The sequence below is a fragment of the Arachis ipaensis genome, chromosome B9 (assembly GCF_059453495.1).
Source record: "Arachis ipaensis isolate K30076 ecotype BB chromosome B9, ASM5945349v1, whole genome shotgun sequence".
Lineage (NCBI taxonomy): Eukaryota > Viridiplantae > Streptophyta > Magnoliopsida > Fabales > Fabaceae > Arachis > Arachis ipaensis.
In genome coordinates, this window is record NC_142444.1 from 137,977,240 (window position 1) to 138,049,328 (window position 72,089).

Below are 72,089 nucleotides of genomic sequence, written 5' to 3' on the forward strand. Positions count from 1 at the left end.
AGTAATATAAAAATTTTACTCCTATAATTAATTACATTAACAATTTGTTCTTGACGTTTAAATATTCAAATGATCATATTTTGTATCTATTATTTACTTTTTAAATTTCAAATTTTAGGGTCTCTACTTCAACATATATAGATTCTTTTTTATTCTTCTTTTATTTTTTATAATTTTTATGCACATACCATTTTAAATATTAATTAATAACATCACTTTCAGCAAACATTATAGTGGGGGAAATATTTAGTACACTGTCATATGCATGCATGTGAATATGTGATGAAATTTGTAAGGACTGGAGTTTTAGTGATGAATTTGGTGTCTAAATTTTGATATCTAATTTATTAAAAATAGTTAAAAGTTATTATATAATTTTAATAATATAAAAAGAAATAATTTTAAAATATTGAAAACTTATCTAAAAAAAAATTAGGCAAGTTCGACACCAAAATCAGCACCAAAAAATTGGCCCTGGAGTTTTATTAGAATTTTAATTTGTTTTCAATAACACAATGCAATCTTTTGTCGTATAATAAAATTCATATCAAAATAAAGGACATGAATGATAGACTGATGGTATAGAGAAGTGCCACATCTATCAATTTCTTCTGCTTTTGTTTTCTCCCTTTAATATTTAATGTTCTTTACTATATATTGCATAATATATACACTTCTCAATAATAATGAATGGATCATCATATGATAAAAAAAGATGAAGAAACTTGCTTAGTCTAAAGTAGGTAATAATAATAATTAATTAACTAATCATCATACTCAGGAGCATACTAATTAAATTAAATTAAAGTTTGCATTAATTCAAAAAGATTGAAGTACATCAACATATACACATACATACACAGAGAGACTCATTGCTAAATATACCATTTCCCCATAACAAAGCTTGAAATACTACATAAGTTGTATCTATCTCTAACTAAACAAGCTAAGTGCAAATCACCTTTTCTTTTTTTTTTTTTTTTGCCCCACAAAATCTGTGTAACTGAAAAACATAATAAAACAAGAAAAAAAAAGGTAACACCCAAATTTGTCATAGGATGATAATAATGTTTAATTATTATTTTCATGCATTATTATTATCCTATGATATCATGATAATTCTTGTGCACTAAAATTAATTTGCTTATCAACTAACTCTAAGATACCAATAATGTCTCCACCTCTAGAAGCATCATCTTCAATGGCTATATTCAGATCCAAACAAAGGCTCATGGAACTTTTCTCCTCCATCTTGTTATCATCATCATCACCATTCTCTTTCCCTTTGCCTTTGCATTCATCAGAAGAAGGTTTTGATGATGAAGAAGAACTGAAGAAACTTTCACAGCTGAAAATGACAATGGCATCCTTGAGAGGAACAGATTCACAACCAGGAAGCATCAAACTACCACTCTCAATGGCTTTCTTGATACCCTTTTGGGAAAAGTTATCAACTTGATCCAAATCTTCCATGAAGAACACTCTATGAGGATTCTCATTAACTGCCTCACCAAACCTCTGAAGATAACTGCTTCCAAACTCATTCCTTGGCCTCTTCTTCTTATTGCAGTGTTTGGATTCATCAGTAACATCAGTAAGGAAATTGCTCATGGAAATTGTTACAAAGTTAGCATAAGATCCAAACACAGCCTTAGCTATCTCCTTTGAGACACTCTCCTTGGCTTGATTTGAAGAATGATCCAAACCCAAGAACACCATCCAAGTCTCTTGCTTCTCTTCTTCTCTCTTCACCAATCTGTTTTTGTTGCTCATCATTCCTGATCTGCATTGAAGGATGGTGCTTGCAATCTCATGAACAATCTTGCCTTTGTTGTGTTGTGGAAGTTGAAGATGAAGAACTTTTCTGTCCAATGCATCAGAGAGAATCTTGAGATTCTCAGCATTGAGTTCTTTGAACATCTGAGTGCTGTCTAAGCCTTCAACTGCTTCACTTGAAGAAGCTGAGTTTGGACTTGAGTTTGGATTTGACAAGAGATCTGGTTTAGGGTGGAGGGCATTATTGTCATTGTCATTGTTATTGTCTTCTCTATGATCTGGCATGAACATTATGAGGTTGTTGCCATCATAGCAACAATTTTCATCACTGCCATTTTCAGTGTATAGTAACTCACATTCTCTGATTGGTTCTACTTTTTCCTCAGTGGAAATGCTTATGATTGGCCAGTTTATTAGGTGCTGGCTTTGGTGATGATGAATGTTGTTAGATTTTGCTAATAATTCATGTGATGATGAAACAGAAGTTGGAGATGATGGAGTTGATGAACCAAACAAAACTGGTTTTTCATGAATTGATGATGAAATCTGTCTGTTGTTGTTGTTGTGAACTGAATTGCAAAATGAGTTCCATTTCTTGCACACTTCCTTAAGTCTTATTGTATTTTCCTGCTGCATAAATAATGAATATAACAAAAGAGAATCAAAAATTGTTTTTTCATAAATATAAAAAAAATTTAATTTTAATATATTAAAAATATAAAATATATTTTACATAGTAAATCAATAATATTAGTTTTTTTAGATACATATATAAAATTACTTTTTATTTATACTTAAAATATATTAAAATCAAATTCATATAAAAAAAAATAAAATATTTTATATTATTCTTTTTATATATAATAATATTTGTTCACTTTTTGAATCTAAAAATCAAGTAGCAAAAGGTATATACAAACCTCATCTTCTATTATGAGAATTTTGTCTTCTTTTTTGCAATTTTGGAGCCATGTTGGCAAGGTGGTAGTAGTAGTAGTAACACTGCTAACTTTTCTGCTCACATTATTGGTTATGCTCTGAGCTTCTTTTTCAAAATTTAGTGAACAATCTCTACAGCAAGTTAGGTTCTTGAATAATGCATTGTTTCTCTCTTGACCTTGAAAATCACTGTAATAATTAAAACAACAACCATGCATTAATTACAACAAACAAAATAAAAATAATAATAAGAAAATATAAAGAATATAATTTACCTGTCAAAGTTTAAAGTTAGGCTAAGGCTTCCAACAGGAATAGTGAAAGGATGAAGCTCCCAAATAGATTCCAAAGAAGGATGAGAAATCTTACACTTCATGTAAGTCTTAAAGCTTGAAATCCCCAAAAGGCAAACCCTACTAGGAGTACTAGCATTATTATTCTCACACACCAATTTCTTCATCTCCATAACCATATGCTCCAAAGAACAATACAAGTTCTTTGAAGATTCATCAGAACAAAAGGTTGACCAAAAGTCAAACAACCATTTGAGGTCACCCAAGTAAAGAATAAGCCCTCTCCCAACATAGCTCCTCACAAGGCTCCTAATCTCCATCATCTTGTTTTCAACCTCTTCTTTGGAAATGTTCCTGAAAAACATCAAAGGAAGGCTCACAAATTGAACATACCTTAACTCCATTGGAACATTCCCAACCTCAAATTTCTCCATCACTCCCTTGGCCACTCCTTCAACATTGCTTAAACTCTCTCCCACTATCACTGTGTTCCTTCTTCTCTTCACCAACTCATTCAACACACTAACCACCTCATCATCATCATTTTTCATGAATAATTGACCAAAAGGTCTAGAAGATGGTGACACATTGTTGTTATTGCTTCCATTACCAAGAACAACTTGTTGTTGCTGATGAGGCCTTATGCTGGTTTCCTTGGACTCTTTCTGTGAAGAAACTTCCATTGAAAGAGCTTGTTCAACCCTAGCTTTGATAACTGTGCTTGAGAAACCAGCTTCTCTCATGACCCTACTAACGCTAGGGTCATCAAGGATTGAGATTATGAGTTGCTCCACCTCAATCTTCAAAGCCAAGATGTGTTGTTGTTGCTGCTGTTGGTTCTCAATGGATCCGCGGCGCTGGTGAGCCTGCGCGCGCTTGAACGCCGCCACCAGCGCGTTGGACAGCGACGGCGTCGAAGAGTACTGGTGATGAGGTGCCAATAGTGGGCTTTGAGTGGACGCCGGCAATCGGTTCAGTGCAACGTTGAAGCAGAGCTCCAACGCCTTGCACTGAAGCGGGTGCGAGTGGCACTGAAGGCAAGCCTTCCTTAGAAGGCCTGCAGATGCAGCCAGCATGGCGCTCGCAACGTGAAGAGGAGTCACTTGTGCGTGGCCCCTCCTCGTCGCGAGACTAACCGCCTGCTTGACAACAGTTGCAGCTTCAGGCGTGAGAGCCTGAAGCTGAATACTGCATATTCCTCCTCTCATATCTCTTTGCTGGCAAGAAGTGATAGTAAATAAAAAAGTTTAGAAGAATTTTGAACTATCTTAGAGAAGAAGTGTTAATGGGGTTTTTTCATTTGTATTATTATGAAGAGAGGGTGCAAGATGGATAGATATATATTGTGAGGGTTTTGTGCCTTTCTTGTTAGTGAGGGGAAGTTTTGGCTTTTTGTATGAAAGTGGGATTTGATTGCTTTATCTTTCTCTATTGATTGTTAGATGTAAAGGAATGTGGATTATCAAAAGCTTATGGTCAGTGTTATTTGTGGGAACTATATAAAAGAATTTGAATAATAATAAATAATAATGGAATAAACCACTTTTGTTAAGAATAAGCTCCTTAAAAACCTTGATGATGGGAAAAAGAGAGAGAGAGAGAAAAAGAGAAAGTGGATAAAAGGGAAAAGGGAGGGAAAGAAGGGAAGAGAAAAAAGAGAGAAAGAGAGAGAGAGAGGACTGTCTGTCTGTTTGAATGGACAGGAAACTATGGATACTGTGTTTGTGTTTGTGTTTGTTGAGTGAAGTGAATGACTGTGGTTTGGTTTTTGTAAGTTTTAAGACTTTTCCTTTTAACTCTTCTCGAGGGAGTGAATGAGGGTCCCAATAGGGAATAATTCCTTGAATGATTGATGGAATAATGAATCACACAATTCTCACTCAAAATTAGTAACTTCTTCAATGTTTTTCTAGTGTATATATTTTTTTTCTTCTTTTCTATTCATATTAATCATAAAAATATATAGTAGAAAATACAATAACAATAGTTTTGTGGTTAAAAATAAATATAATGTATACATTATAAAACTTTTGGTAGATACATCATTGTATGAAGAGATAAATATAATATGTTTATTTGTAAGAAAGATATTAATTTTTGTGTTTGCATTCATTGTGAACTCTATAGTTTCTCTTTACAACATTATTTTCTTGATTTTTTTTCAAGTTTTCCTTATTTTCCTCATTTTTCATCTAGTGTTCATCAACATTAAAAGTGAATTTATATAATAAATAAATTATTATACATATTAAATAAGGAAGTGTCAATTCAAAGTTTCAAACTTTATTTATCATTAAGTGAGTAATTAGATGAGTAATAAATCCATTGAAAAAGAATTTATTTACTTTAATTAGTGATACTAAATAAAGAAAGATAAATTAATAAAAAAAGTGTCAGTTGCTAAAAATAACATAACTAAACATTAACGGTCTATCTCTCAAAATGTGTCAAATTGTTTCATTATTAACAATACTATTCGAATAACTAAGTTGGATTAATCTAGTAATCACTCCATTAATCTGTTTAAGCAAATGTAGAAGTTTACTTATTCATGCCCCCAAAAAAGTTGTCTTTCTTTCAACATTTTAATGATCAGAGTCTAAATCATGATTTTCTGTTGCCTGATAAATTTTGAGGGTAACATAACATGAATTGATCATTGAATTGTTGGTTTTTTTTTTATTTTACGGAAAAATAAAATTTGTTGGGAGTTTAGTAATGCTGTGACTTGATGATAATAGAAAATGTGCCTTTTATTGGCATTCTCCGATTTTATTTTTGATAAAAAAAAATTTAAAATTTTCGGAATATATTTTTAACTAGGTAGCAAACATAAATAATCGAATTTGAACCTTTTACGCTTTTAATAAAGCACTTCTATTTTTGTAACTGAACCATTTTTCTTTAAGGAAAAAAAAAAAAAAGAATAACAATGGCATCCTCCCTCGATCTTTATACAAAAATTTCTCTTTAAGTAAGGTAGAAGGCAACTATATCTAAGAAAAAAAAAAGAAAAAAAAAAGGGAAAAAGTGAGGTAGAAGAGTTTAGGGTATAGAAGGGTATACGAGGTGAAAAAATATTACGTATAACTCTTCTTTTTTTTCTGAACCAAAAATAAAAAGATAGATCCTAGTTTAAATTTATGATCTCCTTAAAATTTCTTTTACTTGGATTATTGAATTATATGTCCGCAAAATTAATCCTGCGATCTAACAAACTAGAAGGCACCTTGTATCTGTTACTTTCTGTCTTTCTCTATAAAATTTAATATTTTTAAATAAGGACATAATTTTTTAGTTGAAAATATAATATAAACGAGCATTATAAAGAAAATAGTGTTTCTGTTTTTTTTTTTGGGTCACATTTATACTGTTTGGTCGAACCTTTTCATTGGTGGAAGCTCTGCAATCTGAATGTCACTATGACAGTGGCTGTATAAATTGGATTGGCTTTGAGGCCCACATTTCTAACAGCCCAATTATGCTTCAATTAAATACTCCTTCCATTTTCATACCAAAAAAGAAAAAAGAAAATCTCGTTTTACATTTTGTTTTTAGTTTTCACGGTATCGTTCAGCCCAACAGACCAAGATAATTCGCCGTGAATTTGAGTTCTATTTAAGGATTTACTGTTAATCAACAGGTTGCTACATATATAAAGTAAGATTTGAACTCTCAATCCTTGTTTAAGCGGACTAGTGAGCTAACTATTAGACCAATCCAAGTTAGTTAATTGTGTTTTACATTGTGAGAGTCATTTTGACCCTTTTGTTACAGTTAAAACTTAATAAATTTGCAGCAGAAACTTGACATAGATGGAGGATTTGTAAGTCTTTCATTAAGTCGAATTCGAGTTCAAACTCAGGAATGGTCATGAGAATTAAGAGAGTAGCATCTAGTTTGAAGGTTTTGTCTCAATGATAGTTGATTTACATAGCAGAGAACAAGTGGCTAGAAATTTGAAAGAGAACAGTAAATTTTGGACATTCCAAAATAGAGCATAGCTAGCAGCATCTTTATCCTGAATTCCTGCAGAACTCACTTTGCATGATGCATACAATATAGCATGTGTGTGACATATCACTGATAGAGGAACACATTTCCAGTTGGATGGTAAAATATTTTGTGTACTTGTACGATCTTGGACATCCAGTTAACACACTTTTTTATGTCTATATCATTTCCAATAGTCCAGTGGAAAAGTATTTCATCTAATTGATAACAAGTTAAAAACATAAATGCATCAAGTATCAATTATGTATTGTTCACACCTGAGATTATGTGAGACTAGTTTTACTGAAGCTACATATATCTTTTCATGGTAGATAAGTATTTAGTATTCTCATAAATCACAAAAATGGAAAAAGGTGAATACATGAAGAAAGTATGGCTGAAGAGAACCATTCTAGTGAATATAGCACCTTGCAGGGTGTTCATTTATTTTCTGGTATGCTTCAACTTTTCTGCCACAGAACCAAAATTTGCGGCATCATTTTCTTCTCAAAGAGACATGGCATTAACACATGACATTTGGATATTTGGACATTTGGTATCTCTCTAATTAGAAATTCTCTCTCTAATTTCATTCAAAAAGGCTTTTTTGCTACTTTAATTAACCTCTTGGCAGGCTAACACTTTGGTATCTCCAATCATAAAATTCCAATGATTGATTCATATCAGATATACATTTGTCCCTAATGTGTTCAGTTAAACTATTCAATATAAATGGAATATTTTCAGCTCTAGACTTTGAGGGATCGTCGGAGATGAAAGATTGTATTTGATTTTGTATTTCAATCCAGCTGCATCCGGGAAGTTTCGTAGCTTGTTTCTCCCTCATGAGCACCCTTAGCCTCTCAACCTCTTTCCATCTTCCTGCCTCTGCAAGCATGTTTGACAAAGTAACATAGTTGGAGGCATTAGCAGGTTCGAGTTCCAAAAGCATCTTGGCTGCTACTCTACCGAGTTCAAGGTTTTTATGTACTCGAGAAGCCGCAAGCAGCGAACCCCATAGTCCAGCATTTGCTTTCACCTTCATACCCCTCACTACATTGAAGGCTTCCTCAAACCTACCAACACGGCCAAGCAAATCAACTAGGCAGCTGTAATGTTCAGCCAAGGGTTCAATGCTAAATTCTTCAACCATGCATTTAAACAAAGCCAAACCCTTCAGAGCTAAACCAGCATGACTGCATGTTGATAACATACCCATGAAGGTAAACTCATCTGGAGCAATCCCCTCTGATAACATCTGCTCGAAGGCCTTAAACGCCTCATTTGCTAATCCATTCAAAGCATAACCCGAAATGAGGGAATTCCAAGAGATAAGGTCTGCGCGCCAGATATCTCTGAACACCTGTTCTGCCTTCTGTACCCTTCCACATTTTGCATACATGGCAATCAAGGCATTACTAACAAAGATATCATTTACATAACCACTCTTCAGAATGTATTCATGGAGCTGCTTGCCTAATTGCAATGCTGCAAGATTCGCACACGCGCTTAAGGCACATGCAAAAGTTGATTGATCTGGTTTCTTTTCTTCCTGTCCCATGATAACAAAACTCTTAAGAGCGTCCAAGTATAAGCTATTTTGTAGAAAACCTGCAATAAGAGAATTCCAAGAAATTATATTCCTTCCTTCCATGGAATGAAAGATCTCCGCTGCTCGATCCATCTTCCCTGCCTGAGCATACCCGGAAATCATGGTATTCCACGAAACCGCATTCTTGATGGGCATTTGTCTAAATAGGTTATAAGCTTCTTCCATTCTTCCACTCTGTGAATAGCCTGAAATCATGCTGTTCCAACAAACAGCATCGCGAACATGAATTCGACTGAACATTTGACCAGCCTCATCTATTCTTCCATTCTGTATTAATCCGGACAACAAAGCAGTTTGTGCTGCCATGTCCTTGCAAGGCATCTGATTATAAATTTTCCTTGCCTCATTAAGCTTACCAACTCTAATGTACCCATTAATTATTGTAGTCCATGACACAGAATCTTTATCTGGCATTTCCTTGAACAGCTTTACAGCTTCACCAATTTGCAAGTCTTGGACATAGGCTGCAATCATTGCATTCCACGAGACCATGTTTTTATCAGGCATACTATCAAAAAGCTTCCTAGCCTCCATAAGCTTACCGTGTCTTGCAAATCCACACAACATCGTAACCCAAGAAACAGCACTAGGATTTGGAATCTTTTCAAACAACTGCCAAGCAGAACTAGGATCACCACAGTTAACAAACCCAGCAATCATCAAGTTCCATGAAACTGCGTTCTTGTTGGTCATCCTCTCAAAAAACTGCAATGCTTGATGCATTTTACCATTCTGGGTATACCCCGCTAACATCGAGTTGTAAGAAACCAAATCCTTTACCGGTGTCCGCTCAAACACTTCCTCGGCCTCGCGGAAGTGACCCTTCTTCGCATAACCTGCAATCATGGCATTCCAACACGCAGTGTCCAACTTATCAGGAACCAAATCAAAGAGCTCCCTAGCCTTATGGAGCATCCCCTTACGCGAATAGCAAGTTATCATCAAAGCCCATGAGAAGTTATCTCTGCCAGGCATTGTGTCAAACAAGTGAGCGGCTTCTTCAACCATGTTGTTGTGAACATACCCAGCAATCATGGTGTTCCAAGAAACCAGGTTTCTGTGTGGCATTTTATCGAACAGTTTGCGGGCATCACTAATCCTACCGTTTTTAGCAAAGACCGAAACCATGGAATTGTAAGTTACAAGGTTCTTGTGGGGCATGGTTTCGAAGACAGTGACAGCGTCTTCAACTTGGCCAAGTTTGCCAAGATGAATGATTCTCTGGTTCTGGTTGAAGACACGTTTTCCATGTTCAGCTATTGATTTGAGATTGTGTTTCATGGTCCATGAAGGAGATAGTAGGGGCCTTGTGTTTTGCGAAAGAAGCTACGTAACTAACTACCTACTATGATTGTTATGTTTGGTAACCATGTTTGCGTACAAGATATTCCAGAATCAGCATGTAACTTGGCCCATCTTCATGTTTTGGCTTTACCTAATTAATGGAAACTCTATCCCTTTTTCAACAATGATATATATACGAGATATGATTTTCTTTTTCTTTCAACTAGAGTGTGACCTCTCGGAGAGGTAAATTAATTACGGTTAGTATTAAGTGCCGGCAATTTTGTGATTTATAATAGTTAATTAGTTTTTATTAGTATTTTTAATAATATGAGATTATATTTAATAATATAAAATTATATACTCTTTTTTTATAATTAGATTTTATTAAAAGTGTTGGTCTTTTAAATTTTTTTAATTAATTATATTATATAGTGTATTTTTATAAGTATTATATTATTTAGATATTGATTAGATAATATATAAATTAATATTAAATTTAAATGGTTTTATATTTAAAATATTTTACAAAATATTTATTTAATTATTAATATATAATTTCATATAATTATTTAATTAAAATGTAATATAAATTAAAATATAATTTATTATTTAAAAATTTGAATTCATTTATTTTAAAAAAAGTGTAAATTTTTTATATTAGAATTGTATAAAATTATATTTTTATGTTGCTTTTATTTTTATATTTGTTTTAATTGTCATATTTTATTTTTTTATATGGTGTTTTTTGGATTACAAATAATTAAAGAAAAATTTTAAAAAAACGAATAAGAATGAAAAATAAATATAAATTAATTTTATAATCATGATATATTTGAATATATATAATAAGGAGATGTGCCAAATTTAAACTTACTTGGATTTAGAAAAATAAATGAGAATAAAAAAATTACTAAAAAGATAAATATAAAATTATGAATTAGTTTTATAATCATGATATATTTGAATGTATCAATTCATTCTTGATAGAATATCGAAACGTCTTGACTCTTGAAAAGTTCGTAATGTTTCTTTGGTAGGTAGAGTGAGTCTTACTTAATCGATTCTATCAACTATCATATCTTATATAATGCAAACTATGAAGCTGCCTTTGAGTATTTGTAATCAAATTGATAGCATATGTCGCAATTTTGTTTGGAGTAGTTGATTTGGTTAGAAAGCCTCATCTTTTTAAGTGGAAAATTCTTTGTTCACCTAAGACGCAAGGAGATTTTGGCTTTAGACTTGTGTGAACTCTTAATAATACAAATTTGATGAATTAGATCGGAAACTTGTCTATAATAGAGAAGATCTTTGAGTTAAAGTTCTTTGAAATCAATATGGACGCCGTGAGGCTACTTTTCGTGTTGTTAAAGCAAGGCATCCAAAGAATTTAGAAGGATTTTTAGAATAATCTCATATGGAGGGTCGAATCCAATATTGAGATTAATTTCTGGACCGACCAATAAATTCTAGGTATTCATAAACTTGTGGACTGAGAGAATTTGCGAGTTTGTTATTAATAGTCACTGGGACTATGACCGGATTGGTACTATGCTGAGAGAGGATTGATATTATATTTTTGTTTCTATTAAATCGTTTTAGGGCATCGATAGTTTGGATTGGCTTATGGTATTGAGTGGTGTCTTCTCGATCAAATTGGCTTGTGTTATCTTTTTGGGACATGCGGATGACTCAAATGCTTTCTTATTCTAAAAAATATGGAAGCTGGAGGCTCAACGACTGCGGTCTTTTTGCTGGCTTGTAGCGCACCAGACCCTTTTGACCAATACTGTTGAGTTAAGAAATTAACTAATTTAATTAATGATGACAAACATTATTTTTGGGCAAAATAAATAATTAGTGTTGATTAATTATATTTGCATATTACTAATTATTTATTGTTGCAGGCAAAAAATCCAATTCCATAGCCCAAATGGAATGAAAAGCAAATAGAAAAGAATGGTGGGCTGAAAGCAAAAATAGAAGCCCAAGGAAAAGAAAAGAAAGAAGTCAGATGGGCCAAAAAGGGTTGCTCAAATGAATACCCGAACCAAACCTAGCTTAATTTCAATTCCCTCCATCTTGCTCTAACCAAAGCAACGTTCCCCTTTCTTTTGTCTTAGTCAAATCAGAGCTTCAGAAAAGTAAGAAAGAGAAAGAGAGAGAGCTTCTTCCCTAAGCAAATCACCAAAGAAGCAAGAAAGAGAAATTAAGCTTGAAAGGCAGATGTCATCTCAACAAGTTCAAACCAAATCTAGCTTAAGAAAAGATTAAAAGTAACTCATTTCCTCTTGCATGCATCAAAGCTTATTTTCTTCTTTCCAACTCTCTGCTCGGTCCGAAATGGGATACAAAGGAAAGTTGATCTATGTTCTTAACTGCTACAAATCCACGGTCACAAGAGATTCTTGGGGACCAAGTTGCATCTCTATGGTTCAGATTTGGTTGACCATAAGAAGACAATTTTGGTTACTCCTTCATGGCTTTCGGTCAAGTTGGAGAAGTCAGAAGCAAAGGTCCTACTCTGATGTTTAAGGAAAAAAAGTGAGCTTGTGGGTTGGTGAAGTACAGTGCTCAAGGAGTTGACCTAGGAAGATGAACCCATCAACATGCAAGGAGATAAAAGAAGATTTTCTGCTCATTCAGAACTAAGGAGAGAAAATCAGAGTTTGATGAGTTGTATTCTGTGAAGAGTTCCCTGAGAAGTTCCTCTACTTGGACAATGTTCTCTTTCAAAGAAGCATTCTGCCAAGATTGAAGAACTGAAACAGAGGCTTGCGAAGCTGGTTTTTCACATAGCAAAGAGGTTGTTGATAAAGTCAATCTCCTTCATGTTTTACAGATTGTGATGTATTATTCTATGTTTATCTTTCTGTAATTTCTTGTGAGAAAAGGTATTGTGAGAAAGCTCAAGTAAAAGCCATGAGTGGAAAAAGGCTGAGTGATACACTTGAGAGAAAAGCCTAGAGTTATTTTCTGATTTCTTTAGGTTGGTTAAGTGTCTTGTATCTTGTACCTATAAGGTATTCCTTTCTTAGTTGGGTTAGCCCTAAGAGTGAATAGTTAGGTATTAGTATAACCAATGTCAAGTTAGGTTAGAACTTGAGTATGAAATTGGTGTATGTAATACTTTTAACTATAGTGAAAAATTTCTCTATTGTTGTGGAGGAGACTGGACGTAGGTTGCATAGCACAAGGCAACCGAACCAGGATATATGCTGGTGTTAGCTTTTCTTCTCTCTGCTGTGTTCTGTTTTCTGATATTCATGAGACAAAAATAAATTGTCTCGTAAATTTCCGCTGCTGAGTACAAATAGAATTAGAATTGAAAGTTTGTTTTAAAAGGTCATAACAGCAACTTAAAAAGGAAGGCATAGATTCAACCCCCCTTCTCTAAGCCTACCACAACCTTCAATTGGTATCAGAGCTAAGGTCTCAAGAATCAAGCCTAACAGCTTGGAGCAAAGATCCAATGGAGAACAACTTGGGCACAACCACAGTTGCCTACACCCTCACTAAAGGCCAATCCAACAACCGGCTCCCTTTCTTCAATGGGAAGAACTATGCCTACTGGAAAGAAAGGATAAGGATCTTCATCCATTCCATTGACTACAACAAATGGAAGATCGTTGTGAACGGTCCAAAGATCCCAACAAATTCCAAAGATCCCAACAAAAATAAGTGCTTATGGAGTGGTGACTCCAAAAGAAGAAGCTGAATGGAATGAAGATGATAAGAAGAAGATGGAGCTGAATGCAAAAGAAATCAACCTTCTTCACTGTGTTATCTGCTTTGAAGAGTACCGAAAGGTGTCTAGATGCAAGACAGCCAAAGAAATCTGGGAAAAACTCCAGGTTACACACGAAGGCACTAAACAAGTCAAAGAAACGAGGATTGATATGCTGCGAAAAGAGTACGATATGTTCAACATGAAGGATGGAGAAAGCATTGATGAAGCGTTTGAGAGATTCTCAATCATAATCAATAACCTTTATGCTATGGGTACAAACTATGCAGAACAAACATTGGTGAGAAAACTCCTTAGAAGCCTCACAAAAGAATGGGAAATCACTGCCACTGTCCTAACCGAGAGCAACAACCTAAGCCCCATAACCTATGATGAGCTGAGAGGAAAACTCCTTGCCTATGAAACCACATACACAAACACCGACTCAAAGAAAAAGGTAATAGCCCTTAAGTCAAAAGTAGAACCAAAAAAGAGTGAGTCTAGTGATGGTATTTCAGATGATGAATTCTTATTTTTTGCTAGGAGATTTAGAAGGATGATGAAGAACAAGGGCAAGTATAAGGGTTCAAGCTCAAAGGAACACAAGATGGACTTAAGCAAGGTGACTTGTCATCATTGCAAGGAGGCTGGACACTTCAAACTAAACTGTCCAAAGCTCAAGAAGGAGGACAAAGGCAAGAAAGAAAGGAAAAGAGTGTTCGTGGCAGCTTGGGAGGATCTTGAGAACGACTCAAATGAGGAAGAAGATTCTGAAGGTGAAGACAAAGAATGTCTCATGGCTGGAAACAATAACTTTGATGAGGTAAATTACTTTGACTTGTCTATGGATGATTTACATGCTATTATTGATGATCTCACTTCAAACACCTCAAAACTGCTTGACAAGTACAATGAGTGCAGATCTGAAAGAGATGTGTTAAGAGCTGAAAATGATTTTTTAAAAGAAAAAGTGAAGGAAACTGAATGTGCTTTGGACATTATTGAAGAACACAGATTTCTAAAATCTGAACTTGAAAAACTAAAAGGAAAGCACATTGTGGATCCTTCTCATGAGTTAATTGCTGAAAAAGAAAGATTAAATGATATGATTAAAAGGCTAAATGGTGACTTAGCAAAATTTGCTCAAAGTTCTAGTAACTTGGACAAATTACTTGCAAGCCAAAGACCATTATTTGAAAAATCTGGTTTAGGTTATATAGCCAAGGAAGATGCATTTTTTAATGATTCCTCTATAAAATTTGTGGCTTCTTCATCAAATATTAAATTCACACCAATCAAATCTGGTCTTGGACATGTTCCAATATTTGAAGAAAAATTTAATGAAGTATACACAAGTGAAACTGAACCTTCACCAAGAGCCGAACCTAGTTCAAATAAACCAGGTTTGGGGTACATTTCGAAAAATGAGGTTGCTTTCAAGAAACCACCTTTTTACAACAAAACCTCATATTCGAAAAGTCCAAAAGTTCAAAAAAATTCTGGTGAAAATGTTTTTGTAAAGAGGAATGATTTTAATAAAAATCAATTTGTCAAAAGAAATGCACCTCCAAAAACCAGAAAATTTCAACCTTTCTATCATTTCCAACAAAGCAACTCACCTCAATTTCAGCGATACACATCAGAAAATCATTGTGTAAATTGTAAGAAATTTGGTCACTCATATGCACAATGTTTCATTGAAAAGAGAGTTGTAGGAAATAAAATTTACAATGTTGTTTGTGATTTCAATGCACTTGGGCAACCAAGATGGATTAACTTCAAAGGATCCAAATTAATTTGGATACCTAAGGCTGCTTGAAACTCTTCATGCAGATTTGCCTAGCATCCAAAACAAAAAGGACATGTGGTACATGGATAGTGGATGCTCAAGGCACATGACTGGAAGGTCAACTTATTTTATCAAACTAAACAAATATGATGGAGGTTTTGTGACCTTTGGAGATGATGGTAAAGGTAAAATTATTGATGTTGGAAAAGTAGGTAATGAACAATCTACTTTCATTGATGATGTGTTTTTGGTATGTGGCTTGAAACACAATCTTTTGAGCATAAGTCAGCTGTGTGATTTAGGATATTTAGTGATTTTCAAAAGGCTAGAATGCTGTGTTGTTGATGAGAAAACAAATGAAGTGCTTTTTGTTGCCAAGCATTTTAATAATGTGTATGGACTTACTCTTGATGAGCTAAAGGATCAAAATGTAGCTTGTTTTCACTCTAAAGAATCTGAAAAGTGGTTATGGCACAAGAGATTGGGTCATGCAAGTATGTTTCAAATAAACAAACTTGTAAAGAAAGAATTAGTAAGAGGTCTTCCTTTGATAAAATTTGACAAAGACATCACATCTGATGCTTGCCAAATGGGAAAGCAAACAAAAAGTTCTTTTAAACATAAGGAAGACATCTCTACTAAAAGACCACTTGAGTTGCTACACATTGATTTATTTGGTCCAACAAGAACTCAAAGCCTAGGTGGTAAACATTATGGTTTAGTGATTGTGGATGACTATACTAGGTTTAGTTGGGTTTTATTTCTTGCACACAAAAATGAAGCCTTTTCGGCCTTTGAACCTTTTTGCAAGAATATTCAAAATGAAAAGGATTTAAAAGTCTCTTCTATAAAAAGTGATCATGGAACTGAATTTGAAAACAATTTATTTGAATCCTTTTGTGAGGAATTTGGAATATCTCACAACTTCTCTTGTCCAAGGACACCACAACAAAATGGTGTTGTGGAAAGAAGAAATAGAAGCATACAAGAAATGACAAGAGCTATGCTTTGTGAGAGTAATGTTCCAAAATTCCTTTGGGCTGAAGCGGTTAACACAGCTTGCCACATTTTGAATAGAACAATCATAAGGAAATTTTTGAAGAAATCTCCTTATGAACTTTGGAAAGGTTACCCACCAAACTTAGATTACTTGCACATCTTTTGATACAAATGTTTTGTTTTAAATAACAAGGATAATTTGGAAAAATTTGATCCAAAGGTGTATGAGTGCTTGTTTGTAGGATATTCCACAACAAGCAAAGCATATAGGGTTTATCATCAAGATGCTAGGATTATTGAAGAGTCCATACATGTTACATTTTGTGATACTAACTTGGTGCAAAGTATTTTAGAAGAATGTGATGCAGGAAATCAGGCTCAAAAGGAAGTTGAAACTGTGCAAAATCGAGAAAATGAAATTCCTGTTCAAACTGAATCAGAAACTACAATTGATAAAAATTCAAGAGACAATTCTATTTTGTCTCATGAATCTGAAGGAAATCCTGAAACCAGCAGTACCCAGAATTCCTTGGTAACTGAATCTGCCTCCAAGTCAACCAGACCTTGTGAATGGAGATTCTTGAAGAATTATCTTGAGGAATTTGTCATTGGGGACGTCTCTCATGGAGTGCAAACTCGGTCTTCTACTAGAAAGGCAAATGAAGGATCAAATATTGCCCTTCTTTCACAAATAGAGCCTCAAAATGTCAAGAAAGCCCTTAGTGACCCTTCTTGTGTTAAAGCAATGGAGGATGAGCTTCTTGAGTTTGAGAAGAACCAAGTATGGACTTTGGTTCCAAGGCCAAGTGGAAAGAAAGTGACCGACACCAAGTGGATATTTCAGTACAAGTTAGGAGAAGATGGCAGCATTGCAAGAAACAAAGTAAGGCTGGTGGCACAAGGATATGACCAAGAATAAGGAATAGACTTTGATGAATCCTTTGCCCCTGTTGCCCGAATGGAGGCCATAAGACTTATCTTAGCTTATGCTGCATTTTGTGGTTTTAAATTATATCAAATGAATGTGAAATGTACATTTTTGAATGGTGTGATAGATAGAGAAGTGTATATGGAGCAGCCACCTAGTTTTGAAAATAAAGAGCATTCTAATCATATTTTCAAATTATCTAAAGCTCTCTATGGTGTAAGACAAGCTCCTAGAGCTTGGTATGAGAGACTTAGCTCTTTTCTTTTGAAAAATGGTTTTCAAAGAGGCACCACAGACACAACTCTATTTATTAAGGATTCTAATGATTCTTTTATTCTAGTCCAAATATATGTTGATGACATTATTTTTAGATCAACCAATGAATCCTTTTGTTCTGAATTTGGAAGACTCATGACAAGTGAATTTGACATGAGTATGATGGGTAAAAATTTTTTTCTTGGGCTACAAATTAAACAAACTGAAAATGGTATTTTTATTCATCAAGAAAAGTATGCCAAGGAATTAGTTAAGAAATTTGGTATGGAAAATGTCAAACCCATGGGAACTCCCATGCACCCTAATTCAAAATTAGATAAGGGAGAAACTGAGAAAGATGTTGATGAGACTAGGTATAGAGGAATGATTGGTTCTCTTATGTACTTAACTTCTTCTAGACCCGATATTGTGCAAAGTGTTGGATTGTGTTCAAGGTTCCAATCCAAACCTAAAGAGTCACATCTTTCAGCAGTTAAAAGGATCATTAGATATGTCCATGGCACATCCAATTTTGGTCTTTGGTATCCTAAGATCAATGATTTCTCTGTAGTTGGTTATTGTAATGCAGATTTTGCCGGTGATAGAGTTGATAGAAGGAGTACTTCAGGCTTATGTTGCTTCCTTGGAAAGTCCTTAAATGTTTGGTCAAGTAAGAAGCTACCAACAGTGGCCTTATCCACTGCTGAGGCTGAGTATATAGCTGCTTCTTTTTGTTGTTCTCAGCTTTTATGGTTAAAAACTCAGCTTGACGATTACAAATTAAATACTGAAAATATACCCTTACTGTGTGATAACATGAGTGCCATTAATATTTCTAAAAACCCAGTTTTGCACTCTAGAACCAAGCATATTGAAGTGAAATTTCACTTAATAAGAGAACATGTTCAAAAATGGGATATTAGCATTCAATTTGTTAAATCGGAAGAGTGATTGGCAGACATTTTCACTAAACCACTGTCTGAGGACAGATTCTGCATGCTTAGAACTAGTCTTGGAATTTTGAGCTATGATTCATTGTTTGAAAATTGCTAATATGTTTGCTGGAGCTTTTTGTCTCATAAACAAGTATGAGACAATTCTGGGCAAGTGAAGAGCGTCTCCTTCAACCAGCGTGTTCTGGACATGATGCATTTGCAAAATTTACTGTGCCAACCTCAAAAATTCAGATCATGGGTGGTCCTATGTGTTTCCTTAAATCCAACCACCTCTGGGCCCAAATATGAATGTTACATTTTTTGTTTGGTTGATATTCTTGTTGAATTGTGTGTTTTTTTTTGAAAGGGCTTTCATTTATTGATTTTTGGTCCAAAATTTAATTTCTTTTTTATTTTAAAATCAAATCAAATCTTTCTTTTATGAGGTCATTTCTTTTGAAGTCAAATCAGTGGTGATGCAGTTGCATGGTTTGAGAAAGTTTCTTTTGGGTACGATTACCAACACTCCCTCTCTTCCCTCTATAACTTCTCCTCAAATCCTTCAGTTTCTTCCCACTCACTCTACTACTTCTCTTCCTTCAAAAGCCTAAATCTAACTAAATGAGGAAGAAAGTTATTGCTAAAAGAGCACCGCGTGAAAAGATCCATAAGCTTCCAGGATATCCTAGACCATCAACTCGCTCTCAAGACCCTACCTTCACTCCCTCACCTTCTCCTCCTACATCTCCTCCTCGCACTGCTCCCATGGCGCGGACCAAGACCACGCCACAATTCCCAGCCCCTGCCAAGCCGATGCCACCGCCAAAGGCGACACCTCCCAAACCGGGCTCCTCAAAACCTGGCTCTTCAAAGCCAAGCTCCTCCAAAGGAAAACGTCAGGCGACTGAGGAACCTATTCCCGAGCTAACTCAACCTAAATCCAGGTCTGTTCCACTGCGCTCACAAAGAGGTAAAACTCGTCTCCCTCTCAAATCAGTTAGAGAACCAGACATTGATCCTTTCGCTCATAAGTCCCATTTCATGACATCTCACTCCAACTATAACCCCTTTCGATTCAAATCTGCCATGAACAATGATTTTTATGAAGGAGTCATACAGTATCACACCTTGTGTCCCTCTTTTCTTACTGATTTGCCATCCTTGAAAAAGAAAGGTTTTTCCTTTTGTTGAAAATTTAGAATTTTTAGATTGGAATCACCTTTTTAAAATTAAAAAGCCTGTGTATCCTCTGTTGGTCAAAGAGTTTTATGCAAATATGACATATCATGAAGGAAGTGTGCATTCTTATGTAAAGGGTCAAGACATAGTCTTAAATAATGAAACAATCAGTGATTCCTTGAAGTATACTGATGTTGGGCCTTGTGCTTATGCTTCTGTTAAGTGGGACGAAGGAGTCGGTGTTTCTTACAATGATGCTCTGGCTAGTATTTGTGAACATGTCTCCTTGATTGATGGCATAACACCCACTCACAAAGCCCTAGGATATGAACGTGCTCAGTTGCACCGAATAGTCAACTATATCATACTTCCTCAAAGTGGTTCATATCAAAGGGTTTCATACACTGACACTCTTGTTTCATATGCCCTTCTCACCAAAACTGAAATTTCATTTGCATATTTGATGGTTAGATACATGTTTGACTCTGTTAGGAGTGAAAAAGACAAAGCACTTCCTTATGGCATGTTTCTAACTTGCATATTTGAGCATTTTGGTGTTGACTTGATCAATGAGGATTATGAAAATAGACATTCATATCTAAAGGGAGGTGGTGCAGTGAAACAGCAAAAGGGACCTACTCGATCTGAAAGGGTGGTCTTAGATGATGAAGATGATGAATTTGTCCCAGAGGAATCTCCTGCTCCTTCTACCGAGGGTACTTCCATCTCCACTGGGAAGAAATCAGCTCTGCTGATTGTGGTTAAGGACGTTGTTCAAGAGTTTGTCTCCCAATCTAATCACATGATTGCTATGAGCAAGGAGCAAAGGAAACTAGCTAGCAAACATGAGAATTTCCTCTGAAAATCAAGGGATAGAGTGACTGTATTTATGAAGTTCATTGATAATCTGAACCAGAATGAAGATCAGGCCACTGAGGATGAAGAAGAAGTTGGTTCGGAGGGAAATGGATCTGATGCCTAGAATTTGTCTCATGGAAACTGCTGCTGCTGCTCTCTTTTTGTCTCATGAATTATGTTTCTTTTGCTACTGTTGAACTGTTTTTATCTTGGATGACTGTAATAACTTTAAATACTGCTACACTTTTAGTAGTTTAGTTAGTACTTTAACCTTTGCACTAACTCTCTCTTGCAGGATTTATGGTGATGGTTTGTTGCTCTTGCTTATTATCCACTCTTGATGACAAAAAAGGGAGTAATAGCTGCTGAATTGAATTGACTTTGAATTTGAATTGATTAACTTGTACTGCTGCTGAATTTTTTGTGATTAATTTGTGAATTTCTGATTGCTGCTGATGATAGTATTAAGCATAAAATTTTGCTTTACAACTGTGAAATGTTAGCCCTTGATTATTCATGATACTTTGTTGTTGCTGCTGACATGATATGAAAAATAATGAGCTAAATCTGTGTTGCTGGTCATGTAGTATCCTTTAGTCGAGTTACATTATGTACAACTCTTCTTGTAAGTTTAATGTAAACAGGAACAAAAAAGAAAGAGCATAAATCCAGGGGGAGCTACTCTTGAAAAAGAAAGGGGGAGCAACATAAAAGCAAGAAACATAAATCAAAGGAAAGTTTTCCATCTTTACTAAATTTCAATTCCTTTTGGTTAATTAAATATGTTTGTCATCAAGGGGGAGATTGTTGAGTTAAGAAATTAACTAATTTAATTAATGATGACAAACATTATTTTTGGGCAAAATAAATAATTAGTGTTGATTAATTATATTTGCATATTACTAATTATTTATTGTTGCAGGCCAAAAATCCAATTCCATAGCCCAAATGGAATGAAAAGCAAATAGAAAAGAATGGTGGGCTGAAAGCAAAAATAGAAGCCCAAGGAAAAGAAAAGAAAGAAGTCAGATGGGCCAAAAAAGGTTGCTCAAATGAATACCCGAACCAAACCCAGCTTAATTTCAATTCCCTCCATCTTGCTCTAACCAAAGCAACGTTCCCCTCTCTTTCGTCTTAGTCAAATCAGAGCTTCAGAAAAGTAAGAAAGAGAAAGAGAGAGAGCTTCTTCCCTAAGCAAATCACCAAAGAAGCAAGAAAGAGAAATTAAGCTTGAAAGGCAGATGTCATCTCAACAAGTTCAAACCAAATCTAGCTTAAGAAAAGGTTAAAAGTAACTCATTTCCTCTTGCATGCATCAAAGCTTCTTTTCTCCTTCCCAACTCTTTGCTCGGTCCGAAATGGGATACAAAGAAAAGTTGATCTCTGTTCTTCACTGCTACAAATTCACGGTCACAAGAGATTCTTAGGGACCAAGTTGCATCTCTATGGTTCAGATTTGGTTGACCATAGGAAGACAATTTCGGTTACTCCTTCATGGCTTTCGGTCAAGTTGGAGAAGTCAGAAGCAAAGGTCCTACTCTGATGTTTAAGGAGAAAAAGTGAGCTTGTGGGTTGGTGAAGCACAGCGCTCAAGGAGTTGACCTAGGAAGATGAACTCATCAACATGCAAGGAGATAAAAGAAGATTTTCTGCTCATTCAGAACTAAGGAGAGAAAACTAGAGTTTGGTGAGTTGTATTCTGTGAAGAGTTCCCTTAGAAGTTCCTCTACTTGGACAATGTTCTCTTTCAAAGAAGCATTCTGCCAAGATTGAAGAACTGAAACAGAGGCTTGCGAAGCTGGTTTTTCACATAGCAAAACGGCTGTTGATAAAGTCAATCTCCTTCATGTTTTACAGATTGTGATATACTTTTCTATGTTTATCTTTCTGTAATTTCTTGTGAGAAAAGGCATTGTGAGAAAGCTCAAGTAAAAGCCATGAGTGGAAAAAGGTTGAGTGATACACTTGAGAGAAAAGCCTAGAGTTATTTTCTAATTTCTTTAGGTTGGTTAAGTGTCTTGTATCTTGTACCTGTAAGGTATCCCTTTCTTAGTTGGGTTAGCACTAAGAGTGAATAGTTAGGTATTAGTATAACCAATGTCAAATTAGATTAGAACTTGAGTGTGAAATTGGTGTATGTAATACTTTTAACTATAGTGAAAAATTCCTCCATTGTTGTGGAGGAGACTGGACGTAGGTTGCATAACACAAGGCAACCGAACTAGGATATATGCTGGTGTTAGCTTTTCTTCTCTCTGCTGTGTTCTATTTTCTGATATTTATGAGACAAAAATAAATTGCTCATAAATTTTCACTGCTGAGTACAAACAGAATCAGAATTGAAAGTTTGTTTTAAAAGGTCATAACAGCAACTTAAAAAGAAAGGCATAGATTCAACCCCCTTCTCTAAGCCTACCACAACCTTCAAATACATAATGCGCCAGAAGATATATGACGGAGGAAGACAGTTGTGTCATTTGTGGTGTATCCCCTGAATCTTTGCTCTATGTACTCTGTGACTGCAAGGTGGCAAGAGGCTCGTAAATGAGCATTGATAATAGTTTGGTTTCAGGTAACTTCTTTAACTCTCTTTTATTGGCTTAGTTGTTAGAGAATTTATTTACTAAATCTCCTTACCAAGGACAATCTTAACCCTTTCCTTTTGTTACTACGATGACTTCTTTATGGTATCAACTAAATAAATTTATTTTTGATGTTGATGATATCACTGAGGACTAGAAGGTTGTTTCCCTTGTTGTCTATCTAGCAAAGGACTTTTAGCATGCTCAAGCTGAGTTGAGTTGAATTAGAAACGTAATTAGCAATTATGTCTTAGACGTCGAGATATGCTCAAATTTGGGTTAACTTCTCAACATTCGAGATGTGTTATATAATACATTTTTATAAATACTTCACATTTTATACATTTTCGTAATTGATATATTTATTTAATTTAAATAAAAAAATTTAAAAATTTAAGTATCAATTTTATATAATAAGAATAGATAGATAAACGAAGATCATGATTATCTCTTTTATATAGTCTTTACTCTTTAAGCAAAATCTAAAGTATATATAAATATACAAACCTCCAACTCTACTCAAAATAATATATACACATTGAAAATTAATTATAATATATTTGTGTATAAATATATTATTTAATTTATTTTTAATGTATATTTTATATTTTGATATATATTTTATATAAACAATTAATTTTTGTGTGTGTATACAATGCATGGCTAATTTTTTTAGATATTGGAGGAGTGTGTGAGTTGTGCTTGGTTATGGTATATACAGGTGTTAGACACAGGTGTGGGACAGGGAGAAATCGGACCGTCCGAATTCTTTGTTAAAAAATTCGTTGATCACAAATCGGACCGTCCGATTAGTTTTTGTTTTTTTTTTTTATTATTTAACATGAAATCGGACTCTCCGTTTACACTTTTTGTTTTTTTTTTTTTTGTAAAATCTAAAAACGGACCCTCTGTTAACAATGTTTTTTTATTTTTCCTTTAAAACAAAACGGACCCTCCGTTTTTAGTTTTTTTTTTAAAAATCAAAACGGACCGTCCGAATTTTATAAAAAAATTATTTTTTTGTATATCTCCTCTAATCGGACCGTCCGAGTTCCTTGTTCTAAATCGTTCGGTCCGATTTCAGCCTCCTAACACCACATGCAGGAAAAGCACCCCTATTCTTCATAATGCTGTTACACCCTACACCTTCCTCCATATTAAAAATAAAAAGCGACAATGCATTGTACATATTTATGATAGTTACAGAATTAGTTCTGAATGCCTATAAACTGAAATATGTGCACGCTTTTTATTACCAGTCTTATAAGTTTCCTCTGAATTAATTTAAGATCGATGTCGAGATAATATAATAATAGTATTGTAATATCCTTTTTGGATGACTATTATAATCTTCTTTGTTTATATTTTATACAAACTACCATGCTGAGTTTTGTATTCGTAGCTAATTCAACAAATATCTTTTTTTTTTCTTTTGAAGTATCCGTATTAATTCTAAAGAGATCCAAAAATACTAAAAACAATAATAATAAAAATCCATGATCATTGTCTACATAGCATATCTAAAAATTTCTTAGTATTGGCATTCTAGATATCACCATGTATACAAGTGATCATGAATCTTTAGTCGTTCCCAATATTTCTGGATCTCTAGAATTATTACCGATAAAAATATAGATAGACGTCATAATGTATTAGAATTTTTATACTATCAAACAACTAAATTAACTGTTTGGATGAAGAGGGAAAAAAAATGCTAAAATATAAAGAAAAAGATCGAGAAAACAAATGAAAGCAGAAACACTTGCATATAGTTCCATTGTGATTATTAATACAATTGAAACAGATAGAATATGCAAACATGAGAGCCAAGCAGAGCTAACTCTTCTCCTTGAAGCCTCAAGTTGTGTTGAACCATTCACACCAGTCTTAGATACTTTCCAGTGAAAGATTCGATTCAGAATTGAATTGAGTAGTCACACATGCTACTATAATACAAATAGGTAACTTTTCTACAAGTTTAAATCAAACAAGGGGAAAATAAAAAAGCAGAGAAAGAAAACCTAAGCAAATGCTATCACTCATTATTGTTTTGCAACCATGAATCCCAAGGGAAGTTAAAGTGCAAGAATACCAACATCAAAACCTTCTTTCTTTTTCCCTCGAATTCTTATACTAGCAACAATAAATATCCTCCAATTTTCCAAAAATCTGGCCATTATTGTGTTTGGAAAATATTTTAGAAAAATAGGATCACTAATGAGAGTACAAATGTTTTATGTTAAGAAAATATAAATTTGATATTATAGTAATTTTTTTATTCATAAAATTTGTTTAAAAAATATCTTTAAATATTATTTTAGCATAAAGTAATTTTACATTTAAAATAATAACACCTCTTGTACTATTTTTTTCTTTGAAAAAAATCAGAGACTATTTAAAGATTTTTTATTTTGAAATGCACATTTATTAAATCAATACGAGCAAAATAGAATCAAGTGAATATTGAATCACCTTATATATCTAGTGAAGATTTTCATAATTATGTTTACTGTCAAATACTCCATCCAATAAAGATAGAAATCATGACAGATATTAATTTTCTTCAGGTGTGAGTGTACCTCAGAGAGTTGTATTATCATCCTCATCCTTGGCACTTGTCTATGGAGTGTATTGGCTGGTTGATGACGGTGAGTAACCATGTTGACTTGGCGAGTATTCCATTGAAGCACTATAAATGATGAAACAGAATGGCAAAATTAATAGATATGCCCAGATATTTGGCAACTAAAATAATTAAATAATGATATCTATAGATGCAAACCTGAACTGTGGAGAAGTTAGGCTGAAATCCGGACTTGTAAAATGCAAAAATGTGGATTAGTCAAACAAAGAAGAAATGCAACCTCTTGCAATTTTAGCAACACATAAGAAAGCAAGAAAAGAAGAAAGAAAGAGAGAATATTTGTACTGTTGTTCTTAACTTACCTGCTTGGACTAAATTTTGGGCTGGATGGAGAATAAGTTGGTGATGAGGGGCTGCAAAATAATATGGCATATAGTTACTTGGAGTGAAGAACTATAACAAAACAAGTGTGCAGTTGAGAACCAAAGTCACTATACTATTTTCAACTACCCAAAAAGCTAATATTGAGAACCAAGGTTAAGGCTCATCCTCATTTTAGTGTTGGCAACTTCCATTTCTGCATCCATTAGCAAAGTTCAACAATTAAAAGAATCCAAAGAATGACTCACCTATAGTATGGTGATGTGGGACTATACTCTGCAGATAACCGACTGTAATAAGGGGAAGTAGGACTATAGCTTGGTGATGTAGGGCTGTACCCAGGAGAGGAGGGGATATATGCAGGTGATATAGGACTATAGCTTGGTGATGTAGGGCTGTACTCAGGAGAGGAGGGGCTATATATAGGTGATATAGGACTATAGCTTGGTGATGTAGGGCTGTACCAAGGAGAGGAGGGGCTATATGTAGGTGATATAGGACTATAGCTTGGTGATGTAGGGCTATACCAAGGAGAGGAGGGGCTATATGTAGGTGATATAGGACTATAGCTTGGTGATGTAGGGCTGTACCCAGGAGAGGAGGGGCTATATGCAGGTGATATAGGACTATATGCCGGAGACGTCGGGCTGCAAAAGAATATAATTTCCGACTCAAATCTAAAGTTTTTTTTTTTTTATGAAAATAAAGTTTTCAGGATATCAATACAGTTTGGTTGCAAGTTCCATTTATCATATAGATTTCCAGAAACCAATATTAAAAGAATCCAAAGAATGACTCACGTATAAGTTGGGGAAAGAGGACTATAACTTGGTGACACAGGGCTATATACAGGAGAAGTGGGAGTGTACTTAGGTGAAACTGGATCATAAGCAGGTGAAGATATACTGTAGTCACTTCGATATGCGCTGTAACCACAGGCCATTCCATAAGGTGAAAAAACTGCATTATTAATTGGTGATGGCCGCAGATTTGGACTGGACAAATGAGTTGGTGACATCAAGCCATCAAGATAGGGAGTTGACATGGAGAAATGAGCAGGTGTCATGCCAAAGTCAAGACCATCCATATAACTAGGTAGCTGGAGATCAAATGCATTCTTAATCATCTCATCATTAAGATACAGAGAGCATTGTCCAGTGCCAAGGGGCGCAAGCTGGCCTAACATGATGTTTTCGCTGACACCCCTTAAGTGATCAGCCTCAGCATATGCTGCAGCATCAAGGAGAATATCAACAGTCTGTTCAAATGAGCATCTCATCATTGGACCGGTATCATTTTGGTTGATACCATGGCGCGTAATTGACATCAAATGGCCACGATAAGTCATAGTATCACAAAGAATAGCGAGATGCCTGTAATTGACATAAGATCCATCAAAAGAGATGACAGCACGCAATTCATTCAGAAGAGCCCGCCGAACTGCCTCAATTCCAAGGACTTCAATAATTTCAATAAGGTGGTTGCTTATGGTCCTTGTTGCATCAACTTGCTCATGGCACATTGCAGCTAAAAGGTTTACACCTTCAGTTTCAAGCATCCATTCCTTATGAGTCTGAAAACCTTCATTGTCATCAAATTTTGGAACGTCAATACTTTTTAAAAAAACTTTGCTGATGCCAGGGATGCCACGTAATGTCATCTCAGTAAGCATGTTGCTTTCTATTCTCTTTAAGAAACCATCATCAGCAGAATCATCCTGAATCTCTCCCCGGTGGGCTTCATCATTCACGATTCGGATACGAAGTATGAGCTTTTCAGCATTGTCATCATTGAAAATACATTTCAAATCATCATCAAACACATGTTTTATCTCCTCAGCGATGTCAGCCATGCTCAACTTCTTATCCACCATCATCTCTCGGTTTAATTCTATGCGAAGCAACCAAGGTGACATTCTTTCAAGAGCAACTTCTTCATCAGGCATTTCATTGTACAACTTCACAAAATCAACATCTTCTTCAATTACAGTATACAATGGGTCTGGATCATACCACACCTCTGTAGCTTGTGTCACTCTCCTAAGTGTAGTAAGCTCTAACTCACACTGCACACGTTTGGCCTCCTCTGAAGTCCTACTAACCTCAGGTTTCAAATACACAGACAAGGAAGGTGTTTTGATTCTCTTGGCCACATTAATAATTTCTGTTAACCTGGGAACACCAAGTGTAACATTCTTAGCACTTACACCAGCATAGTGGAATGTGTTGAGAGTCATCTGAGTAGCCGGCTCCCCAATAGATTGTGCCGCCACACAACCAATCATTTCCCCCGCAGTTACTAGTGACTGCTGGAATCTTGATTCTATCTCTCCCACTAACCATTCAAATGCTTCGCGGGAAAGCTTATATTCCTGCAAGACCCTTTTACTGGAAAGAGTGCTGCGAAGAAGGATATTGAACAGGACAGTAGCATTCTTCTGAGCTTCTTGACTAAGGAGATCATCACCAGGAACAACTTTAAGTCTCTCCTGTAGCTTATCAACAGCTTCTACAATTTCAATCGGGTCCATATCAGAAGGCCTTCGAAAGTCAATCTTAAATGTCTTCTGAGCATTCCTGATAAGCCTCTTAAGGTTAACAGGCAGTGGAAGAGAACTAGTACCAGTAGTGGCAATCTCATTTGCAAGCAGATGTCTATCATGTTCAAGCATTTCAAATTCATCCTCAAGTAAATTACGAAGCTCTATGCTGGATTTCAAGTCTTCAATAGGCCCTTCAAGCATGTAACTAGGATTCCAGTTCTCCTTATCAAACTCATACTTAAAGGTCCTATCAAAGTCTGACTTTTTCATTTTCAGGGAATCAAGATTCTGTGTTTCAATCCAAACAGCATCCATACCATCTTCTCCATAGAGAAATTGTATGACATCTCCTACGGAGTTCCTAACAGTTCCATCGTATTTGACCATAATATCCTCCATAGCCTTCACAAGCCGCCTTTGGATGTATCCAGTTTCAGAGGTCTTCACTGCAGTATCAATAACACCTTCCCTACCTCCCATGGCATGGAAAAAGAACTCTTGTGGGGTCAGCCCTCGAAGATACGAGTTCTCCACAAAGCCTCGGCTTTCAGGCCCATAATCATCTTTTGTAAAGTGTGGCAGTGTCCTATCTATGAACCCAAATGGAATTCGCTTGCCTTCAACATTCTGTTGACCAAGACAAGCAGTCATCTGAGATATGTTGATAAAACTTCCTTTGGAACCAGCTGTCACCATTGCTTTCAGATTATTGCTCTCAGATAAACTTGTCTGCGCTTTTTTCCCGGCATCATTACGAGCTTCGTTCAGCACCTAAGATTGCCAATAACATGAAACATCATATTCAAGCAAATGCAGCATTTAGTAATATATCAAAGTGACCTGCAATATAATTGAATCACCTCATTCACTTTCTTCTCAAATGTATCCATCATTGTCTGACCGGGTTCAGACTCCAACTTCTTTTCTTGAGCATCCCTAAATAGTGTTTTCACTTTCTCTTTTGCCACTGAAATAGTCTGGTTAATAACCTCCATAGTCGAAGCGTCCGCAATCGAATCACCAATTCCAATGCTAAAAGAATTCTGCAGAAGCCAGTAGTTTACAAGCCACTGAGTGTGACCAAGAAATTTACGAGCTGCATCGGGGCCAGCGTCTTCCCTGTATTCAAGCCAACATTAGCGAGGGTGTGCAAAGAAGAAAGTAACTGAATTATTACAGTTTCCAAAGCCACGTTTACCAAGATCATTAGATCAATTCAACCCTTTGCAAAGTTGTAAAGATGAATGGAACATTAACATTTTATATAGTGATGTTGCATACCAAATGACATGAATGAGACTTCCAGTAGATGCTCCAAGTGTCTTTTTGCAAAGAGTTCCGGTAAGTAGTTCCCCTTTTTCAATTCTGACCATAGTATCCCCTGGAGTTATTGATGATCCTCCTTCGTTATCATCATGCCAGCTAGAATACCTAGTTAAATTTATTTGCTTGGGAATAATAAGATTGAAAACTTGTTTCCCAGTCCACAATGGTTCTGGCTTCAATATTGCTGGTGTAGGAACATTCCCGTCGAAATCTTCCCACCACATTAGAATGTTCATAAATACATCCTTTAAAAAAGAAAAAGGAAAACAAAAAATTCATTAATCTGAGTAGCTTGTACAAGAACTTCTTCATATATCAAGTAACTGCAGCAATATATAAAAATTCGGTGAATAATACCTTTGTGATGAAGGTATCTCTCTTGGTGATTTTTCTGCATCCTAATAGTGTGTCTTGAACAATATCCATTACTGGTCTGTTTGATTGAGGAGATACAATGCATTTAGGCACCATCATGAGCTCCAACACCTCTGCTCTGGTTTCAAATGACTGAGGAACATGCATGTTCATTTCATCCCCATCAAAATCAGCATTATAAGGCCTAGTTACCGACAAATTAAGCCGAAACGTAGAATAAGGCATGATTTTGATTCTGTGCCCCATAGTGGACATTTTATGAAGACTAGGCTGACGATTCAAGAGAACTAAGTCTCCGTCCATCAAATGGCGCTCCACCTAAAATCACAACAATTGAAACTATTAGCAGACATCAAGAGGAAACCTTTTTAAAATAAGAAGAGAAACTGGTATCATCTAAAACACAATGCCTTGTATCCTATCTCCAAATGGGGATGGCAACTTTTCTTCAAATATCTGAGATCAAGCCTTTGCCCATCATCACGAATGATGTACTTGGCACCAGTTTTCCCAGGTGGGGGATTGGGTCCATACTCTACAAGCTCCTTCAACCTGTTTTTCACATTTTTTTGTAAATTAAAATTCTTTGTTTGGTTAATAATTATACAAAATGTTTTAAAAGCCAAGCAAGTAGAAAACCATATCCAAAGGACAACCTTTCAATATTATATGGAGTTACAGTCTCAGGGTATGTAAGGTTCAAAGCAATACTCCATGGCACTCCAAGTTCATCAATGTTAATGTTCGGCTCTGGTGTAATAACCGTTCGAGCAGAAAAATCAACTCTTTTCCCCATCAAATTTCCTCTAATCCGACCTTCTTTGGCTTTAAGCCTGCTACAAATTGATTTGATAGGCCTTCCTGTTCTTTGAGTAGCCTGTGAAAATTTTATCGAAATTCCAAATTCAACGGTTATAAAGGTAATGCAGATTATATCAGTAGCAAACGGCGGCATATGAACACAATCATACTCTTGGCAGTCCCGGCAACTCGTTATCAAAATATGCGGTTATATGGAACTGCAACAACAGAGAAAACTCGGAAAGAATATGCTGAGGTGATCCATTTTTCTCATGTCTCTTCAAATTTTCATTGTGCTTGATGATTGTGGCTAACTGATGAGTCAAGTCATCCTACATGCACCAACAATAACATAATCTAGGTAAGATAAAGATGAAAATGTTATCACTCATCACTATCATTGGTAAAGGATTAATTAAATTTAAAGAGCTTAGAAAACTTGTACAGCAAGTAAAGACAGTGCAAGAGAAGAGAACACTTTCCTCACACCTACAAGATGAGTGCATCATAACAGAAGGTCTCACTGGTGGAGGAGGAATTGGAAGAACTTGCAAGATCATCCAATCAGGACGCGCAAACTGCGGATTCAAGCCCAACAATTCGCAGTCCTCGTCGCTTATCCTTTTTAGAACACCAAGAACCTTCAATTGATTCAACATGTCTATTTATTATTTATTATTTACTATTTAGCAACAAACATAGAAGTCAACATAATAATAAAAATTCCGAACACGGATCAAATGTCAATTATTACCCTTTCTGCAGAAAGAATCTGTTTCCTTTCTTCGGGATTAGGAAGCTGTTCATGGTCATTGTTTTTGTTCCTCGGAGCTTTATACTCAGCAATCATTTTAATACCCTTAATAGTAATCTTGGGCTGCAAGGCACCGCAGCCAATTCGAACCAGCTCCTCAGAATCTTCACCACCTTGACACTTGCTTATGTTTTTGCAAGCATCCAAGATCCTCTGCAGCCTGTTTTTAGGGTTCCCAATCTTCAAAGCTTGTTCAAACTTCTTATCCTGCTCCAAAACCATAGTCAACTTAGAGAGAGACTACTAAACAAGAATTCAGATAAAATTCAAATTGAACAAAAGCAACTAAGCTCCTTCCTCCTATTAACTCAATGCATGGTTCTCAAAACATTTGAAATCGGACCTCACGCGCCAAAATCTTGGAGCAGTTGAAGCAAACACAACGCATGACGGTGAGCACCGTCTTCAAGAAACCAACGTGAAACATTGGCTTAGCGAGCTCCAAGTGACCGAAATGCCCCGGGCACTCAGCCATATCAGCCGTACACGTGGCACACCGGATCTTCCTATCAACGGTTCCAAGGCGAGGGTCGCTCAACCCTCCGACCTTTGGCTTCCCCTTCTCCGAGCTCTTCCCGTGCTCGATTTCCACCACAGAGTTTCTCCTCTGCACACACACACACACACAATCACGATCACAATACATAATCACAATCATTGTGGTTTCTTCAAGTTCGAGGGTTTTGAAATGTTTTAAGTTGGAAAACATTACGATTTCATCGGGGCTGAGAATTCCGAACTGAACCGTACGGACATTTGCAGTTTCCGCCGGCGAATAAGGAAACCTAATATCCATGGCAACCAGAACGGTGATGGAAAAGAAAATGCAGTTATTATTTGTTTATTCTTTATAACACAGAACTGATTTTTGCTTCGAATTTATGTGTTCATGTTCTTTTGAAGTTTGATCAATAGTTCTTGTTTTCTTTTTTGTTCTTTCTTTCAATTTCGGTCTTCAGGCTCGGAACATATCAAAAACCCTGGCAGAGGCGAGACGAGAGAGTTTTCTTTCTCTCGCGTTGCATAAATGACACAGAGAACAGTCAACGCCCAAAGACTCTATGATGGTATATTTATAAGCGCTGACGGGGAGGAGTTGTTACGGTGCGCATGAATGTAGGGTATTTAACTAGTCCGGCCACAAGTCCACAACCTTTTAATAAAATAATAGACAAAGCATTCATTTCAAGAAAAAAAAATATTTTCACATCGGAAAATTAATAGATAAAGCATTAATAAAATATTTTCTATAAAAAAATATATAATATACTAATTTAATATCTCTATACATAATCTTTGTCTATGTCTTGTCTCACAAATATAATTTTATATTTCTATAGATACATTTGATTCTAAAAACAACACAAAACAAGACAAAACACTAAAAATAAGACACAAAAATTAAATTAATTTTTGTATTTTGTTTAATAATAAACTAGAATGAATTATGAAAGTCCAAATTTATTTTATTTTTTTATTCAAACAATGTAAGAAATAATAAGAATAATGTAAGAAATAATAAAAAATATGATTATAAAAAAATAATAAGAATAATGAAAGGAAAAAAAAAAGCTATGTCTCTGGTTAGTATCTCTATGAAATTCTTGTCATGATGGATATAAAGTACAGTAATTTAGTGTCTTTGGACACAATATTTTTGTTCATGTCTCATATGCCAAACATGATTTTATGTTTCTTTGTCTCTGTCTCATCATCGTATGCTTATAACGAAACGTAGTCTATGTTCCTATCTTAGTGTCTCGTACTTATAAACAAATGTAGTTTTAAAGACTATTTCATGGATTTTGAAACATGCGGACTAAATTATCTTATATTAAAACCTCAGAAAATTTGGATAATTACTCAAATTTTAAAAATACTCATAAATTTTATTTTATTTTAAATTTGCTTCAAAATTTTTTGAGTTGTAGCAAATATACAGCTAATTTTTCAAGAAGTTTAGGACTAATTCAGCAATACAAAGATAACTCTCAATACAAGTAAATCAGACACAAAATTCTGTCATTAATTTTTAGTTATCATGCATTATTGTTGGATTGATCCTAAACTTCTTGAAAATTGAGCTAATAGAGGTACGTTTGATGCAAATAAAAAAAATTTTGTTATAAAATTGAAACAAAATAATATTTAAGAATATTTTCAAAACTTTTAATAAATTTTAACACTAAAAAATATACTTTACTTTTTAATTTTATAATGTTTTTGCCAAAACCGTCTTACACTTTTTTTAACCTTTTATTACTTTCTAAAACCTTTTCATAACTAATTTTTCTAAAATTAGTAAATTACACATACCTCATTAATATTATTATTAATTTTTCACCACTATCAGGACTCCAATATCAATTATTTTGCCATTACTAAAACCTGAATATGACCACAAATACCAAAATTATAAGTCTATTATAGAATCTATTACAATTACCAAATCCACCAGCACTATAATTACAGAAATACTACAATAAATCTAGCAGATAACGGCAGTAATTTTGCAGCAGTTGTAAAAAATCGTTGCTGTCTAAAAAATAGCGACGGTTGATGCACAACTAGGTGTGGCATTGCTATTCGTTTGGAATTTAGCAGCGGTTATAGTGTAACTGCCGCTAAATTTACTTAATTTCGGAAAGTAGTTGTTGAGACAAAATTTATTTTTAGCGGCAGTTTCATCCCAACTCCTTCCAAATTGGTTAAATTCTTTACTTTCATATCTGGATGTAGTCTCTTTTTAAACATCAACAGAGTATAAACTGCTTAAGTTCTCACTAGTTTCTTTAATGTTATAGAAAAATATTTTCTTTCGTAAAATTAGAATTTTTTTATTAGTAATTAAATTGAGTTTGCCCATATTTTAATTTTTGATATATTTTAATAAGTTTATTTTTAAAAATATGTTTGAGTCACTGTTACCTAAATACTATTTTTTGGATTTGTTTTACGTAATAAAATTAATTAATTTAAAATATATTTATTTAATCATCTGAACAAATTTACAAATTAGATTTTTTCGTTTATTATAAGATCTTTTGAGTTTGCATTCAAGCATAAATCTAAAAGAAATATATAAAATATGTATAGATTAATGCTAATTTCAATTGAACATACATTAATTTTAGGTTTCTTCGAAGTTATACCTTACTAAACCTAAATCAATAAATTCTTGAAGCAGTGAAATATGTAATACCGCAAACCCAAACCATTAAATTAAGGGAAATAATGTAAGTCTTAAAATAAAAGGTCAAATTTTTTCTTTAACATCGTATTGACTTGGCCAAAAATTATTTGTCAAGAATCTACTATGACTTTACGTGAGAGAGGATCTGATATGTCATCTCCAAACCATGGCTTTTTGTTCAGATGGAAGCCTTTTTGCAACATGTACGTTATCTTCTCTTTATTAGTCATCTAAAATTTTATTGTCTTCTTCTAAATCAGTCTCTGTTCTATCTAGACTGTCATTAACTATTTCACATGAATATTCCACTAACACAAAAAATATTAACCCGCATACAAAAATCTTAGTATAATAAGAAGAAACCAACAACTCCCACGTCATTAGATAGTAATTTAGAAAAAAAAGTACGTTAATATGCTAAGACAAGTTTCAAAACTAAACAACAAGAAACAACGATTACCATCTCCCTTGTTGATAATTTGGGCAGATTTCTTGCAAATAAACTCTGTAATATGCAATTATATAAATTTTATTTTCTCCTGTGATGTAATATCCAATTCAACTGCATGCTTATTTGTAAAGCGCATCTATATAATAAAAAATATGGTTCATTTTTTCGTCAAATACTGTTTCTTTATGATGAACTTTTTATATTATATATTTTTTGTACCTTCAATTCTGCAAGTATGTCTTCAGAGCTCTTTCCAGATGCACATGTCACAAAAACGTATCCAAAATGTTTCTCATATATTAATCCCTATTTATAAAGTTCCTACAAATATGAATGTTGACATAGCAAATATTATAGCAGCAAATTTGTTAGCATATGTCAACTTAAAATATGTATTAATCAAATATAGTTTAAGACAATTTTGAAAAGGTATGCCTAATGAACAAACTGCATGGTAAATTTGTTAGCCGTTTCCAAGTATTGGTTGAAACAAGAGCGTTTTGATATAGCCCCCAACCAACACTTAACATTTATTTTACGAAACCATATGTCTCTAATAACAGAAATTGCATGTTCCAATAAAAAGAATGGAGAGGCCATAGCCATCTCTTTAGCAAATGTTGTGCTTGCACAGCATAATGAAAAGTCCTCCATTTTTATTTGTCCTGTTACGCTATCATTTTACGTTCACTAATATTTATTAGTCATAATAATATTAGCATTGATTATAACTAATAGATAGCATGATTATCATAACAACGACATTAAAAACAACAATAATAACAAAATTAATACTTCATTGTAAATTAACATTTTCTAAATAAATCATATAAAGAAATGGGAAACAATTTTTATTTATTAAAACTAACAATTCAATAAAGATTTAATTGAATTCTGAAAATATCAATCCTGATATAACCATCAAACTACATACACCATTAAGATTATTAAACACATTAATTACACGAAGACCATTTTTAAAGTACGTTGACTTTAATACTATTTCCATTATGCAACCTCGTCGATATGTTCAAAATCATTGTCTGTGGGGTTTTCTATATCATCATCACTTGTCAACTGTAAGTCTCCAATGTCACCTGTTGCTGACATGTTTCAACCCTGGCTGTGGAGAAAAACTAATTTCAGTCTCTTCATTCTCTTCTCCCATGTCATACAAGTCTCGTGGCTTCACATGAACTACTACACTCCATTCTTTATCTACTTCATCATCCACATAGTATATGAGATGAGCCTCTGATGCCAATATATATGGTTCATGGTCTTCTCGATCACCAATATGTATCAAAAAAGAGAAGTTAACACTAGTAAGACCCAAATGATCCTGTTTGATGCCTCCACTAGTAGTCGTATCCGCCCAAACACACTTGAACAACACAATTGAAAATCAACAGCTGTAATTCAATTATGTCTACCATTTTGCCATACCAACAACCACCTTTTTGTCATGCATGCTTGCATAACTTCGTGTATTAGACAAAACATGTACTCTACTATTTTGGATTTTTATCTCTTTCTCCTTTGTCATAGTTCTAAACTTATACCATTGACTTTGTACGCCCCATAACCTCTTGCATGAACAAGGATCAGAGAGGAAGGGAAAAAATAATCAACCACACATAACCTCGTTTCAAAAATTCATATTTAGGGTTTATAATATTAATTTAAAAGCAGATACGTTAATATTCATTCAATTATTTAAATATGCAAACATTTTGTAAAAGTATTTATATAGCCTTCCAAATATTAAAAAAATTATAACTATTCAAATTTGATTTAAAATTCAAATGAAATAACAATATATCTATTCCAATCGAATTATATTGCACTATTACTGAATAAAAAGTAGTTTTAAATTTATTTTTTAAACAAAAGAAAATTTATCATTTAAAATTAATTTATTAAAAAGATAAATAATTAATACAAAAAATTCACTGCTCAATAACTAATAATAGAAATTGAATAAAATATACGTAGATTAATTAATAGTTTAAATTACAATATTATAATCAAGTAACAATTTACATAAATATTAATTACAGAAGTTTGATTGCTAGAACGATACAAATGAGTCAAGCCCAAAATAACATGGAAGCTATATATTTGAAATCCTTCCAAAATTTTCTCGTTCAGTTTCACCCAAATCAATTACCTAATCAATACATATTTCACCCAAAACCTAAGTTAAGCTAAACCTCCATTGATTCATCTTTAAACACTGTCGCCTTATCACTCTCTCGTTAGATATCTGCTCCGCTGCAGGCTCTGCTGGTGATTCTCCTCTACTGCGGGTTGAAGTCGCGTCTTGTTGCTTTGTTCTTTCGAAGGTTGTGCTCGTGCTTCCCTTCTACTATCTCCAGGTAGCTCTGTTCCTTCTTTAGATCACTGTTCTGTTGCATTTGCGGTGAGTTTTTGTGTTCTATTTTCTTGGTTATTATGTTATTTTGCTCTCTCTCAATGTTTTTCTTTCTTTGTCTATGTTGTTGAAATCTTCCTTTGCTTTGCTACTTAGATACAATTTTAGAGTCTGGGTACATTGGTGAAAAGTGATGCTGGTCTGGGTAAATTTGATACGAATTTTTTCGTCGGTCTAAAATTTCTCTTATAGAAATAAGAACTTCGTTGTAAGCATAGCCCCAAACCAACAAATAACTCTCACATCAAATTTAAAAGATTGGTTCTCACAAGTACAAACCCCAAGAAAAATTAACCGAAGTATTTAAATCCCGGGTTGTCTCACAAGGAATTGCAATGAAGTGATCAATTATTGGCTATGAAGGAATATATGGGGTTTGATTGATAAAAGGGAAAGAAATTAAATGAAAAGAAAAGTAAATCAAGTAACTAAAGAAAGTAATTAATAAAGAGAGACATTCATGGCAAGGATTGAAAACATAGTCTTTCTATCCTAGTCACTCATAACAATAATTAACAAGAATTTATCTTATTTCATCATCCCCAACAACGGAAGAAGATATAATGTTATCTTCACATAGGGAGAAAGTCAAATAAGACTAGCTAATCTCAATCCAAAAGTCCTAATCAACTTACTAATTGAATTAGTAAAAGATTAGCGTTAATGGAAACAATATTAGCTAACAACTCTAGATCACCAATCTAAATTGGGTATTCATGACTCAAGATTGCCTAATTCCTCTTTCTAAGCCAAGAATGCTAAAAAATCTACTCTAACATCCAACCAAGTATTTTGTCAAACACTAGGAAGGCATAAAAGGAAAGCATGGTAAATTGTAAGGAAAGATAAAATCTAACAACTACCAATTGCAAGGAAACAATAATAACAACTCAAATCAACAATAAAAGAACATCAAACATCAATTGCATCAAAGGAAATCCAAATCCAACATGAGCATTCATAAAAATAAAAGGAGGCATAAAAGAAAAATTAACATTACAAACTAAGAGAATGAAGGAGTAAAAACAAGAAATTGTAAAGGAAACAAGATGAAAACAATAATTGAACCCTAGATCTAAGATGCAATCACCCTAAGAACCCTAATTCTAGAGAGAAGAGGGAGCTTCTCTCTCTAGAAAACTAACCTACATGATGCTATCCTACAACTAAGTGCTCCCCCTTTGCCCAAGCTTCAATTCTACATGAAATAGCCTCAGTAATGAGTTGGATTTAGGCCTGGACAGTTCAGAAATTGCCCCCATCATTTTCACTTTAATGAGGTCACGTGCGATCTGTGACACGTACACATCATGTCACGTGTACGCATTGCCTGACGACTTCATTTCTATGCGTGCGCATCTATCATGCGTGCGCGTTGATGTAGGCACTCCAAATCCTTGTTTTTCCATGAGTTCTCCACTTTGCATGCTTTTTTCTTCATTCCTTTGATCCATTCTTGGCCTTTTCAACCTAAATTCACTAACAAACACATCAAGGCATCTAGTGAAATCAAAGGTGAATTGAAATTACCAATGTAAGGGCCTAAAAAGCATATTTTTTACACTTAAGCATAAATCAAGGAGAATTACAAAACCATGCTATTTCATTGAATAAATGTGAGAAAAGGTGATAAAATCCCCCAAATTAAGCACAAGATAAACCACAAAATTGGGGTTTATCAAACCTCCCCACACTTAAACCAAGCATGTCCTCATGCTAAACTCAAGAAAGAAACAAAGGGTATTAACATTTATTCAATGCAAACTAACTATATGCAACTACCTACATGTAACTATCTAGATGAATGCAACTACTTGATCAAAATAAATCAACTTTCAAGAATACATATATAAGTACAAGAGCTAAAGCAATAGCAATCAAAGCAAACCCAAAATTGAATTGAGTTATTAAAAAGATTTTTCAAACTTGCAAGAAAAGATATGATTATGGGTGAAGACATGTAATTGAGCAATCGAACCCTCACCGGATGTGTATCCGCTCTAGTCACTCAAGTGTATATGATTGATTCACTCAATTATCCCCTAATCATGCTTTCCAAGATTTGTTTTTCATCTAACAATTTCATGCATGCATACAAATATAATGAGGTCTTTCCCATAGGTTGTAATGGGGCTAGGGTCAAGGTAAGATTGTATTTGGTTAAGTGGACTAAAATTTGAATCTTTGATAAACTTAAACTTTCCACCTAACATATGACAACCTATACAATTTCAAAACTAACCTAACTACCCATTCTTCACTTTTTTACACACTTATGCATTCTCTTTTTTTATCACAACCCATATGCATTGATTTTATTTAACTTTACTTTGTGGCATTTTGTCCCCTTTTTATTGCTTTTCTTATTTTTTCTTTTTTTCTATTTTTTCTCTTTTTATTTTCTTTTTATTTTTTCTTTTTCTTTATCATTTTTTTTCAAACTAAAATATATACAAGAACATCAATGCATATGGTTTAACATTCAATGCATGAGTATGTACCCAATTCCTAAAATTTTGATAAAAATATAAGAAACACCCTTTATCCCAACCAATGTTCCCAACTCTCCCAAACTTGAATGATAAACACTCTCACTAGCCTAAGCTAATCAAAGATCCAAATTAAGGACATTTATTATTTTTCACTTAAGGCTTGTAATGTGCTAAAATTAAGAACAATTGGGTTAAGCATAGGCTCAAAATAGGCTAACAATGGAAGATAAAAGGTAGGCTATTTGGGTAGGGGTGTAATCGGTTCGGTTTGGTTCAGTTTTGGACCAAAAACCAACCGAACCGACCTGTTCGGTTTTACAACAATGCCAACCATTCGGTTTGCTATTTTCTAGACAACCGAACCGAACCGAACCAACAGCAGTTTGGTTCGGTCGGTTTTTCGGTTTTTTTAAACCTAATAATCAGAATTAAATCATCATAAAATGAAGTTTAAAACCGTTAATAAATTAGAAACAAGAGTATATGACATCCAAATTCAATACAAATTCAACTTGTCCAAACAATTAAACATAAAACAAAGACAATTAAAAATGTCTAGCAAAAAATAAAAACAAACACACTTTAAAAACTGAAACAACCACTTTAAACCAAATAAAAACCAAAACAGCCACCATGTTTAATCTGAATCCACACCAAACTCATCATCATCTTCTCTGGTTGGTGCAATTTCTACAAATACAAAATAAAGAAATCAATATAGATTATAAACATAAACATAATATAGATTATAAATTATAAACATAAACTATGAATACATAACAATGAACAACAAATACAGCAATTTTATTGAAAAATTGGCATTCAAACTTATTCAAAAAGCCACTTTCCAGCATTTATGCAATAGCAACAAATTATGAAACATACTAAGTTCAAAACACAGTAATGAAAGCAAAATAAAGCAATAGCAACAGCAACAACAACATACTAGGTTATTAAAGCAACAACAATATATAAAGATGAAAACAATCAAAGGCTATAAAAACAATCATAACGAAAATACTATTTGGTTGGTTAACAATAAAGTTGGGAATAGTATATAATGATTAATCTTATAGTGAATATAAAAAATGTTTGTGAGCGTTCCTAATATAGTATGCATAAAATGTGTTCCTAAGTTAACAAAACACTTTTCATTATTAATAAATTTAAAAAATATTTTTATCGAACAACTTAATAATTTATAGTTCTTTTATGTGTTCCTAATATATTGTTTTTTTCTTATGAAAGAAAAAGATAAACACAACTAAAAAGATAAATTCTTCCTAAACTTTTACAGGAAATATTTATCATTTGCACTCTCTCCATTTCAAACTTCATCTCAATGGATTCTTAAATATTCTTTTTGGCATATAATATTTTTGGCATAAATTATCTCTAACTTGCTCTTCATTTCAATACATTTCAAGACCTTTTGGCATAAATAAAATTTTTTGTGAGATCAGCTTCAAGATGCCAAAAAACACATTCATTCACCATAAGATACGAAACAAAATAAATAAAATAAAAACATGTATAGAAAATGCAACGCATGCTTTTGGCAGTAGAATGAAAATTTCTCCATCATGTTTCATGTATGTATGTATGTAAGTGGCAAATCTTATCACAAAGATTGGATTTTGTTGCCAAATTTCTACCAAGTACCAACAGACATGCATGAACAACCTTGTGACAATGAATTTTTATGAGAGCAACAAGAACAAACCAGCAACAAGAACATCTCATAAATTGCAACAAATTGTGAAAAAACCAAGTTACTAACCTCAGAAGAAGACATTGAGTTACAGGAGAGGGCTCGGACTAAGGGTTTGTTCGGCCACGGAGACTTCTGCTTGGCGACGGAGAAGAACGGATCAGACGAAGATCGACGATGGCGTGAAGACTGCAGTTAGAGATGGCGCGATGGAGATTGACAACATCCTTCACAGTCACGATGGACGACTTGCGACTAAACTCTGAAGGACGGCGGCAGCTCTCTGGCTTACTGTTGGCCCTCTCAGGCTCTCATTCTCTCAGAGTCTCAGGCATGGAGGAGAAAGAGGGAGAGTGAGTTTACTGAAGCTCTGTGTTTGGGGTTGTGTGTGGCTGCACTGAGTGTTGAGTGGTAAGTTAGGGATTTAGGGGTTTGGTTATTAGGTTAGAGGGCAAACTTGTAAAAACAAGTATTCTGAACCCATTATTCGGTTCGGTTCAGTTTTTGTTGAGCCAATCAAAAATTGAACCGATCGGTTTAATTCAAAAAAACAAAAAAACCGGTTTTTTCGGTTTTCATTCAGTTGTTGTAAGTTTTGGTTCGGGTTTGCGGTAAATTTTGGTCCGGTTCAGAAACTTACACCCCTATATTTGGGTAAGTGAGCTAATTGAAACAATAGCCTCAATCATATAAGTGCATTCATATACAAAATAATGGACATATAGAATCAAACAAATCAAAGATTACAATCATAGAAAGAGAATAATGCACACAAGAATGAAAATAAGTGGTTATATGATGTAACCACACAATTAGGCTCAAATCTCACATGCTTGTGTTCTTAGCTCAAAAACATGATCCACAATATATAGTTTAAGCAAGTTCTAAATTTTTTTTCAATCAATTGGGGTGCCCTATAGATAAATTCTTGAAAAATTTCATTAATTTTACTAAGTTTATTATATATATATATACAAACTAGGAAAATACAACAAAAAATCCTAAAAGACCTAAGAATGAAATGCAAAAGTGTTGGGATTAGAAACTTGTCACCCAAAAACGCCGAGTGGTTGGACGAACTCCCCACACTTAAAAGTTTGCACCGTCCTCGGTGCATTCAAAGATGAGCAAGGGGGTACGGTGACTTTCTGGATTGCCACCTTCAACTAGTGGATCAATCGGTTGCTGCGTGTTCTTCTCCCGCTTCCATTTTTTATTATAATGACTCTTCCATGAAAAATAGAAAAGAGGATAGTGAGAAAAGTAAATGCAAAAGCAAGGAAGTATAAATTGTTGGAATGAGTTAAATCACTAGAATGGAGTGGGTGAATTAGTGTGACATTAATGAAAAATAGGTGTGTGGGTCCTAAATTGCATGCGGTTTAGAATTCACACCCTAGTATTTAGAAGCCATGTTACAATTATACAAAAGAAAGCATAAACTTCACTTATTCTAGTGTGCTTAAAATACTTCAAAAGACTTGTAGGTTAAGTCAACCAAACAAGTAGTGAAGAAGTATGAAAGAACTCAAGCAAAAATTAAGCAATTTTGAAATTGGATAATGAATGGACATTGATTGATGTGCAAGTAAACTTAGTGAACCAGATGGTATATGAAACTTACACATCAAATAATGACACATATTGAAGTTATTGCAATACCTAAGTGACATAGAGGTGAGACACATGGATGATATGGAACTTAGGAAAAAGAATATAGAAGTGAAAATCAATCACATAGCAAGCATGGTCCACAAAGCCTAGAAAGCTCAAAAATATGTCACTAGGTAAGCTTTCGATCCAATTTCACAATTCCAAAATCTCAATGCATGAAATAGGTGATGTGAATAAGGGTAAATCATAAACAAGCATCACCTAACAAAAATTGCATTGGTAATATACAATTGCCTAACAATAGATATTAAATTCAAATTACATGGTGGCTAGCTACAACATGCAATTCAAAAGATGTAGAAAGCTTGAAGGCAATGTCATACACTTGGTAAAAAAATGTTAAGCATGGAAAAATTCAAAATCAAGTGGCAAAAGGTAACCTCAACAAAGAATCCAACAATGACAATAAAAAACAATTATGCTAAAATAGAATCAGTTAATACTAAGTAGCAATAAACGGCAAACAAAATTAATAATCCAATACTTATAATGAAAAACAAAAAAAATAATAAAAATTAAACTAACTAAAGAACTAACTAAAGAAATGGTAATAGATGGTGCTTGGTAGTGTTGGATGATGGTTGAAGGGTGGAAAGAAAAGAAGATAAGAGAGAAGAAGGAAAGAAATGGAAAAAAGAGAAGAAAAGAAGGGTGGTGAAACAGGGCAATCCACGCGTACGCGTTGAGTGACGCGTAAGCGTGGACGGGTGAAATGGGATCGACGCGTACGCGTGAGTCACGTGTACGCGTGATGGGTTATTCAGAGGCACGACGCGTACGCGTAGGGTGACACGTACGCGTGGATGGGTTTATGCTAAAGGCACAATCCCAGCACACTTCACGCACAACTCTTGGGTTTTTGGATGAGAGGTGAAAATTTTGGGTCCACGCGTACGCGTGGGTGATGCGTACGCATGGATGGCAGAAAAACTTGGGGTCACGCGTACGCTTGGCTTGGTGCTCTGTTTTTCAAAATTTTTCAAGTTTTTGCACCAAACCAAGCATTCTAAAACCTCCAAACAGCTACCAAAACACCATAAAACCTTATTTAACCTACTAGACTCCCAATTAAACTCAAACAACTAAACACAACATGAAATTAAACCTATTTTACCAATATTTACAAAAAGGAAAAAGGAAAAGATGTTACCATGGCGGGGTGTCTCCCACCTAGCACTTTTGTTTATTGTCCTTAAATTGGACTTATGGGGAGCTCTCATCAAGGTGGCTTGTGCTTGAATCCATCCTTGAACATCCACCAATGCTTGGACTTTTAATAAGCTCCATCATTCAAAATTGGTATCTCCAAGCCTTGATGGAGTTCTTCACAAACCATGGGCTCCCAATGTTGATCCACATCTTGTAATCTGGGATCCCATACTTTGTTTTCACACCCATCTTCAAGTTGATCATAGTGATTTCCTTCGGGTGGTAGAAAAGTTGAATTCTCATGAGGGCACCACACTACCCTCCTAGACCCATCCGATTGAGCACTACACCAACCCTTGCTCCTCAATTTTGAGCTTTCAACCATAATGAGCCTAGATTTACACCGCCAACCACTAAACATCCTTCTCTTATGCTTAATTCCACAAAGTGCCCTAAGTTGGCCATCCGTTTCAAGCAAACCAAATTCAACTGGGATAATGAATCTAAGAGTTAGAAGTTTTACCCACTCAAATGAAGGATTAGATGACAACTTAGGTGGAGGAGTTCCCAACGGTCTTGATAAAGCACGTTCCACTCCCGTCCATCCTCTTCTAGAGGTTTTCACCACTTGGCAAGTTTCTTCAAGATTCACCTCTTGCCAAGCTTCCTCAAGTTCACATTCTTCTTCTTCACCAATTTCTTCAAGCTCTTCCCCATCACTCAAGTTATAAATAGGAGGTTTAGTGAAATCTACCTCATCATCAATTCCAAGTCCAATGGGGGAGGACTCTTCAAACTTAAAAGGATCATATGTTGATGTGGAATCATCATAGATAGGGGAACTTGGTGCTTGCCCCACTTCTTCCAATTCTTCAATCACATTGTGCCTTAGAGGTTGTGCACTATCCTCCTCAACATCAATTTCACACTCCATGGAAGAAGGCTCTTCAACTTGAGATTCCTCTTTGCATCCAACATTTCCTAAATCTTCAAGCACTACTTCCTCTTGTTCAATAATCTCTACCTCCGTCTCTTGTGGCAATTCTTGCTTCAACTCCTCTTCTCCATCTTGAAGCTCCAAATTCTCCTTCTCATTGTGCTCCTCAACTAATCCTCCACATTCAACAATGAGAGTGTCTTGGATACTTGAGCACATTGAGGCCAATTGATTCATTACTTCGGTTAAGTTAGCCACGAATTTCCCTAGCATCTTTTGCTCTTCTTTTTGCTTTTGACACCTAGCTAGAAGTTCTTGTTGTTTGTGCCATAGGGGTTGGAGAGATTGGTCCAATGAAGGTGGTGGTGGAAGAGAGAGCTCATCATTTGAGGGAAAGGTATTGTAGTTGGAAGGTGGTTCATATCGGTGAAAGTCTTGAGGTGGTGTGTATGGAAATTGTGGTTCTTGGGAGTATTGGTGTTGGAATGGTGGTGGCTCTAAGTATGGTTCATATGGTGATTGGTATGGTGGATATGGGTTAGGAACATATGGAGATGAATGGTGGTATGAGACTTGTGAGTATGGTGGAGGGCTATATTGAGGAGGGGGATCATATGCATATGATAATTGTGGTTGACAACCACAATGAGGGCCACCACACACATTAGATTGGTATGCATATTGGAATGGCTCTTGTTCATAGCACATTTGGGGAGGTTGTTGCCAAGAAAGGTGATCAAATCCTTGAGACTCCTCCCATCTTTGGTTGTTCCTTCCTTGATGCATGTTGTCATTGTAATTTCCATCTCCTACAACATAGTTATAACCACACCCATAGCCAAAAGGATGAGAATTCATAGTGACAAGAGAAAATAAAAACAAATACTAATAAGAACTAATAAAAACTAACTCCTAAACAAGCAAAAAAAACTAACAAAGAAGCATATTAACATATATACAATAGCCAATAACATAGCATCATTGCAATTCTCCGGCAACGGCACCATAAATTTGATAGGAAGAATTATTGTTGGTCTAAAATTTCTCTTATAGAAATAAGAACTTCGTTGTAAGCATAACCCCAAACCAACAAATAACTCTCACATCAAATTTAAAAGATTGGTTGTCACAAGTACAAATACCAATGAAAATTAACCGAAGTATTTAAACCTCGGGTCGTCTCACAAAGAATTGTAATGAAGTGATCAATTATTGGCTATGAAGGAATACGGGGTTTTGATTGATAAAAGGGCAAGAAATTAAATGACAAGAAAAGTAAATCAAGTAACTAAAGAAAGCAATTAATAAAGAGAGACATTCATGGCAAGGATTGAAAACATAGGCTTTCTATCTTAGTCACTCATAACGATAATTAAAAAGAATTTATCTTATTTTGTCATCCCCAACAACGGAAGAAGGTATAATGTTATCTTCACATAGGGAGAAAGTCAAATAAGAACTAGCTAATCTCAATCCAAAAGTCCTAATCAATTTACTAATTGAATTAGTAAAAGATTAGCATTAATGAAAACAATATTAGCTAACAACTCTAGATCACCAATCTAAATTGGGTATTCATGAGTCAAGATTGCCTAATTTCTCTTTCCAAGCCAAGAATGCTAAAAAATCTACTCTAACATCTAACCAAGTATTTTGTTAAACACTTAGAAGGCATAAAAGGAAAGCATGGTAAATTACAAGGAAAGATAAAATCAAACAACTACCAATTGCAAGGAAACAATAATAACAACTCAAATCAACAATAAAAGAATATCAAACATCAATTGCATTAAAGGAAATCCAAATCTAACATGAGCATTCATAAACATAACAGGAGGCATAAAAGAAAAATTAACACTACAAACTAAGAGAATGAAGGAGTAGAAACAAAAAATTGTAAAGGAAACAAGATGAAAACAACAATTGAACCCTAGATCTAAGATGCAATCACCCTAAGAACCATAATTCTAGAGAGAAGAGGGAGCTTCTCTTTCTAGAAAACTAACCTACATGATGCTATGCTACAACTAAGTGCTCCCCCTTTGCCCATGCTTCAATTCTGCATGAAATAGCCTCAGAAATGAGTTGGATTTAGGCCTTGGCAGCTCAGAAATCGCCCCCAGGGTTTTCACTTTAATGAGGTCACGTGCGATCTGTGACGCGTACACATGGGTCATGCGTACGCATCGCCTGGCGACTTCATGTCTACGCGTGCGCGTCTGTCACGTGTGCGTGTATGCACTCCAAATCCTTGTGTTTCCATGAGTTCTCTACTTTGCATGCTTTTCTCTTCATTTCTTTGATCCATTCCTGGCCTTTTCAACCTGAATTCATTAACAAACACATCAAGGCATCTAGTGAAATCAAAGATGAATTAAAATTACTAATTTAAGGGCCTAAAAAGCATGTTTTTTACACTTACGCATAAATTCAAGGAGAATTACAAAATCATGCTATTTCATTGAATAAATGTGAGAAAAGGTGATAAAATCCCCCAAATTAAGCATAAGATAAACCACAAAATTGGGGTTTATCATATAGGTGCAAGGTGTTGTACTATTGCTAGTAGGCAAGTTTAACTCTTTGTCTTAGCTATATATTTTTTCCTTTGCTTTCTGCTTCATTATTGTGCTTGTTCAAGTATGTTTGATTGAAGACGCCATTATGTTGCCCCATATGATTATACTCGCTTTTTGTTCTTTAAATTTATTATTATTGTTATTGTTATTATTATTATTTAGTCAAGGCCTCACAAGAAACTAACCTTGCATTGCATTTTACTTTGTGCAAATAATGGATGATCATGAATGTCATCAAGCATAGGTGCAATACTTATTGAAGCATCATAAATCTCTGATGATTGATCTATAACTCCAAAGAAGTATAGCATTTAACCAAATCGAACAAACAAGAACAATCAATTAGCATATTTGAGACAAAAAGAATAATTCATATTAACTCTTACCAAAATTTGAGACTACATATTTTCTTATAATAGAACATGATATAATGGTAAATAAACTTGTTGTAGGAGACTGATTTAACTGCATGCTGCAAAGTAAGATAAAAAACATATGCAAAATCTATGATAACATGCATAACTAATTTAGGAAAAGGAAAAAAATATAAAATATATCTAAAAAAATAACATAGAATCAGTTACTGTGAGAAGTGTGAGTTTCCTAAGTTGAAAAAGAAACCAAGAATAAATAGAAGAAATTATTAAGCAAAAGATAAGATGTTTTAATTTAGCAAAGAGCATTAGATTACTTAACATATCCTCATCTTGTGAGCTAATAAAGAAAAAAACTAACTCACCTATTGTCTGTTGTAATTTTGCTACCCATTTTAAAATACTCATACTGTTCAATCGTGCAGTAGCATAATAATTAGACATAATTTAAAGTGATCACAAAGTATAGAATTACACATATTGAAACAAAGAAGGAAATGTATATCTCTTTGTGGATATAACAACTAAATGATACAACATGCTCTTCTGGAGTTCCTGCCTCTAGAAAAGAAGAGGAAGAGAGTTATCACTACTGAAAAGAGAGGAAACCAACCATATGTTTACCCTTATATATAAAATAAATCACTTTGTCTACAAATTTTTTATTGTCGTATCTATTTCAAAAAATAACCTACATAAGGCTAAAAACCTATGGAGTAAAGTCAAAGAAGACCTATGAAAGCAATCATAATGAATAGTTAGCTAGGCACAAGGCAATTTAATTTCAAAGATAGATGATCTATGACAACAATCCTGAATACGCAAACCTTTTCTGAATCATTTAGAAGTTGAAATAGCAAATCCTAAACAAAAAACAAAAAGAAGGCAGCAACAACCAATTAAAAAAATAATAACAAAGATGTGCATCAACATAAAAAAGGACCTGATACTTGAAGTTTATTTTGGAAAAAAGAAATGATCATAAAAGCAAATCCACATCTAGCAACAGCAGAGAAATTAATACTGACAACTCTACATAACCACTTCTGAGCACTGATTAAAAATCCTAATAAAGGAGACAGAAGATACAGCCTACTATACAATCTACATCAACAAACATCAAGAAATCCCCAAGCAATCAACAATAAAAAAAATAAAGAATAAAGAAATAAACAGATACAGAAGTTGAAAATAAATAAATGTGGGCAATAAATAAGAAAAACAGTTACCCTAATATAGACTTCATCCTAAATTTCACAACAACCAACCACTACAAAATTCAAAGGCTATTCATTTAGTCATATCTGATGACATAACGGGTATGACATTCTCATTCTCATTCAAGAGGACTGTACACTACTCATATATACTTATCTCAATTCATGTGATATATTATCATTTTTAAATAAATGAAATGACCTTTAGCCCATCATCTGATTTAGCTCTTTCACTTTAAAAAAAGAAAATTGCCTTCCAAGCCATAAAATTTATCCAACTATATTTAATCTCTAATCTTTAAGTGGGAGTAACATATACAAAATCTATTTTTAATAGCATCAGGTTGTTTTTCACTGAATTATTTTTAATGTTTGAGTGGGTTATAAATGTTAGTCATAAACCGATTTAAAAGCAATTATGTCTACTAATTTATGAAAAAGGCTGCATTGAAATATTAATTGGCTTTGGGTATTTACTTTTAAGTATTCATTGTCTTTGCTATTTTATCTTAATATTTTGATTGCATTCTTTTCATGTTGGATGGGAGTTTTAGTTTAGTTTAATCATTTGTTTGGTTACATTGAAATCATAAATGTCTTTCTTTTTCGTTTTAGGTTTTTCTATAGATTCATCTCTCTAATAAGTGTACAACGACTCTAGTTTGTGTAAAAGGTCTGGAAATATGCCTAGGAGACCACAGTACATTGTATCCCCGATGCCATCACTGATGCCAAAAGTCAGCATATCAATGCTGAGATGCCCAAAAAAAATATATCATTTCGTCCACTACGGATTGAAACATGACTAGCTCTGTCAACTCAGAATGATGCCGGTGAAGCTTCTGCACATCACACAGAGACTGAACATGTTGCTGAGGCTGCCCAAATATCTTCGGAGGATGAAGATTATGATCCCGAGGCCGATGTGGTTGAGTTATGGGATGATTACGTTGACGACTTATATGCTGAAGTAGACGTTGTACGTCGTAACAATCCCAACGGTTGGAAGGATACAGATTATTAGAGTGTTGATGTTGTCAGTAAAATTTTTTCCTCGTATTTTGATTATTTTATTATAATTGGATCACTTTAGTATTCTATGTAATTTTTGGGCAACAATAACACAAAACCTTGTTATTTATTCTTTAGAGGATGGCATCACAAAAAGGATGAATTTGAGTGTCAAGGAGACTATAATACTTTCTCCTGGTAGACATATCATAATGGAGTTTAATGCATAGTTGCAATCAATCAGTCAGGCAACTGGCTTATAAAGTGGATTTTTAAGGAGTTTGGGTGCTGACTTTCAGCATTTTTCCATTAATGAAGAAAGTTGGAAGACATTGGACGTTGCTCTAAAGGAACATGTATACGACACAGTTAAGATATAATCTTAAATTTGATAGCTTCATATGTAATTTAAAATATGATGTATGACCTTATTTTTTTCCTTATGTTCATATTCATCACATTATATCTCAAATTTGTAGTAGACCTTTCAATATGAGGAGGATGACAACAAAAAAATAAAATGAGAAATGATTCAAAGGATAGGAAAAATCTAGACGAAAACAAGAAATAATTTATTTCATAAGTTTTATGATGACAGAGAGAATTTAGAAGAAAATGCTAAGCGTAAACCATCAGAAATAAATGCATAGTAGCGAAAATGGTTCCTTCAATATCGTTTGAAGGACTATACGAAGGTAATGAACATTGAATTGGTATTCCATTTAGTGTTGCAATTTTAAACATTTTGAATACATGAATAAAATGATTGATTGACTGTGACAGAATCAAAAACCCAAAACACCAATCTATTATGTTTCTAAACCTTTAAAAAAAATAGGGCACTATTAAGGAGTCATTAAGTTCTAAAATTCATTGCATGATCAATTGTATTTGTATCTTTATTTATAGAAAAAAGTGTAGGCAAAATGCTCTAAATCGGTCGAAGCAACTTTATACACATACTGGGGGTTCGAAGATATTGGCAAGGTGAAAGGATGAAGAGGTAATGATGTGTCTATTATCTTTCATATATTTTTCGTGTTTTGTGATATTTATTTGTTACATATATGATTGTGAAAATATTTAATGTGGTTATAGGAGAAAGCACAGCAAAGACGCATTGGTAGAGGAGAGGTATGGACTATGGCTCATAAAAAAAGGATGGCTCGTATATGAATGATGATGCACGTGTTGTTGAAGTAAGTATTGGTTTATAATTATTTATAGCTCTTGCTGTATTCTGATACGTAAAAAATTTAATTTCACGTATAACTACCGGCAAGTATACCGGGTCGCATCAAGTAATAAAACTCACCGGAGTGAGGTCGATCCCACGGAGATTGGTGGATTAAGCAACTTTAGTTAAATGGTATCCTAGTTAAGCAGACATTGTTTTAATTTCATGAGATTTGAATGCTTGAAAGAAATTGCAAGGAATTAAATGACACCAAACTTAAACCTTGCTTGTCCTCAAGCAAGAAAAGAACTATGCAAAAAGATTTTTTTTAATTAGAAAGGGTTGAGGAATAGCTTGTAATGCCTTGGTGAGTGAAGTGATTAAGTGACAGTGGGGTGAACTCTGAATTATATGCTCATGCAAGGATTCCAGTGCTTATTAGTCCCTACATTTTGGAAGTCTTATGTGTTAGGACTTTCATTCAAATGATATCATGGAAATCTCTCTATAGGTAATCACCTTGAAGCAGTCTTATAGTTTTTGTGTCTTGGCCTTGACTCTAAGTGTCATGTCTCAAAGTGGCTCTTTAGATAAGCTTTCAATCAATACTCCCAAACCAGTTGGTTTTAAGGTATTAGGTGTTGAAGCACCCCTTAGGATTTACTTGCTCAAGCCTCTCTCTTTGACACAATTCTACCACCAGCATTTAACTAGGATAACAACTCTTTGAGTTCTTATTTCTTTCTTTTTCTTCCTAGTAATTGATGCTCAGAGCCTTTTGCCATGTTCTTTTGTTTTCTTTTGATGCTTCTTGGATCAAAAGATGTTTGAGAATCTCCACAATACTTCTTTGAACTCTATTTCCTGCCTATGAGCTCCCATGCAGGTTTTCACAAACATGCAACCTCAATATACAATCATACAACTAGAACCACCACTTCTCTTAACCTTTTGCTTGCCTCAAAACAAATTTTTGACTCCTCAATCATTCTTTTCAAAGAAATGTTCTCTGTTTTCAATTTATGGATCTTGAGTGTAAGCAGATTTTCAAGTGTATGGTGCTATGATGTATTTAGCATCTTAGTTATTGAACTTTTAAAGAGATTATGCTAAGCAGACAAGCAGGGGTGCAATATTGCTTTCAATCATAACAATTTTAAATAAAAGACAATCACTTAACAATACAACCTTTTGGAGTTCACTTGCTTTACTCCTTATCATCATCATTGTTGGTCTTTACATCCTTCTTTGCCTCTTTGGTTGATGATGCTTAATCCTTCCAAAAATTGAAGTGACTGCCTACAATGAATTTTGAAAGTTGCTTGTCCCCAAGCACTTGAAAGATGGTTAGCATGCAGGTATGCTTATGAATTTTTGAACTACAAGTGGTGTCTAGACACCAAACTTAGTTCCTTGCTTACTTCTATATGCCAAATAGAGTGCATCTTTCATGCCTATATACTACCTCATGTGCTTTAATCCTATGAAGAAATAAAGTGCAGAACTAAAAGGTAAACAAATGAAATGCAGGCTTAGTCAATTTCTATGATTGTTTGGAATTTGTGATTATTCATAATTGTCTCAAGGGTTACTTTGTTTTCCATGAATGTTGGTGGAACACCAAACTTAGTACCATGTATTCACCCTTAATATTTTTCTTTGTTGATACAATCACATTGGTATGGAACACCAAACTTAATTCCTTGCAATATATAGAAGTTGAACTAACCATTTATTCTGAGAAGGGTATGAAAAAGTAGTTACCTAAGGTTGGGTTGCCTCCCAACAAGCGCTCTTTTATCGTCATTAGCTTGACGGTTGTCCCTCTTTAGGGAGGAGGATGATCATAGTGCCTTAATCTTTCCCCTCTCACCGTGAGCTTTCTTCCAGTATCCTTCTTGATGACTTCCACATGTTCAAGTGAGAGGATTTTATTCACTGTGTAATATCCAGAAAAGTGTGGAGATGTTTCCATTGGTTGGTAAGTTAGCATCACTTTATCCCCTGGTGAGAAACCTTCAGTGGAGATTTTCTTGTTTCTCCATCCTCTTGGCACTTTCTTCTTGGGACTCTTTTCTTTTTCAGAAGGTAATTCAAGTTTTGAGACCTCAATTTTTGGAATGTCCTTGCCGAGAATCTCAAATGCAGACTTTGGTTGTAGCTTCTCCTCTATTCTTTGAGCTTGTTGCAACACTTCTACCTCTTCCTTTCCTTTCCAGCATGAACTTAAGTGCATTGGGAGTGTCTCATTAGGTGCCTCTTTCAAGTTTAGATCTATGGAATCAATCTTCATACACTCTTCCTCTTGGGTGGAATCTTGCAAATTCTTGAAGACATGGAATACTATATGCTCTTCATGCACCCTTAGCATCAATTCTCCTTTTTCAACATCTATCAATGCCCTGGCAGTAGCTAAGAAAGGTCTCCCTAGGATAATAGGAGTGTTTTCATCTTCCTCTATGTCTAAGATGACGAAGTCAGCTGGGAGGAAAAATTTGTCCACCTTTACCAATACATTCTCCGCAACCCCAAGTGCTTGCTGAATAGATTTGTCCGCCATTTGAAGGGCTATTTTTCTGGGTTTCAATTCATGAATCTGAAGCTTCCTCATCAAAGATAGAGGCATTAGATTTATGCTTGCACCAAGGTCACAAAATGCTCTCTCAATCATCATGTTACCTATGGTGCAGGGGATATGAAAGCTCCCTGGGTCCTTCCTCTTTCTTGGCAATCCTTTCTGGATGATGGCACTACACTCCCTGGTCATTACAACCATTTGTCCCTCCTTCAAGGATCTTTTCTTTGTCAACAATTCCTTCATGAACTTTGCAAATAATGGCATTTGTTCAAGTACTTCTATGAAGGGGATGTTGATGTGCAGTGTCTTGAATATCTCCAGGAATTTGGAGTATTGCTTCTCTTTGTTCTCTCCCTTGAGCCTTTGAGGGTATGGGATCATTGGTTGGTATGCTTTCATTGCCTCCTTCTTAGCTAACTTCTCACTTTGTGTGGAAGTTTCTTGCTCCTGCTTTTGCTCCTTTACCTCTCCTTTTAGGCCTTCTTTGTTGTGCTCTTCCTGAGTGATGGCTTCTGTTTCAACCTTCTTCCCACTTCTCAATGTGATTGCTTTACACTCCTCCCACTTTATGGCTTTTCCTGTGTCTCTTGGGTTGGGGATTGTATCACTTGGGAGAACATTGGTTGGCCGTTCAGCTTGTTTGGCCAATTGTCCCAATTGTCGTTCAAGGTTCTTCATGGTGGTTTCATGTCTCTCTTATCCTTTAATCAAAGTCTCTTGCCCCTTGGCTAAACATTGAGTGGTCTGGGCAAGTGACTGTGTGTTTTGGGTAAGGGCTTGCAAGGCTGCTTCAAGACTTGAGATCCTAGTTTCATGATGATCAATTGGTGGTATGATAGGGTGTGATTGTTGTTGCTGGAAGTTGTTTAGGGCATTGAGGTGGGCATTTTGTGAGTTGAATAGTGGTGTGGAAAAGTTATTTTGGTGACTTTGTGAATTATTGTGGGGTGGTTGATATGTGTTTTGTGGTTTCTTGTATTGGTTAGTGTTGTTAGATGAATAATTTTGGTTGTTTGTGTTGCGGGAGTGGTTGGAGTTGTTGTTCTTTTGCCACTGATTTTGATTCTCACCCCACTTCAGGTTGGGGTGATTCCTCCAGGATGAGTTGTATGTGTCACCATGGAATTCATTCTGAGAAGAATTTGAAGCATTCTGCATGTATTGAACTTGTTCTTGTTGCTGCTCAACATTTCCTACTTCACCGTGGCCCCATTCAATTGAAGGTTGACTTGTTGTGCTCACTGAAGCTACTTGGAGGCCATCTATTCTCTTCGCCATTATTTCCATTTGCTGTTGGATCTGTTGGTGCATCAATTTGTTCTGTGCCAATATAGCATCAACACCTTCAAGCTCCATCACACCTTTCTTTGGGGTTGAGTTATGATGCCTCTCTGATGAGTAGTAGTATTGATTGTTTGCAACAATCTCAATGAGGTCTTGAGCCTCCTCAGCAGTCTTCATCATATTGAGTGATCCTCCTGATGAGTAGCCTAATCCTTTCCTTGCTTCCAAAGTCAAGCCTTCATAGAAGTTTTGGAGTTTGACCCAATCACTAAACATGTCAGGCGGACATCTTCTCATTAAAGCCTTGTATCTTTCCCAGGCTTCATACAATGGTTCCCCTTCCATTTTCCTGAAAGTTTGGACCTCTGTCTTCAACTTAATGATCTTTTGAGGTGGGTAGAACTTGGCTAAAAACTTGCTCACAAGATCATTCCAATTGTTGATGCTTTCTTTGGGAAATATCTCTAACCATTGAGTTGCCTTATCCCTCAAAGAGAATGGGAATAACAGCAACTTGTAAATGTCTGGGTGCACTCCATTTGTCTTAACCGTATCACATATCCTCAAAAAAATAGACAAGTGTTGATTAGGATCTTCAAGAGGCCCCCTCCATAGGAGCAATTGTTCTGTACCAAAGTGATGAGTTGGGGTTTTAACTCAAAATTATTGGCATGGACATTTGGGGTGACGATGCTGCTCCTGCTCCCACAATGTCTTAGATCAGGGATGGTGTATGAGGCCAACACCCTTCTAGGTGGTCCATTGTTGTTAGCAACGCCTTCAGGGGGTTATGCAAATTGCCCTCCATGACTTGGTCTTCTCCTTCTGAATCCTCTTCACCAATTACCCCTTTTCCTCTTGCTTCTCTTCTTAACCTTCGGAGGGTTCTCTCATCCTCAGGATCAAAAGAAGTAGATACTCCTCTCCTTGCCTCTGACATACAACACACACAAACCAACAACACAAGTAAAGCACTCTATTGCTAGAGTGAAGTTAAAGTTAGTGAAACAAAATATCAAACAGTTAGTGGGCCTTAACAAAGAAAAGAAAAATGCTTAATCTAGACTACCATTCACTTAATCATTGTTAATCTTTTCCAATCCCCGACAACGGTGCCAAAAACTTGATACGTAAAAAATTTAATTTCACGTATAACTACCGGCAAGTATACCGGGTCGCATCAAGTAATAAAACTCACCGGAGTGAGGTCGATCCCACGGAGATTGGTGGATTAAGCAACTTTAGTTAAATGGTATTCTAGTTAAGCAGACATTGTTTTAATTTCATGAGATTTGAATGCTTGAAAGAAATTGCAAGGAATTAAATAACCAGAAATTTAAAGAACTGAAGTAATGAAGGTAAATTAAATGACTGAAAGTAAATAATGGAAACTTAGATTGCAAGAAACTTAAATGACATAAACAGTAAATTGCAAGAAAGTAGAGTGATGAATTGTAGAGAGCAGAGAAGTAAATTATAAGTAATTAAAACAGAATCTAAATAGCAGGAATGTTAAATTGCTTGAATGAAAAAAGGGAATTGGGTAATGGGTATTCAAAATAACTAAAGAACAAAAGAAATGAGAATTAATGATGGGAGAGATCATTAGGGATCAGAGATGCAAATTCTCATGAATTGATGTTGATCAATTCCTTCTCAATCATGGGTATAGATCCATGGCATATTGTAAGTAATTGAGTTCCAATCTCTTGGTAACTCAATTTCTCTCAACACAACCAATTGCCACTCTCGTGATCTAATTGTTCATGAGAAGAGATAAAGCTCAATTTGCTAATCCTTCATGCCACATAACTTCCAGGATCTCAACTAAGGGTGGTTACATCTCACATACCAACCCAAAGTGTATTAATCAAGGAAACCATGAGAGGATGAACTCTAAACTGAATTATGTAGCTCCTTTCTCAAGTTCACCACACAATTCATATAGATTCAATCCCTCTCTCGATGGTGATTGAATCTGTGAAGAACAAGAGTTTCCTCTTAGATGAACCACTTGAATTAAGAAGGAAAAGAAAAATTATCAACCCATTCAAGTGAGCAGAGCTCCTCCCCCTAATGAAAATGGGGTTTAGTGAATCATTGCTCTAAATTCAACAACAATTGCAAGAATGAAAATTTAACTAAGTGTAGAGAAGAATGATGAATGGAGAAGAATGAAGAAGATCCGTTAAACTGAAATTCAAAGTTGCAAGAAAAAAAAACAAAATAGAAGACAGGTGAGAAAAAGTAAAAATGCTAGTGTTATAGTAAAAATGTCTAAGTGTAAAAGTCCCCCTAAAGTACAAACTCCTTCTCTATTTATACTAGTCCTAAGAGCCCTTAGAGAGATCCTCAATTGGGTTAGCAATGTGGGCTTTATCCTTGTTGAATTCGCTGCTCCTTGGAGTGCAGTTGCTGGCCTTTGTGAGGAACAGAGGAAGCAGAGCAAGTTGTCATCAATTCTGGCCCAGTGAGGGGCGTTATTGGCAAACACGCCAGTGTTGTAGCACGTTGGCAACGTGCTTTTGGATTTTCTGGGCTGGGGCTTAGTGAGAACGTTGCTAACTTGATTTGCAAGTTGGCAACGTGCTCTTGTGCTCCTTGGAGGTTCAAGCCCTTTGTTCCTTGTTCTTGGGGCATAAAGATGACCATGATTTGGCTTCAATTTTGTGCTCCACCATAGACTATTATATATGGTTAGAAAGCTCTGAATGTCAGCTTTCCAACGCAACTAGAAGCACTCAAATTGGATCTCTGTAGCTCAAGTTATTCTTGTTTGAAGGAGACAGGGTCAGGCTGCCAAAATCGCACACGTTTTTGGTGAAAACGCCTTTGTTCTTCCAAGGTGCCAACGCCTTCAGATTCTGAAGCTCGAAATGAAGCCAGCTTTTGAAGCTTCAAACGAATGTCAAACCCATACTATGATATATCATTGGAAAGCTCTGGATGTCTACTTTCCAATGCCGTTGATAGTGCATCATTTGAAGCTCTACAACTCAAGATATACTCCATGGAAGAGGGTAAGTTCCGGCTGCCAGGGTTGCCAGCGTTTTTGGCAAACACTCCTTCTTCCAGCACGTTGGCAGCGTGCTCGAACCTCTTTTTGCCATTTATGCTTCCTTGGATGTCAACTCCTTATTCTTGTTTTTGGGGCCTAAAGATGACTCTGATTTGAGCTTCAGTTTCATGCTTCACTATAGACTATTATATATCGTTGGAAAGCTCTGAATGTCAGCTTTCTAACACAACTGAAAGCATGTCAATTGAATTTCTGTAGCCCAAGTTATGCTCCATTGAAGAAGGTAAGGTCAGGCTGTCCAGCTCACCAGCGTTTTTGGCAAACACTCCTTTGTTCTTTCAAGTTGCCAACGTGGGTTACTTCATTCCAAGGTTGCCTAGCTGCTGGCATTGTTGATGAACATGCCCTTATAACTCCAAGTTAGCAACGTGCTAACTTCATCCTCCTTGTCAAGCTTCCTAGCGTTGTCATTGAACACGCCTTCGGAACTCAACGTTGGCAACGTGCTCAAGCTATCATCCATGGCTATCTCCTTCCCGAACCAAGCTTTCTTGTTGCGTTTCTTGCCTGCATTGTCCTCAAACACGCCCCTCATCTCTAGGCTGGCAACGTGCTCGAAGCTTTGGAATTGCTCTCCAAGGTTGCTTGCTACATTGTCACTAAACATGCCTATAGAACTTGGCGTTGGCAACGTGCATGCTTCTTCCTATGGGGTGCTCCTGGCGTTGTTATGGAACACGCCCTTGTTCTTGGAGTTGGCAACATGCCACCCTTCCTCATGGCTCCATGCTTGCTGCCTTGAGTTGTTGCCAAACACGCCAGTAGTAACCCAAGTTAGCAACGTGCAAGTCCTCTGCTTCCTTACCAAGCTTGAAGTGTTCTCAAGCCTTCTTGTTTCATCACCTAACATAAACCAAAGAAACTTCCTCAATGTATTGCTATTCTATGCACCCAATTTCAAGAGATTCATTCATACTAATGCATTTATAAGCTTCTTTGAATTATTTGCATGAATTTGGCCAACATTTACCTAGTTCTTGGTATTTTAATGCATGGAGGTAATACTCATCAGAATGCTTGTTTATTTTAAAGAAAGTGAATGAAATTAAGCTAAAACTACTTAAACTAACTAGCTAAGATAGTAAAGATGCTAATGCATCATATTCATGTTGCTAACTTTGAAATCACAATAACCTAATTTTGGTATGTTTGTACGAAGTGATTGCGAATATCGAGAGCCAAGATGGTTCTTCGAAGGAGATTTCACATAATGATTCATTTGCACAAGTCCTTGAAAAGGAGCATTCAACACGAGTTCGGGGGGTTGGCTTTTGGACCATGTCCAACCAAAACTATTTGTAATACTACACAAGAATTGAACTCTGGAGTGTAAATTGAAGAGTATCAAAAGGAGATTACAGAATTGAAGGTAGCGGCAACAGAACTAAAGGCATAGACAACAGAAGAGAAGGCAAAGAGACAGACTATGGAGAATCTGTTGAGATACATAATCCAACAGTAAAGAGACACTTTGTCACCTGACATTGTTGCAGAGTTGAAGTCTTTGGGGAGCGCAACAAAATAGATAGAGATCTTTTAACAATTTATTTTTTTGTTTGCTTCATGAACAGTGCACTTTGAGGACAAATTGCTATTAACTATTTTATTTTGGCATTTATATATATAATTTGAATTATTCTAGCATTGTGTTTTACTTGAATTATGTTTTTTTATTATAATTAAAAACATAATCAGTTAAATTAATACGTAACATCTTCAAATTAAAAAGTTTTTAAATGGTAATTGTGATATGAAATGAAAATTCAAATAAACTATCTAAATAGAAAACAAAATTATGAAATTTAGCGGCGGTTACTATTAAACGCCGCAAAAACTATAATTTTTTATGACAGATATAGCGTTTTCAACTACCGCGAGATAGGATTTCAAATCAGTTCTAGTCAATAGCAGTGGCCATTAACCGCCACAAAATGTTTTCGCCATTTAATACCGTTTAGCAGCGGTTATTCCAGCAGTCACAAAAAACCGCCGCCATATGTTTCAACGGTCAATCAACCGTTGCTATATGTTTAGCAACAGGCAGTAAATCTTTGCAATTCAAAAAATCAACTGCCGCTATCTGCCACTTCTATTGTAGTTAGTGATAAACTAATTTTAAGGCAAGTAAAGAAGGATAATTTATTACTTTTGAAAAAGATACCCTATCAAAAGATTTTGAAAATGGTAGAGATAATTTTTTAATAATAAAAAAGGTTAAGAACCACTTTGATTTTCAACTCAAATATTATAAATTAAATTGATACTTTTTATCTTAAAATAATTTATTAATTATTAAATTATTAATGTATTTAATATTGTGAATTTTATAAAAAAATTGAAAAAAGTATTTTTTTATTTTTATAAAATTTACTTTTTTATTATGTAATACAATATGTAATATAATATTATTAATCTATATCGCTCATATAGTTAATGAGAGAACATAATTACTTTTGGCCTCTCATTTTTTTTAATTCAAACTACTCACCACCTAATCCCATAATTACTTTTTACGTGCTTCTATTGTTGCGTCTTTCAACCATTTATCTTTTAATTGAGTATCATTTATTGTTAATTCATTTAATAAGTTTATATAAATAATAAGAGTAGTGCTAGGTAGCTAAAAAATAATATATAATATATATATATATATATATATATAGTACAGAATAAATGCCAGTCTCATGATAAGCGAGTGGAGTACACTTGCTTATCAATAACATACTTGTCAGTCTACCTTTTTCTCTATGCCGGGAGTAATTAATTTCATTCCCAAAATTAATTTCAGTTTTCTCTCAATCAAATCCCTAAAAATCTCTCATCTATATTTATTTCAATTAAAATACAATTTTTGTCAAGTGGATTAACATCCGAAAATACTACAAAATTAACCCGAGTGAAAGATCAAGACTTTTCTCCCCATTTCATTCCATCCATAACCCTACAACCGAGAAAAACGAAAAGACGCAGAGAGAAGAAACCCAGCAGCTTCGTCATCGGAGCATCCCATAGCCTTGTCTCCAACTTCTATAGGTATGTTATTTAGTTTCATATTTCGATTAATTGGCATATTGGGGCTCCATTATCTGTTCTTGCATGTGGCTGGAGTCGATGTTAACGATGAAAGTTTTGGTCTTTATCTCACGTTGATGGGTTTGGGATAAGGAAAAAGGGAAAAGCTTGAAAAAGAAGACGTTTTGGGGGTGGAGATGAAGGGAATGCATCAAAAAAAGGGTTTTTTTTGTTTTCATAAGTAGCCATGATTGTTCTGGTGTGTTACGATTCTCCTGATTTTTTATTTGTTCAACCGTGGTTTGAATTGCTATTTTGCGTGCTTGGTGTTGTGCTTTCTTTCAAGTAGTTAATAATGTGACAAATATGAAGCAGCCATTTCGTTCAAGTTGCCTCCATACTTCAAAAGTCTCCACTGAAAAAGCTGAGCATCGCATAGCCTTTTCTCCGACTCCTATAGGTATGTTATATAGTTTTATGTTTCGATTAATTGGCATATTGGGGCTCCATTATTAGTTGTTGCATGCGACTGGAGTCGATGTTAACGATGAAAACTTTGGTCTTTATCTCACGTTGATGGGTTTGGAAAAAGGAAAAAACTTGCAAAGATGGCATTTTGAGCTAGAGGTGAAGGGAAGGCATCAAAAAAGTTTTTTTTTTCATTTTGATAAGAATCCATGATTTTTCTAGAGTGTTACCGTTCCACTAATTTTTTATCTATTCAACCGTGGATTGATTTGCTATTTTGCATGCTTGGTGTTGTACTTTCTTTCAAGTTATTAACTGTGTGACTAATGTAAAATAGCCATTTCATTCAGGTTACCTCCATAATTTGAAGGTCTCCACTGAAAAAGCCGCAATTGTGTCTCTAGATGATAAAGTTGAGGCGAAGGAGTAGAGCAAAAATGAAATCGCTTTCATTCTAGCTGCTTCAGGTACCTTTCATTTTTTTCTCTTTGTCAATTCTACCATGAGACAGAAAAAAAATATGAATAAAGTATTTTTTATGTCGGTCACTTAGATTATGTATTTTTTAATAGTTGACTGATTATGGTAGTTAACCATAGTGGGAGTACATTAGGAGTACTTAAGGTTAGTGGCAAATTATTTTTTTTTTCAGATTTTTGTTTTTATTCATGTAAAGAAAAAAAACCTTCTAGATACGGATGCAATAGAGATGTTATGCCTTGATATTTTTTTAGTGTGAATTGCTTTATCTTTATAAAAGATTGAGTTAGAATTTTGCATGAAATTTTTTTAGTGTGAATTGCTTTATCTTTATTAGTGTCTGTTAAAAACTGAACATACATACATATATGACTATTTAAATAATAGTATATAGTTAAACAAATTAATTCATTGAATTTTGATTAGTTACTTTACTGAAATGATTATGAGAATGATGGATACATAGTAAATAATCATGATTTTTGTATTGAACTAACCTAATTAGTGTGGTTATCACAACAATCACGATAGAAATAGAGAATGGGATATGAGAGAGGATCATAATTTCATATGTAATCTCTTGATATCATACTTTTGTTTAAAGTTATTTGCAAGCAAAGTTGTTAGTTCAGGTGGGTATCGAATTTAAAATTTTATAGAGATTAACAGTAAACTCTCAAAAATTTGGGCATGTAAATGGTATTTTGAAGGGCTACTGTGATAGTATAATGATAGAGCAAGATATGTTTCAATCATAGATGTTATACTAAGCAAAGTTGTTAGCGTATCTATGCTATTGATAAACATGTTGGTAAGTTAATGATTAATTTAAGTGGGTTATTTGAGTATATATAGCAGTTGCTTGTGAACATGTGTTCAAAGAACAAGAAATAGGCATGGCTCGTACTAGGAGCAAAAAAGAGACACATAAGAATAACATTCTCGAAAGAGGACCGCAAAAAAAAAAAACTGGTGGACCAAAAAAGGTACGTTGAATGGTTAGCGGTGAATTAACTATAAACTCGGGATATTGTGTTTTAAATTTTTAATAGTAAATGTTAAAATTGACATTCTTCTTCGTTGTCACTTTGTGCTGATTATGAATGTTTGTGTAGAAAACATTGGTATCTAGGTGCTCGTCATGTTGCGTGGCTTCAGTTATAAAGCAATTAGGTTCAGACTCGGGCAGAGAGAAAATAATGGAGGTATAGAACATGGAATTTGGCTGGCTGCAGCAATATGTGCCTGAATGGGCTGTCAACCAAGATATGATGGTGGCATTAGCATCATTATATAGTCGGGATGAGAAGTCTTTGATCGTCAGAACAAGAAAAATTTCCATATCGATTCATTCAATTGCGCGGTATTTTGGACTACCGAACCATGGTAAGCAATCCCCAAATAAAATAGGGAGAAAAGGAAAAAAATTATCCACAATAATCTTGTTGAGTATATATTTTCGGTAAAATTAGCCATTAAAGATTTGGATTGCATCGACTCATTTTGTGTTTAATGGATGTTATCATGGAATATAGCAGGGTAAATATATCTACAAACAATTAATTAGGACTAGAGTTGCTGTGTGTATTTACGGTTAATATGGTTGCAGGATTTACTGGATTTTATCATGAAATACTTGCGAATGTTTTTGGATTTGGACTGAAAAAAAAAACACAAGAATTCAATATCATAGTAAATAATTATGTATGAAAAAAATTATTTTTAAATTCTTAGTTTATTTTTTTATATGTGTTTGGCTTGTTTTTGCTCAGATCGAGAACACGTTGATTGAAGTTTGAACTTTCTTTCGAATATCTACTCAAAATTTTTTAATTGAACTTTAAAATTATCCATACTTAACAGCCAGCTAAAAATATCTATGCCCAAGCAATAAATGCTCGATCGTGGTTATTATTCTAATAATTTAGAGGATGTTATTGGATGTAAACAAAATACATACCTAGATATGCCTTTTTGATGTCTAATTTTTTAAATAATAAAATAAAGACCTTATTGTGTACGGATGCTTTTAAAATTCAATTTTAAACTTCATGTAATGCACCAAATTATCATAATGATCAAATTATTAACTGAACATTTATTATTTTAAATATTAGTAACAAATAATAACGGTAAAAAAGAGTAAAAGAATAAAAAACTTGTATAGTAGTTGCCCAAGTATGTTATTATATTTTGTTTAATAATGGTATATGAAGTTGTAGTAAGGTAAAATAAAGTTGAGTATATTAAAATATATAAAATAAACCCAATAAACCACCAAATCATGATAACGTAAAATAAAGTTGAAGCATGGGCAAAGCACAAAGTAGTTGCTAAACTCTAATGCTTATGATATATAGTGCTATTAAACTTCGAATCCTCCAAAAATGCTTCCTGTGGAAAAAAATTAAAAAACAAAACAAAAGAGGAAACAATAAATAAATGGACATGACATTAATGCTATGAAAAATACACTAGGTACACATACACAATTGTTCGGCGTTATGGAATGAATTCAATAGTGATATGAAGGAACCAGAGTGTGTAGCCAAATTGTCTGTCATTTCTGAACAAGCCCATTGTGTATCTTTGTAGGAAGATGCCACATTGGTAGGAGACGATTGTGCATTACCATTAGGTCCCTTAACACACAAATCATATTGAAAAATAACATCATAACTTGTCATCCATTCAACACACTTAAAATAAACAAATGACGTGAAAAAAGGGTAGATCTCATATTTACCTTGTTGTGATTGTGAGTGTTCTTGTGTTTGCGTGCCCTCTTTTTAATAGATTTTTCTAGATCTGTCCCAAGTCTGGTGGACATTGGACGACCTCGCGTAGGAAGACAACGTGGGCCCTGTAGCTCATCCATGCTAACGGGACACTCATCACGCGTATGTGAGTTAATTGCACTTGGTACATGTGCAACTTGATGCTCGGATTCCTTGTGTTCTTTGAGCTTGTGCCGAGCACTATCCATGGCATCACGCAATATAGCAGCAACCTCTGGAGTAGCCACGAAATCCTGAGTGACGTTGTAAAAATCAGAACACAATTTCCTAAAAATGGTCATGCTTTCATCAGAACGGTCCATGTCAATGCTACTCCTGATGTATGTGTGTCTCTGACTAACATTCTTACTCCATTGGGATAGAATGTATTGTGAGGACACTGTTGTTACACGAAAATATAGAAGAACAGCAAGACTGTAGCAGCATAGAACATAAAGCAATCACATTGAACTTCTGATGACTGCGAGCAATACACAACTTGGTATCTGCTATACACTAACATGTCAAACACCAACTTTTGTTGGTCAACTTCACAAACTATACTTGTGCCATGATGGTTGATTGAGGAGATGTCACAATTGGCCTTTTTTATAAATTGATCCTGAACGTCTCGAAACATGGAGTTTGTATATTCTCTCTGGAACTGCTTCTCTATTGGTGAGCTGGAAACACAAGGGATAATCCCCCTTAAATCAGCAGCGTCATACTCAAGCTCCTTTTACTGTTTGTTTATAACACAGTTTTGGTATTGGCGAACAAATTGAAACAAAGAGCTCTTACTGTTTAAGTAATTATTGAAAACCGAATGCATGCTCTCACTATGCTGTGTGCTCCTCATGCCAGCCCAGAATTCATCCTTGAAAAATACTGGCACCCATATGTGTCGGTCAGTAAACATATCTGCCAATGAATAGGGAAAACAAAAAATGCAAAAAAAAAAAATAGCGTAAGTTAACCCATATGTGCAACATCCATATTGACTATAAAATAACATCTATAAAGAAGCCACACAGAGGCAGCAATGAACTGGAAGATTATACTACCATTTAGCCACCTAGAATTGTGGAGATCATACTCTTCAATAAAATTGTGCCAATCTCTCTCAAATGAGTCCTTAGATTTGGATTCAAACACAATCCTCTTCATGCATGTGTTGAGTTGATCGAAACGACAGTAACCTACCAGCTTGTTTGGTATCTTGTTTAGGATATGTCATATGCACCATCTATAGCGTGTGTGTGGTAATGTGGTCTCTAATGCAGAACGCATCTGCAGGGATTGATCTGTTATAACACATATGGGGGCCTTACCCATGCACTTCAACTAAGTACGAAAAAGCCATTGGAATGTATGAGTGTCCTCATTTTGCAACAATGCGCACCCAAGAAGCGTAGACATCCCATGGTGGTTGACACCTACGAAAGACCCGAACGACATGTCGTACCTGAACAATGGAAATATAAAAACAAGTAATGTAGGTGGAAACTCCAAATGCCTTAGCTGAAAAAAAAATCTAATTAAGTCGAACAAAAAAAAATAATTTGGTACCTATTAGTCTTGTAAGTAGTGTCAAACGTCACGACATCACCAAAATATTCCCATGCAGCTCTACACCGAGCATCGGTCCAAAACACATTTCTAATGCTATGTTTTTCGTCTACATCCATTTCAAAGAAAAAGTTCAGATTGAGCTCATTCATTTGTGAGAAGTGCTTAAGTATCTCTTTTTGATCCGTCTCATCCCCGAAAACGCATAAGTGACGACTAATATAATTTCTAACATCCTTCTCCATAAAGGTGAGTTTGGCAGGGTCACCGACGGCATTGGCTAATGCCTGGTACGTCTTACTCGGTCTAATGCCAGCTTGGTCGTTTTACTGTATCAGGTCCTTCACATGCATACTTAGCTGACGGTTTGCTGAGAACATTCTAGATAGCTTCGGATTAAGCGAGTGTGAGTGGGATACCTCTACTCGAGAAATCCTCCACTGTCCTGTCATCTTAGCCAATGCCAAATAGCAACGGGCTTTGCAGTTTGTTGAGGCCACCGTTTTTCTTCTCTTGGGTGCCTTTACACGAGATATGCGATATCCATCTCTATTACAATGCAAAGCCTGATTAACAACTACTCTCTAATCGTTTCTAGTCTCCCAGCCGGTGGTTCTTATTTTGACGACAAATCCAGTCCTAGCCGCATATCGGTAATAATATGTACGCGCATCTTCTAATGTGCCGAAGCACATTCCCTCCTCGGGATCTAGCTCCTCGTCACCAATGGCTTGGTTTATGACTTGAAAAAAAAAAATGAAACTCTACCTAATAGTTAACTATACAAAAGTGGCTAATTTCACTATCGAGTATAACAAATAAAACACACTACTGTAATTTTAGGTGCTAATTTCGTTTTATTATCTATCTTAACATGGATGTTAACTTCATGTAATTATGGATGTTATTCATATGAACTTATTGATTGCATAAAGCATGAACTTTACATGAATGTTATGCATATAACTAAAGTGTCAAAATTGGCAGTTCACTAAATAGTACAATATAAGTATAACTGAGAATACAATTAGTATCATACTTGATATAGCGAACATTGTATGACTATGCTGTTGCTTGAAATAATAATAACAATAGAAATAATACTTTATATATAGACATAAAAACATGATATGTCTATTTTGATTTTTTTGTCTAATAAAAATTTGTCGATAAATAAAATAAAATGTTCCAATCTTTTAAAAAGACAATATAAAAATTTTATAGTTTTTTTATGGATTAATGGGCTGGTCATGATAAAATAATTTTTATATATTTATTTATTTTGAATTTTCTAAAAAAATTATTGTTATTAAGCAAATTAAAATAAAAAAAACCATAATTTGATAATTAATTAATCATAAGAAGAAAGAATTAAAAGCATAATTAATTATATCAAAAATAACGTAAGTATTTATTTAAATAAATATTATTTCTTTCGTCCACATATGCAAAAAAAAAAAAAAATAGCATAAACAAAAAGGCGATAATTGGCAGGATTTTAGACTAATAAACTATAGTGCTTAGTCTTTCCTTCCTGATGTCTTATTTGTTTCTTTTTTTTTATATAACCAAAAAAAATCAGTGAGCAAAATCAAAAGATTTAAATACTAATTACCAAAAAAAATTTAAATACTAAAAAAAATACTTCTTATTTTAGAGATCAACATTATAAAAATATTTTTAAAAATTAAAAAATATAACAAAAATAATAAAAAAATTATTTTTCTTTACATAAATAGCAAACAAATAATGATCAAGAATGTTATACATATAACTAAAGTGCTAAAAAATACACAAAAAATAATCCGGGTTATTACCATACCTCATCAGAGCTAGTGTAGTTTTCCATATTCTCAGAAATTGATTGACTGGCAACAATTTTGTCAAATGAGTCCGTCTATTGTTTAAATTCTTCAGCACCTTCTGCCATAGGTATTGTATTAAGGTCGAAATTAATTGCCATACAAATTACAATGATAAAAACGATTTCTTGTAAAATTTCTTGGCTTATACACTATTGTGCTTGCAATGGTGTTATTCTTGTGATTTTTGAATGGATATGATTGAATTAACATAAAGTATATATTAGGATAGGTTTCATGTTTCATATCTCCAATAATTAATGATAAATATCATAACGGACAAAGAATCAATTGCAATTATTTAATATAATTGATATTATAATTATTATTAATCTTTATTGTATTTTTATATATAAAAATCAAATTATAAAAAGGAATATTAAGTATTAATTACAAGAATGCCTAATAAAAAAAGATATGATTTTATAATTAATATCATTAATAAGTAGATTTGATAAGAATATGATAAGTAGAATAATAAGAGAGCGAAATAAAAAATAAAACTGTTATTAAATAATATAAATAAAATAAATTATAAAAAATTTTAGCTAATTATAACCGAAAAATTTTGATTACCAAACTTTTTTCAATAATTATAATCTCAATACAATACAATAAAAAGGACCGGTGTAATACTGCGATATAAAGGCTTTACAAAATGCAAAATGTCGTCATAAATGGATAAGGGTAGAAATAGGATTTGGCTTACACTGTTCTCTACTTTATTTTATTTTATTTTATTTACACACGAGGATTCGACTTTCGAGGAAGAGGATGTCTCTCATTTTTTTTTATTGAATTGTCCTTTTATTGTTGTAGTAATCTCCGAGGAGGCTAGAATTACTATGTTGGTGGTATGGATATTTTGTCAGGAGCAATTAGTCATCTTAAAAACTATATCAATTGAAAAAGTTTTCGTCGATAGCAAAGATGCTACACGCATTGGACTTTAAGCAAAAATATCGCCCATTATCAAATAAATCGTGTATTCTTACAATAATTTAAATAATGTATTGCCTTTTTATTAGACTATATCTACAAAACGAAATTTATGAAAGGGTTAAGTTTGATTTTGGTCCCTAACGTAAGGGCCAAAAATTTGTTTCGTCTCTAAATTTTTTTTTTAAACAAAATCATCCCGAAATTCATAGTTGTTTTAAAATGATCCGGCGGACAATTATGCTCCTAAGTTCGTTACTCTCTTTAACTGTTTATTAATCAAATAATAATAATAAAAGAGAATGTTGTGGGAGAGGGAGGAGAGGATGGTGTTCTATTGAAGGCTCAGAGGAAGAAAGCTACGCTAGGCTTCGACAAAGTGGAGGAAGGGGACGGAAACGCTGATTGGATGGCTTCCCAGAGTTCCAGATCGGGTCGAATTCGATCACCTGAAGGAGATGGTATGTGGGCATGGAGAGAGGCCGATTCTGCGTACCTCAACGACGAAGGACAACCTAGGCCAACGATTTTGGGGTTGTGTCTACTATGAGGTATTTTGTTGGCCTCTAATTTGTGAGATTGAGTTTCTCCATCTGGGTTTCCTTCATCTTATGAATTCTAGGTGGTGATAGGTTCATGATGCCTGTGATTTCTTTAGGTGGACAGACTCAGAAGCTAGAGGAGCACAGCAAGATTCTGAGATTGCAAGAAGCAGGAAGAAAATTACAACCTTGAAGACAAGGTTGAAGGATGTCGAATGGAAGCTGAGGATTGTAGCTACTTTAGGGGTAGTTGGGTGGATTGGATTTTTGTATTTGTTGCTACATAATTCACACAATTTAAGGCAATCATATGGAATGCAGTTAATCAGCAGATGATTAGAACATTATTTGTTGCATTTTTTTGTGTTCTTTTGGTTATTTGATAAGGTTACTGTTAATGTTACAATGATCTTATGTGCTGTATCCTTTGTGAACATGTTTGAATATATGAATGAAAGTGTTGTGCTGATTTCCAATCATGAAGCAGAGGTTATGTGTTGAAATACTATAAAGTAGATATATGTGCACCAAGATAAAACACAAACCAATGAACCTTAAAACACTGACAATTAAAGTCATTCATAACACCATCCATAAGCCAAAATGGCCAATTACAGACTTATAGTTGTCACTTAAACAGAAAAACACAGACCAACATTGTTCATAAACAAACTGAAAACCAGTTAACCACATAGAACAAAATAACAAAATAACAAAATAACAAAATAACAACATAACATTGTTTGAGGCCTAATAAAATAGCATAACAGCCAAAAGCATAACTAATCCTCTTTAAAGATTGCCCCATGTACTAGGAGGCAATTTTGCCATTAGCTTCAGTTTTTGCATTGGAATATGAGGTGCACCAGTCTAGATAACAAAAAAACACCACTTTCTCTCAGTTGGTTGACTGTGTGAGTCCTTCTTGCTAGTGGAGGAAGCTGCTGCACTGCTCTTAGGCAATGGTTGAGATGAAGGAGATTTAGGGTTGGACTGAGGTGGTGCAGGCCCTGCTTCATTTTTGGTTTGGTTCTTGGGCTGAGTTGAATGATCAGTGGGCCTAGCTACCAACTTCCTGAGCCTGATTACTGGTTTCTTGGGCTGAGTTGTTGCTGTGTTGGAATG

General features: G+C 34.7%; 3 protein-coding genes and 1 pseudogene across 4 annotated transcripts; all 4 read right to left on the reverse strand.

Annotated features, from left to right (window-relative positions):
* Positions 1 to 792: 792 nt before the first annotated feature.
* Positions 793 to 4,480, reverse strand: LOC107619324 (protein SMAX1-LIKE 3-like). Of its 2 annotated transcripts, none has more exons than XM_088500582.1 (3): positions 2,991 to 4,480; positions 2,697 to 2,904; positions 793 to 2,406 (listed from the first exon to the last, which is right to left on the reverse strand). In XM_088500582.1, exons 1-3 carry the CDS (start codon positions 4,214 to 4,216, stop codon positions 1,111 to 1,113), a joined length of 2,730 nt encoding a protein of 909 aa, XP_088356708.1. In that variant the 5' UTR covers positions 4,217 to 4,480; the 3' UTR covers positions 793 to 1,110. The 2 variants fall into 2 exon arrangements, with proteins under 2 accessions (XP_088356708.1, XP_088356709.1); XM_088500583.1 differs by having other exon boundaries at positions 793 to 2,403; positions 2,991 to 4,299.
* Positions 4,481 to 7,267: 2,787 nt separating this feature from the next.
* On the reverse strand, positions 7,268 to 10,057 carry LOC107619598 (uncharacterized). The gene has a single exon (XM_088497958.1). It carries the CDS (start codon positions 9,892 to 9,894, stop codon positions 7,621 to 7,623), a length of 2,274 nt encoding a protein of 757 aa, XP_088354084.1. The 5' UTR covers positions 9,895 to 10,057; the 3' UTR covers positions 7,268 to 7,620.
* Positions 10,058 to 25,732: 15,675 nt separating this feature from the next.
* LOC107616038 (DNA-directed RNA polymerase II subunit RPB1-like) lies at positions 25,733 to 32,913 on the reverse strand (annotated as a pseudogene).
* An 18,464-nt stretch (positions 32,914 to 51,377) lies between these two features.
* On the reverse strand, positions 51,378 to 59,922 carry LOC148546513 (uncharacterized). Its single transcript, XM_088499236.1, has 6 exons — positions 59,661 to 59,922; positions 57,038 to 57,169; positions 56,023 to 56,862; positions 54,482 to 55,530; positions 51,491 to 51,541; positions 51,378 to 51,392 (listed from the first exon to the last, which is right to left on the reverse strand). Exons 1-6 carry the CDS (start codon positions 59,920 to 59,922, stop codon positions 51,378 to 51,380), a joined length of 2,349 nt encoding a protein of 782 aa, XP_088355362.1.
* Positions 59,923 to 72,089: the final 12,167 nt, after the last annotated feature.

Coding starts and splice junctions, on each gene's coding strand:
- LOC107619598 (XM_088497958.1), bottom strand. CDS start 9,894: ATGAAACACAATCTCAAATCAATAGCTGAACATGGAAAACGTGTCTTC.
- LOC148546513 (XM_088499236.1), bottom strand. CDS start 59,922: ATGTTTAGTGACAATGTAGCAAGCAACCTTGGAGAGCAATTCCAAAGC. Junction 56,863..57,037: donor AGAAGACCAAGTCATGGAGG/GCAATTTGCATA, acceptor ACTTTGGTACAG/AACAATTGCTCCTATGGAGG. Junction 51,542..54,481: donor AGGACATTCCAAAAATTGAG/GTCTCAAAACTT, acceptor ATGTTCCTTTAG/AGCAACGTCCAATGTCTTCC.
- LOC107619324 (XM_088500582.1), bottom strand. CDS start 4,216: ATGAGAGGAGGAATATGCAGTATTCAGCTTCAGGCTCTCACGCCTGAA. Junction 2,905..2,990: donor CTAACTTTAAACTTTGACAG/GTAAATTATATT, acceptor TAATTATTACAG/TGATTTTCAAGGTCAAGAGA. Junction 2,407..2,696: donor TTCTCATAATAGAAGATGAG/GTTTGTATATAC, acceptor TTATTTATGCAG/CAGGAAAATACAATAAGACT.